This window comes from Gobius niger, assembly GCF_951799975.1.
Source record: "Gobius niger genome assembly, chromosome: 14".
NCBI lineage: Eukaryota > Metazoa > Chordata > Actinopteri > Gobiiformes > Gobiidae > Gobius > Gobius niger.
Genome location: NC_136865.1, coordinates 23319012 through 23389508, shown reverse-complemented (window position 1 = coordinate 23389508; position 70497 = coordinate 23319012). Strand labels below are relative to the sequence as shown.

At 40.4% G+C, this 70497-nt stretch overlaps 6 protein-coding genes across 6 annotated transcripts in view; 2 read left to right on the top strand and 4 right to left on the bottom strand.

Annotated features, from left to right (window-relative positions):
- The window catches only part of clic1 (chloride intracellular channel 1), a 6733-nt gene extending 5797 nt beyond the window's left edge, over positions 1-936 (top strand). Inside the window, exon 7 of the mRNA XM_079570749.1 lies at positions 612-936. Within this exon, the coding sequence (XP_079426875.1) occupies positions 612-773 (162 nt within the window). The 3' untranslated portion in view covers positions 774-936. The remainder of the gene's footprint in view (positions 1-611) is intronic.
- A 4593-nt stretch (positions 937-5529) lies between these two features.
- Positions 5530-10191, bottom strand: LOC306974346 (prostate stem cell antigen-like). The gene is made up of 3 exons (XM_079571537.1): positions 9907-10191; positions 8339-8458; positions 5530-5920 (listed from the first exon to the last, which is right to left on the bottom strand). Exons 1-3 carry the CDS (start codon positions 9956-9958, stop codon positions 5715-5717), a joined length of 378 nt encoding a protein of 125 aa, XP_079427663.1. The 5' UTR covers positions 9959-10191; the 3' UTR covers positions 5530-5714.
- Positions 10192-20879: 10688 nt separating this feature from the next.
- On the top strand, positions 20880-30760 carry ddah2 (DDAH family member 2, ADMA-independent). The gene is made up of 5 exons (XM_079571029.1): positions 20880-21267; positions 23386-23574; positions 27269-27388; positions 29030-29173; positions 30317-30760. Exons 1-5 carry the CDS (start codon positions 20959-20961, stop codon positions 30434-30436), a joined length of 882 nt encoding a protein of 293 aa, XP_079427155.1. The 5' UTR covers positions 20880-20958; the 3' UTR covers positions 30437-30760.
- A 1220-nt stretch (positions 30761-31980) lies between these two features.
- Positions 31981-36196, bottom strand: rps5 (ribosomal protein S5). Its single transcript, XM_079571142.1, has 6 exons — positions 36107-36196; positions 35258-35361; positions 33843-34052; positions 33297-33425; positions 32370-32468; positions 31981-32082 (listed from the first exon to the last, which is right to left on the bottom strand). Coding segments are annotated over exons 1-6 (612 nt in total). The 5' UTR covers positions 36108-36196; the 3' UTR covers positions 31981-32013.
- A 3811-nt stretch (positions 36197-40007) lies between these two features.
- On the bottom strand, positions 40008-50665 carry ppt2b (palmitoyl-protein thioesterase 2b). Its single transcript, XM_079571028.1, has 8 exons — positions 50257-50665; positions 46394-46547; positions 44781-44876; positions 44605-44712; positions 43392-43475; positions 43144-43228; positions 42661-42715; positions 40008-40543 (listed from the first exon to the last, which is right to left on the bottom strand). Exons 1-8 carry the CDS (start codon positions 50416-50418, stop codon positions 40400-40402), a joined length of 888 nt encoding a protein of 295 aa, XP_079427154.1. The 5' UTR covers positions 50419-50665; the 3' UTR covers positions 40008-40399.
- Positions 50666-51150: 485 nt separating this feature from the next.
- Positions 51151-67292, bottom strand: cratb (carnitine O-acetyltransferase b). Its single transcript, XM_079570939.1, has 15 exons — positions 66942-67292; positions 64795-65019; positions 64506-64624; positions 63640-63693; positions 62214-62379; positions 61458-61632; positions 60666-60756; positions 59078-59165; positions 56957-57057; positions 56758-56877; positions 56481-56603; positions 56210-56345; positions 54690-54752; positions 53611-53748; positions 51151-51927 (listed from the first exon to the last, which is right to left on the bottom strand). The coding sequence occupies exons 1-15, from the start codon at positions 66993-66995 to the stop codon at positions 51724-51726; spliced, it is 1857 nt and encodes a 618-aa protein (XP_079427065.1). The 5' UTR covers positions 66996-67292; the 3' UTR covers positions 51151-51723.
- Positions 67293-70497: the final 3205 nt, after the last annotated feature.

The window sequence follows — 70497 nt, the reverse complement described above, 5'->3', positions numbered from 1 at the left end:
TCAGGTAGTGCCACTTTCAACTTAGCAAGAGATTGAGAGGTGAGGAAAGCATTTCCAGGATACATATGACCTCAGGAGAAGCTTTTTGGGAGCTGCTACTGCTAAAAATAGCCACTGGGGAAGATTCAAAGATTACTCAAAGATGCGTGAGTGGGTCCAAACACAACTCCATGTAAATTTTGGATGAGAGAAGAACATTGTATCAAGGTAAAAGGCTCTAAAAAGCAGATTTTCTATAATACCTCCCCTGTAAACCTGTGGCGACAAAAGGGGTTGAGTTGCCAGAATCTTCGCCTCACGAGAAGGTCCAGGGTTTCATTCCTGGGCCAGGTGGGGCCGTTCTGTGTAGAGTTTGCATTTTCTCCCTATGTCTGGGTGGGTTTCCTCCAGGTGCTTTGGTTTCCTCAACCGAAAATATGCACAACAGTTTAATCTCCCAGCTGGGTGCCCGCCACTGAGGTCCCAGCTCAAGATCTTGAGATGAACTGTGGCCTCAAATTAGGATTAAACCATGCCTAAAAAGTGTCTAATATGTATCTAAATCAGATTAAATTACGTCTAAATCTGTGTGTAAACCAGAACAAATATTCACATCATCTTCTTTGCTGCAGGTGGTGTGTTTGAAGTACCGTAAGTTCACCATCCCAGAGTCGCTCACGAACCTGTGGCGTTACCTGAACGCAGCGTACGCCCGCGAGGAGTTCGCCTCGACCTGCCCCGTCGACGAGGAGATCCACATGGCCTACGCCTCTGTGGCCAAAGTGCTCAAGTAGGACGCACAAAAACAGAGGGAACAGACACCGGCCAAACGTACTTTCAAACTTCAGTGGGATTTTATATTTACTTTTACGTTTTTAGAGCTAAAGAAATATTTTACATGTGGACTGAACTTGCATGTGGTGCTACGTTTATGACCCAAATTGTAGATACACGTTCGCAGATTCAATTTGATCAACTCTGCAAATACTTAGAGCAATACCATAAAAAACTAAAGAGTTACATTGCCATTTTTTAGCATGACAGTTATTCAATAGACACTCAAAAATACAGTTTATTGTCCAGCCCAGTTTAAGAATAACCTATCACCCTGGGGTGCCCATCGGCGGCTGCAATATTAGTGGCTAATTAGAGTTCAATGAAACAATACGGCTGAACATGTCTTCATTTAGCCAACGCTTTTATGTACAGTCAAGCAAATGTTGGCATCATATTCAAGCTTGTAAATAACACACAATATGCTGATTTTGTTGTAAGTAACATAAAAGTCATACATGCATATATAATTAATGACTTTCCAAAGGGTCACCGGGAAAAATGTGCTCGTAATTTTCCTTTTTTGCTGAACTAGTTTGAGTCAGAAACCAAGTTACTTTGATTCACGTGTTTTTGATCTATATTTACTGTCTAAAGCGCTGCCTTAACTGCTACGTAAATCTGTTTTTTAATTATTTTCGTTGTATGAAAACTGCCTTGAGTTGCTTCTTATTCACGTCATCTGAGGCAAATATCAACCAGAACCACTTTGCTACAGTAACTCGTCTTTTTAATTTGTTTTTTGTTTGACACTAGATGCCCCTCCAGACGCAAAGTTATGCATTTATACAAGAATTTACTGCCAAACCTTGGACTTGTATCGATATGACAAAGCTCCACAAAGTACTTTTAAGTTGTTTATTTTACTTGGCGGAATGATCATAGCAGTAACCAGTTAAAATGCCAGACTATTGTCATTGAATTATCTGAATCTGTGTTCACTTAAGAGAGAGATTGTATCCGAAACCATCGAAGCATAAAAGGGAAAGGATGAGTGTTTACTGATCAAATATCAGATCATATTTGTGTCTGGAAGTTTGACCTGTCGGGCAGGTTTTGGAGACGAGCCCTTTACTGTTTGTGTAGAGTTTCATCCGAAGTGACAGATACTGACAGAGCAGTGTCATACACAGACTGCTCTCTTTACGACCTGGGAAAGGAAGATAAACTAAAAAAGGGAAAGACTTTAACTAAATGTAAAAGGCTTAAGGAAATACAGCTGACTTCTTTCAAATACTGTAGTAGAATAAAAGGGAATCACTGTAATTTGTCTGTGCACAGTTTAGTAATACAACATGTGTCGCCAAACACGACTTCAGATTTGATCAAAACAAAGTGTTTGCCTTAAATTCATCCAGACATCCAGACAAAATGCACTGTAGGTTCAGAGTTACTAGCTTCATTTTGTACGAATAACCATTTCACATTAGAGATTATTTCCTCTTAGAAGGACACAGCTCATTGCTCTATTGAGACAAAAAAAGATCTTTGTACTTACCTGTAAAATCTAAAGCAACAGAAAGCAGAACAAGCAACAGAAATCAAAATTTTATCTTGATGTTTGCCGTATTTTACTAAAAAGGGCTCACGCTACAAATAATGTAAATGTGTCACTTTGAAGAAATATATTCTCGCTTCATTTTATTATTACTATATACAGCATATGTTTTTGTTATTGATATCTTAAGTTAAAATGCTACAGAGGAAACATCCCTGTTTAAACAATAGCCCTGTGTTGGTCACTCTCTGTCAACCGAGAGCATGACGTCATGAAACAGTCACAAAATGCTGCAGATATTTCTGAGGTTAGATAACGACAGATCAACCTGTCAAAGTGTCAGAAAAGAAAAAACACCACCTTTAACATGTGGGAACTAAGATTATTGTTACGCTTAACAAACCGGCCTCTCTCTCTCTCTCCTCAAGTTTGAAAACTGAGACAGGAAGCCGTTTCAATAGAGCCCACTTCCCCTTTCGGAGCCGTATCTGCCCCACGGATTATTTAAAACTCTTTCGATCCGCATTGTTTTCACGTCGCCAAAACACATTATTATTAGTTGGTCGTGATGCTTCATGTCAACAAAGCGTTTCTCCTGAAGCAGCTTCGCCACAAAAGTGTTCGGTAACGCGAGCTCGATGCAGGATTTTGAGGTGCGCAGAAAGCAGGAAGGGCACAAACGGAAATTGCATCATCCGACGAAATGATGAAGTGAATTATTTATAAAGTCGTCTCCCAGTGTTGGAAGGGAAATTACTCTGCAGGGAAGAGCAGTGAGTCGTTTTAGTTTGAGCTCAAATCAATTTCAAAGCTAATGTATTTATTTGCTTAAAGGCCTTTTTATTTTTGGGAGCACTTCAAGTTTCCATAACAACATAGGCAATCTAATTACAAGAACTTTATTAATGTAATTCAAGAGTTTTCCCATTTTTATGATCTTATTTGACTTCCTCTTATTAAATGGGTGCCGATTGTGACATGAGCAAAATTCATAATCTTCATACTGTACGTTCTTTGTCATAACTTTTTTTCAATGCAGATATAAGAAGAATACTTTTTTCCAATACTTATACAAAAATCTTTGTCGTCTAGAACCAGAAAGCAGAACAATGACGTTTAATATATTCCATAAAAGACCATTTCCTTTAATCTGTATCTCTGTATCAGCTTTTATATGAGCTAAAACAACCAAGTCACTTCCTTTAGTGCTGTCCCTGGACCCAAACAGCTTTCGATTTTTTTTATCTTTTATTTTTTTCGATACCAGTAGCACCTAAACTTTTCCTTTAACGGTCCCAGCTCGACTCAGCTGTGTTTGTTGTCCCAGATCGGGGCAGAAACTTTTCCCAAGTGCAATTATCCGATGACAAGAGATTTAATGAGCGACATTTACAGTCACGCTCTGGACTGGGAGTCTTCAAAATGGAAAGTATTGTTCAGGTCTTTGCTTGGCCCTTTTAAGGCTGAAAACAGGATTGAATCTCAACTTGTTAAGACTCTGAGAGGAAAAACTAAAAGTAAGGCTGTTGAATCTATATCTAAAAATGTATTAGATAAAGCAACCCATGATTTTGACTAGTTTTCTTCCCATAATGTTTCTAAATGAAGTGTCATTGTTTGTGTCTGAATATTTCACGACTGGGGGATTTCTCTCTTGTATCCGATGTATCTTATTGGACTGTTTCGTGTACTCCAATCTTTGCCATTTTTGCTACTTGTCACATGCTTTGTCTTGTATTTTCCTCTAAATGTGCTTTTTATTCACATCCTTGCAAATAGTTAAGCTCATTTGCTTTTTCTTGTTTGTTTCTATGAGATTATATGCAAAAAAAAAACGTTGCCGCTCATTGAAATAGTGGGAAAAATGAAGGCATTTTGTACTTCCGTTTATTAAAATCGCAATAAAGTTATATTCGTAAGAAACAAGTAACACTTTGGCTTCATTATTGTCACACATAAGTCACAACACAAAGGCAGGTTTTAATCTGTCAGTACATTATAAGATGGAGAGATTACTTTAGAAACGGCAGTGCAGTTACAAAATACATTTCAACTCAAATACCAGCAGGTTTATCATGCTTGAAATCGCTAATAGGCACATCAGACATCACACTATAGACCCTTTAACTGCTGACATCATCAGTGACATCATCTGGAGGCAGGAAGTGATCAAGAGAAACAAGATTAAACTAAAACTAGCGATTATAAGTGTAAAACTACAACTAAAGAATGTGGTCCTGTTGTGGCTTAAGGTGCAAGAACAAGAAGAATGACATTTGAGACGATAAAATAAGGTTTATCTGATATTTCCAACAACAGCTAGACATTTGTTTATCGTTACTATGACAACAGCTACAATGGAAATAGATAGGAATCTAACTTCCTGCCTCCAGTTTAGCCCAAAATGTTTACAAACAATTAAAGGGTCAATACAATTATAAAATCTCAACAATGTTTCAAAGTTACAATATGCTTAAAGGAGCTATACCTAATTTTACTTATAGAAATAGAATGACATTCTTGTGAAAGTGACCCTGCAAGTTGTGAAATGTGCCTATAAACCTGTCTCTGTAAAGAATTTGGATGCTACAAATATATTAGGAATGTTGCGAATGAGTTTGGACCACAGCTAACATTTTAATTTAGTGGCTTCCCCTTTCATTGTTTGCAGTAGAAGAAAATCAGGTATAGGGCCTTTAAAAGGACTATACGGAGTTTAAGAATATATAATATAATATTAATATAGAAGGTGCAGTTACACGTATGACCTGAGGTGGCAGTAGTGAGCATAAAATGGCAAAGTTGCATCTAGCCCTTTTACGGAACATCTTTCAGGGTTTACGCAGGGCATTTAAATCTCTTTATATGAATTGTGCCAAACTCAAGGCCTTAAATGTCATGGAAAAGCATTCAATTGGATTCAAACTGGCATTCAATCTGAATTTATTGGAAAATAATGAGGTTTCAAGACCATTTGTAATATATAAGTTCATTGAAAATACCAAAGTGATGGTCTTAATCATATTCAGTTGCAGTTTTGGCTGAAATTGACCACATGTTTTTGCCAGTTCTGTTTCCTCCCTGATGAAATGTTTGCACGACTTAAGAAATTGAATATACAGTGATTTTTTTCTGGATTTGTGTCTTGAAAATGTATTCACAACTAGAGTAGAAGAAAGATGACTTGTGCTAATGATTATCCAAAATGTTAACAAATATGGGGAAATTGCAACAAATAAACAAAATGTATATTTAAAGACCTTGGCCGGTCATAGTGGCTCATAATAAGTAAGTTCCACCCTGGACACGCCCCTGTATGGAGGCCTTAAAAGGTCAAAAAGGTGCCTGTTTTTTCTCAATAGCAGAATGAGAAGTGTCAAACGTATGTCTTGTGTTTGCTCCGTCAGTAGAGCAGCAGTCCCAGGGCGGGCAGCAGGCTCAGGACGGTCCAGCTGAGGGTGCAGGGGGTCACGGCGGCGTTGCACAGGTCGGTGTCGCAGCACCGGTTGGTGTAGTTGAAGTAGAGGCCGCTGGCGTATTTCTGCCCACTCACCCCGCACTGAGAGGGCACCGCACAGCTCTTCTCGTACATCGACACTGTCAGGGCGCCTGCGGATGGAAATGATACGGTTACAAAATCTGAAACGTCCCATTTCACATGGACGCAAGAACTATCATTCACTTCAGTACAGTTCGTCACGTTTCAAAGGACAGGTTAGAGGGATTACAGCAATGTGCTAAAGTATTACTGTCCTGAAACATACAAAGTACAGTTTTAGGGATCTTTAAAGATACAAGATTGTGCACAACTAATGCAGTGCCAATACCAGTTTCAGCTTTGCCCCTTTTGTTGTGGCATACAGAGCCATAACCTTCCACACATTCACCTTTGTTTATTGCAGGGGTGCCCAAAGTGGGGCCAAATTTGGCCCGCTGAAACAATTCTGTTGGCCTGCTAGAGGGTGACCTACTTTTGCGCTGCGTGTAGTTAATACTAATTCTCTTCCATTCATCCTCAATGGTAAATTCTGATGCAGTACACTTTTTGGCCACCAGCGTCAAATTGGGGGCGCTGTTTCACTCCTTTCGCAAAAGAAACACTGTTGTGGTGTCTTGGTGTTTATCACAGAGCTTTGTAGCATCAACTTTCACAGTTTTCCAACTTTTATTGAAAAGGTTGTTGACATTAACAAAGGTACATGTTAAAAATTGACTCATAAAAGAATTTATGCTGAACTAACACATTTTCTTTGACAGATGAATGAGGTAAAGTCACTGTAGGTGCTGTAGATACAGGTTGTTTTTTGTTTTTTTACATTTTGCACTATATTGCTACAATTGTTGATTTTGTTCTACTAAAACTAGGCTTTTGCCAGAGTTAACATTTGTTTTTAATATAGCATGTTATTTGCATAGATAGAATCAAATGCAAATGTATAGGCTATCGAAAAATAAAATAAAGTAACTATAATTATTTGCAGTTATATGTGTTTCACACTTGACATCGCCGTATTTGGCCCACGACCCACGGGCACTTTATCATTTTGGCCCTCGGAGACCAAAAGTTTGGGCACTGCTGGTTTATAGCATTAAGCCAGGGGTGGAAAGTAATAAAGTAAACACAAAAAGAACATTTTAGAAACTTCAAAAGTGCATTTTATAATTAGATACTTTTGACTTTTCTTCACTACATTTTGAGGCAGGTATTATACTTTTAACCCTCCCTAAAATTGGATTGGAATAAAATTATGTTGAAGTGTAGTTTAAATGCTCTTTGCCTTGACCTGGTTTAAACATGTTTTAGAAATGGTTTAAGCAGACCAATGCGGTTTTACTTCAGTGACGTATTGGCAAAGTGTTTATAGAATGCAAATTCACATACTACTTTTTAGGGCTGGGCATTAAACTTTTGTCACATTCTGATCAGTATCACAACACTCAGAGGCCGATCCGAGGAATATTGCGATACGGTAATTATATGAAAGGGATATTTCAGGATTTTTGACATAGGGCCTCATTTCCTAGTTTTCCAGTCTTTTCCAGTTTTTACAGTCTGACCCGCTCCACAGTGCACCTGAGGCAAATCAGTGATAACGCCAGACTAACCATATAAATGTCTGTGTCAATAGAATAAGTTGAACCATTTTACATTTAAAATACCTTATATTTGAGCAGCATCAGCTTCGTGGTTGTATAAGCTACGCAGCGGCAGAGTGATCTGCTAGAAAATAGTCCCTCAAAATGCGATCATTCATGTGATGCAAGGTCAGCTGGTGTTATAAGTGATTTGCCTCAGGTGCACTGTGGAGCAGGTTTAAAGGCAGGCTAGCTGATACCGTAGAAATGCGCTAGCCTTTCACTAGCCTAGCGCCACGAAACTCTTCAAATATAAGAACTGCATGAATTGCAAAAAAAAAAAAAATCTCCAGAAATCAACAACACTCTGGATAACTAGTAGATGAGGCCCTATGTCAAAAATCCTGAATTATCCCTTTAAGTTATATACCAAAATGCCACTTGTGTGAGTGTGTGTGATAAAAATGTGAACACACACAAGTATTGAAAGTATTACTTGGTATTATATTTTGTCCCTGCCCTCCTACTTTTACAATATTAAGCTATGTGACAAGTTTGAGTATTTTTTGATCAGAACAAGTTATATTTAAGATTTTGTTTGGAATTTCCTTAACTGTTTCCAACTGTACTGTACCAATGGGCAATGAACCGAATTCTATGAAACTTTCCCTCATTCATTGTGCTGCTCTTCACAAAATTGATTGACTACTAAGACACTAAGGTAAGTCATATGCACAGTAGATAAACTGCGATTATGAAGCAAGATTAAATTTAAAATGGCTCCCTGCTCATGTCGGTCACAGTGCGGCTTTGTCTGATCAAGTGTGGGCGCCTGTGTCCCAGGTTCACTCTAATCACATCAGCCCAAAATAACCCTCTTTGTTTCCGGGACAGTCCCCGTTAACCCCACGTGATGATAATAATGCCCCGTCTCTGTTTTTGGGACAGTACCTCGTTTCGCCGTGGCCTCGCTGAACAGGCAGCGCTGGCCGGCGGGACACTCCTGGGGGAACTTGAAACAGTCCAGAGGGGAGATGGCAGGGAACAGACAGGTGTAACAGTGCAGGCCGGCTACAGGAGAGAGAGGGGGGTATAGGCATCATCATCATCAGCTGGAGACAGGTTTAAGTTAATATTAGAAACTGCCTGATGTGCTGGAGAAAGCTTTGTGCTGTGGTCACACTCTCCCATCATCAATACAAGATCTTTTTGACATCGCAGAAGCTTTTTGAAACAATACCACAGTGATACCACATATGGGACCTTCCAATCATCGTCAGACCTGGATCAGGATCAAATTAGGACTTGACAGGTTTAAAATTGAACTAAATTGGACTAAATAATGTCTAAACTGAGTGTAAACCACATCTAAGCCAGGACCTAGGAAGTTAAAAGTATAAAAAAACCTAGTTGTAAATTAATTAAACTAGTTGTAAATTGATGTCAATCAGGAGCCGATATCAGACCTGGTTTTCATCTTTCATCCAAGAGACTTCCTCTTATTAGGAAGAGAATCGGGGAGTCAATCTAAACAGCTGAGTGTTTTTGGCCTCATAAAAGTAATACGATCATTTTGAAGGTGTCAATGTTGAGTGTTGTTTGAACTTAATGGCTTATGGCTAATTAACTCTATTTAATAGATTTTTTTTTTTTTAAAGTGAAGCAGAAGCATAATCCACTGCGTGTGCTTTAATAACAGTATTTTATCAAAAGCTGTGTAGCCTGACTTACAAGAGGACAGCAGTGCTCAGTTACATTTACCCAAGTATATTAATATAGAAGGCGCAGTTACACGTATGACCTGAGGTGGCAGTAGTGAGTATAAAATGGCAAAGTTGCATCTCGCCCTTTTAAGCAACTTTGTGAAGTAACTTTTGCAAGTACAGTGTTTTAATATTGTCGTGTTTACTTCTACTTGAGTAATATTAAAATGAAGTACATTTTGCCTCGTAAAATAGATGTGTTTTGTTACTTAATTCTTCATAATGAGTCCTTTCTATTTGATTTTATGGGATTTTCTCTGACAATATTACAATTTTACATAAGTTCATGAATTGTTTCTCATAATTTATGTCACTATTGAAACATGAATCAGACTTTTACGCTCGAACAGTTACTCAGTATTCACCGTATTCAAGTAACATTTTCTCCAAATACCTTTTTACTCCTACTTGAGTAAATATTTTGGATACTGCCCACCCCTGATGTGACATGACTTTGGGGAAATAGTTACTGTTCACCAAAGGAACAGTGTGCAGGGAAACAGCCATCGCTCTTTTGTGGTGCTACATTTATTTTCAGTTTTACATTAAATCTTAGTTAAAAACGTTTAATTGCCAAGTGGTGGCAGCTACTTCTATTATTGTTTACACAGTGGGAATAAAGACCAAAAGTCAATGAGCAGTGTTTAAGTCTAATGCAACTTTCCACTGACAATAAAAGTATTTTGACTTCTACAATAAAGAAGTAGAGTAAGTTTAGATACACATTAATTAGAAATAAGAACAACATTGTATTACCTGCTAAAGGGAGGCAGCAGAGCAGAACCATGAGGCAGTGCGGTCGCGACATGATCCTCCTTTTCAAAACAAAATACTGTAAATAAATGAGTCCTTTTCTCTGGACGTTTGTCTCCGTCTCCTCTGGATTGTCCTGTGATGCTCGCAGCCAGCGGTTGATTCCTTACGCCCCTCAACTCATTTCTAAATTCAATTACCGCGTCTTTCAAGTTCCAGCTACACACCCTGAAGATTAGCAAAGTTATTTTTTATATTATTTCTCCACGTTATCGCACGACTTGTGTGTTTTCGGCTGGAGCCTGTTTTCCACTGAATTAATTAACAAGACACGATAACAAGCGTCTTATTGTGCAGCTGACAATGAGGCCCACAGACTGGAGTAGCATGTGCTTGCAGTATTCTGTTTATGATTACAGAGCGTATTATTGAAATGTGTACTGCATTATTTCAATTCCTGTGACTCCAAATCATTAAGTCAGTATTCTTTTTTCTCCCTTTTGCATTTTCTCATGACTTTTCCGGTGCAACAATCCCGTCAATAACAAAAAAAGTCTTCAGTCTGACCGATGATCCAAAGCCTAAAGATGGAATGGAAAGACATTCAGCAGTTTATTGTTGTAATTCTTTTAAGGCAGATGTGTTTATGAACTAACAATAGCACTTTGAGCTCTCACATCAACTCCAGTGACGGATATAACAAAGGAAAAATAGGCCACATCGATCAGTCTATTTACATTATTTACAAACTTGGACAAAATCCATTAAGCTGCAGTAGTTCTCTGTCTGTGTGTGGGAGACTAAGTGAATTATGCGCTTTTTAATGGGAGACGTGAGGGAGGCATGTGGGACTCTGCTGACCTGTCGTCCTGTGACCATGAGAGCTCCATGAGCAAAGCTTCAATAACCAGTTTAATAATAATGTCACTGTGATAACATTTTCCATGGCGCTGTCAAATTGAAACCACAATGTTAATGCTTGTAATTTCACTCAGTAACTGCTTTATACTTTCATGCATTCACTCACTCTCCACACTCAGCTCCGAGGTTCTTCACATTTCAGGGGACAAAGGCAAGAGTGAATGTTGGGGCCTTATATAGAAAAATATGTGCGCAACTCCATCAAAGTAAAAATGTTATGAAGCCTAGGCGTAGATTCAACCTGGAAAACCAATTACACCATCAACTACTTCCAGCAGATGATCACGTCTGCAAGAAGAGTCACACCTCAGCCTATCAGCGCAGAGCCACACCTTCAGCTGCCTATCATCGCCTTCGTTCTGCTTTTAATCCTCTGGTATTCATGGTTCGTTCACTTCCCAGCCGTGCTGCGACCCACCCAAGGTCGGATTTATGCAGGGGCTGACAGGGGCTAAGCCAAGGGACTCAGCAGGTTGAAGGGCCCATGGGCATAAGGAGAAAAAGAGAAGAAAAAAAATGTTTCCGCTCTCTTTGCAGACTCCCTCACATGTAAGGTTTAATCAGATGACTTTGTACCCGAGACTAAACCTGGTCTAAACCAAGACTAAACCAAGACGATACCAGGACTAAACCAAGACTAACTCTATTTGCATTGAGTTGACACTGGTAAAAAATATGTGCCTACTGGTCTGTTAAAATGCACGAGAATGCACCAAATTGAACCATTAAGATAAAAAAAAATCTCTGTGGGAGGACCCCCAAACCCCCCTTTTAAATATGTCCTCCCCACCAGTCTGGCAGTAGCAAAGGTTCTTCCGCGAGAACCATGGAGCTCAAATTGGGGTCAGTATGTTAAACTGTTTTGTTTTTACTCACAAATTTGTCAATTTTTAAACTAGTTCTATGTTTAAGAAGTGTTCAAATAAATAAAAAAATATCTTTTCATTGTGGAGAGAGAGAGAGAGAAATCCGATAGAAATTAAGTTTTGTTTATTATTACATTCATAAGCCCATTGTATAAAGCCGGCACATATTGGGGACCTGGTATGTCTTCCCAGTTGGCTCAGTCCACTCTTGAGTGGTTGTGGTAAATGGTCTCAACAACGCACCAGTCAAAGGCCAAGGACAGCTCGATGGCACAGCGGTTGGAGCTCAAGCTTCACAACAAGAAGGTTCAATCCCAGGGCCGGGCCTTGCTGTGTGGAGTTTGCACGTTCCCCTACCACTAAAAACATGTACAATAGATCAATAGCCTGGATTTTTTTCCGTTTTCCTTCGGGGATCAATAAACAACCTCTATAATGTGCCACTGTCTTCCTGTAGCCTTTATTCTCAGGGCCCACAATAATTGAGTAATAGTTGTTGTTGATACAGGTATGTGTATAGTCTGTCTATGCAGTAGTGATATTGAGTACGAACAGACACTTAGAGAGATATGATATCACAGATACAAAATCTGTCGGTGCCTCTCTTGGGTTGTTTTTGGCTCCGAAGCTGCAGAAACAGATGGTGAGCTTTAATCCTGTCTGCACTTCCTCCAGACTCCTCCCTCTGACCCACTGTAAACCTACGGATTCTCCAAACTGACGTTAAACACAGACTTCTGGATATTTAACATATGTGCTTGTTAAACCACAAGAAGTAATAATCAACAATTGTAATACAAATCACATTTAATAACAATGTGCCGCATTCAGTAAAAAAAAAACCTCTCTCAGTGCATCAAGCAGTTAGTAATGCATTGGTAAAAGACATTTTCACAGTTTGATTAACGATTGTTTACATTAATAATCACCTAAACAGATGCCATAATAAGAGTGTGACTTTACGAGAGCGTCTGGATAAGGTTAGGAAAAAGTTTTGTCTAACAGGCTCTAACCAACTCCCTGACTGAACAATAATCAATACTTAGGTGCTTAGAAATGATTAGGATGAGCAGGGCCGGATTTAAGTAAAATGGGCCCTGGGGCTAAAGTTTTTTCATGCCCCCCCCCCCATATACTGTCTGTTGGATTTCGCTCTCTCTCTCTACAATGAAAAGATAAATTAATGTTTGTTTTTATTTGAACATGCAGAAGTACTTTCTTAAACATAGTTTAAAAAATGACAAATTTGTGAAAAAACTGTTTGACATAAAGACCCCAATTTGAGCTCCATGGCCCTCATGGAAGAACCTTTGCTACTGCCAGACTGGTGGGGGGAGACATTTAAAAGGGGGGTCCGGGGGTCCTCCCACAGAGATTTTTATTTTTATTTTTTTAATGGTGCAATTTATCTAGGTACATATTTTTTCCCATTGTCAACTCAATGAAAATGGTTCAACCCTTGTTTATTCCTGGTTTAGACCTGGTTGGTCTTGGTTTAGTCTTGGTTTAGCCCTGGTTTAGTCCTGGTTTAGTCTTGGGTACAAAGTCATCTGATTAAGCCTTACATGTGAGGGAGTCTGCAAAGGGAGTCGCCCTTTTCTCCTTATGCCCATGGGCCCCTCAACCTGCTGGGCCCCTGGGCGTCGCCCCTGTAAGCCCCTGCATGAATCCGGCCTTGATGATGAGCTTTGGAAATGTTTTAGAAATGATGAAATCTGTATTTACAAATGCTTTAACTGTATGCAGTCATCATTACATTGCACGCTATTGCAAAATGAGATTTTTTTTAAGACATGAACATTGTATGAACTATTATTTATTGAACATATTGTGGTGTTACTACAAAATGCAGCTATGAAGTGCTTTAGATCTGATCCCACCCTCTTCATCCTCTTCTCTCACAGCTTTATGCTCCTTTTCACTGCATTACAAGTAAAATTCATTCATTCAACTGGACATTTCTTTAGTATTAGCTGTTTTCATAACAAACATTTAGTTGTTATGCAAACAACTAAAAGGTGTTTTGTTACAAAGTGAATAAATGTCTCTTTGGTCCTAAAATGCTCCAGCGTCAAAACAAGGAGCCCCTGTGTTCTGTAATGATAGTGTTGCCATATCCTACATCACCTCTGCAAATGTAAAACGCCATAGAAGGAATCACACTGCCCTCTGTGTTTCCAAACATGTTTGCACAAGTTTACGCCTTCATTACAAAAGCACCACTGTACATAATAGTTATTACAAACACGAGCCTGGCTGCTGCAGCTGTTCAAATAGCTCTCCTCTGCAGAATCCATCCTGTTTATCCAACGTCCGGCATCATCTCTGACCCACTTTTCAGGAAAACCAGATTAATATTTTTGCTGTTTCATGTCACAAACAAGAGCAGGGTCAGAAATAGCTACATGTGCAGGAAGCAGAGCATACGATTGTGTCATTTAATATAAATCAAATGATAAAATGATAAGGACGTCCTACTGTCTTGCTTGCTGTGTAGGTTACAAACATCTGGATCACTATTGTCTATTTTTTATAAATAAAATAGAGCAGTAATAAGTCCAATTAGTTCTTTAAGCTTTCTATTATAGGCCTAAATTTCTCAAAATTGTAAAAAGACCAAACCTTATACACATTTTTACAGGCCTATTTGTTAATTCTTTATACCAAAACAAACCCTAATCATGATAAATGAATAAGCCATTGCCTAATTATTTGACATTTATCTGAGATTTGTTTAGGTAACTTTTCTTTTAGGGGGATGGGGCTGTTTGTCTTTGAAGCTGTCAGATAACATCACTTTGCGGTTGTAAACTCAGCTGGTTCCCGGGTCTGACAGAGGGCTCAGAGACTGTCCCGGGGCACAGGAGGGACTGGACAGAGGCGCAAAGGCAGAGTATGGAGCTCATACATCCATAGGGCAGCGGAGCAGAGGGAGGGCGAGCAGTGGTCAAACTCCCGCAGGAATCACAGGACCAGACAGGAAACAGCTCTGAGAGTGTGAGAAATAAAACCTATGTCAGATTATAGGACTTTTGCAAGAGCATTTTGGTTCAGTCAAGTTCTGGGCCTATTCTCTTTCTTACAGTTTTATTAAAATAAAAAGAAGGTTCATTTGTTGCTCTTTTAGTTCGTGTGTACGTAAAGCCTCTGATTATAGACATGTATTAGTTAAATCTTTGTTATAAGTCTTAGTCTTGCCTTGTTGCAATAATTTCTTAGTTAAACCCAGTCTTTAGAATTAAATACAAAACCAATATTACCATTAAATATATCTGTAGATGTAACATTTCAAACAGTTAAACTGTAGGCTCCATTTTGAAGTACCCATATGTCAGTATAATTTTTACTAGTAAAATGCATAGACCAGGGTGTCAAACATACTGATCCGGCCCGCATGATGATTTAGTCCGGCCCCTGCCCAGTAGAGCATAAATTCCAGAGTATGTAAAAAAAAAAAAAAACAGTAAGTCTCTACCACTAGGGGGGCATTAATTATTTTTTTTTAAAGGAAAGGAAAGAGTTCCACACGTGTCCAGCAGAGGGCATTGACATAATAACAAGTCAGGATATAAATGCCACATTATATAGCCACGTGGTAAATGGACAATCTACCCCAGGGCGGCTGTGGCTTCAATAACAGCTTACCACCTTCGAGTATGGAAGGACTACTTCTATGACTACTACTTTGAGGAACTTGTGACACAGGCTTGTAAAGTGCAATGCAAGTGTAAGCCGTTGTTATTTATGAAGCTACAGTTAAGTTGGGGCTTTGACCAAATCACAGCTTATTATTGTTCATTTATTGGAGAAATTTTCTCCGGCGACCCGCCGTGGGAGCTGAATTTCGGCCCGCGACCCAAAATGAGTTTGACACCCCTGGCATAGACTGTAAAATTAAGGATGCACTTATTGCGGCCCACTTCTTCCTGAAACAGATCAGTATTAAACACAGGTAGGTTATTCTTATCTCCATGCACCACACATCATCCTAATTGTATACTTTTACCATTTTTATGTTTACCCTCTTCTAAATAATGTAACTGGCTCCAAAAACCCAGCCAAATTGCTAGCATGAACGGGCTTCAGCTAGCTATGGGGAGAACCTTGCTCCCTCAGTCCATTCTTAATTTTAATGTGTTTTGTAATACATTATGTCACTGCCTTACTCATAATATAGGCTACCCAAAATGTTGAAAATGTACATCCAATTCCACAGTTACCATGGAGATCCGCCATCTTTGCAGCTGTTAGCATAAGATAAGATGGTACTTTATTGATCTCACAGATGGAGAAATTGCATACATCTCCATTGACTAACATTAGCTAAAAACAGTATAAAAACTGGAGAAAATAGCCGTGGAACAACTCCGTTAGCTGCTGAGTTACTGCTGGTAAATACACCTAACTCACTATAATGTCCAAGTGTTTTAATGTGAACAATAACTCCAGTATTTTAACTTTTAAAATCTCCATTAGTTTACATTTGCTGCCGTAATGCTTAGGATATGACATTAGCCCAGACAGAAGAGGGGACTAAGACCAGAGACTCACAAAGTTTTTTTTATTTACAAAGAGTGGATTAATATGCGCACTTTCACACACAAAAAAGACACAGAATATTTCATAAACGTAAACATTTTCTTTTATTTTTGAAATACTCCACCGGAAGTTGCCGTTTGTTCTCTTCGGCTTCACTCGGAGATTTCCGGCGAGAGGAAGCGGAGCGGCTGCGGAATAACGGGACGCTTTGGGAATCAAACAGAAAAACAGTAGCTAACGCCGAACTGCGACTCATCAAACAGGTAAAAACACACAGTTCAACCCAAAATACGCGAACTGTACAACTTTACAAGAGTTTATGCCAGTTTTCATTCGACAAAACAGACGCGCATCATCATGAGAGTTGAACTGTTGCGGGGCGGAGTGCTCAGATTTTAATGTTTTTGTTGTGGACTTCAAATGGATTAAGGGATCATATTTTGTGATGAACAGTGGGTTAGACAAAGAAAAAGGGGAGATCTTTTAAAGGTTTGTTTGGAAAATGTCTTATGTTGCTTGAGATTGATGTTTATAGTTGATAGTTCCTGACTCCCAGACAGGAATGAATTGATGGCAGCTTAAAGTATTGCAATTTTGGGAATGTATTTATTTTAATACATGCTAGAGTTATTTGTGACTTTGAATCAATGGCTCCTTGAGGATTTCTGATGCTTTTGGACGAGTAATGATATGAGTACTGATATTCTGTATGTCCACTGTAGGGAATTCTATCAGATAAAATGGAAAACTCAATTTATTCATAGAAATGTCTATTCTTAGAAAGCCTCAGAAAAGCTGAAAACGTCAGACACAAATAAACAACATTGCTAAAACCTTTTGAATGAAATGTTGCGAGATGATGACTGATTCTGACTGGTCCCAATGAGGGTGATGATCCACTTAGGGCGATACTGACAAAAAGTAATTCCTCCATTTTTGGAGACTTTCTCGAAAACTCTGATGAAGCCATATTTATCAGTCAGTTAACTGTCAGAAATATGCGCTGGCAAACATCAAAATCTATATTGCTTTGTATTTTGTAGTTTTCCCCAATTTGTCCCCCAAATTTCTTCTCTATTCCCCCCATTTTTAAAATATTTTTTCCCCATCCCACCATTCCCCCCCCTATTTTCTATACCAGGGGTTCCCAAGCTTTTCTGTCTGGGCCCCCCAAAAAATGTACACTGAAACACCTCAGGGCCCCCATTAAATAAATTCTTATGCTACTTAAGGGCAGAAAAAAAATCATTTTAAAATCAATTAATTGACAAAATTAATATATAAACTAGGGCTGGGACAATATATCGTATCGGACTTGGATCGCAATACTTTGTGCTGCAATACCAAGCATCGCAAAACTTTCAATACTTGTGTTCGGAGGCATTTTTATCACAGTTACACAGTTACTTTTTGTGTTAATGCACTTTTCAATCTTAACACTTCAGTAAATGTCAAATGGCATTTGATTTATAACTTTAGACACATGACTTTTTACACATTTTATGGTAAACATATCACTTATCATAATTGCTTACTATATCTCAATATTGGATCGGTCCCTGAGTATCGTGATACATATTATACGAGCGATCGCTGTTATTGTTTACTTCCGCAATTTTCGCCAGATGTTTGGTAGGCAGCTGATGCAGACAGGCCTCTAACTCGGTTTTATAAAATGATAGATCTGTTACAGCGCAAGAGAAGCAATGCCCTGTTTATGGACATTGTTTTTGCTGATTATAGGATTTCAATGAAATGTTTATCAAATATGAAAATGTAAAATGCCTACCACGGCCAATGGATGTGACGACGTCGCGATTGCTCGTATTGGATCGTGACAAAAGTGGATCATCCCAGCCCTAATATAAACTGTTTATTTTGGATCTTTGAAAGGATTTCACAAATTGTGCTGTTTTACACTGAGAAATATACTAAAAAGTGTCCTTTTTCTCGCACTGTTCTATACTGTAGTGGCCAAAGGTGTCCGCTCTGATTGCAGTGTTTTAAGGCGTCTCGGACGTGTGTCTTCCAATAAAGTCCATAAAAAATACTGTGTTCCAGAAAGGTTTTATTGGCATTACCTTACAGCCATCCACAAAATACACAGCTTCTCCACAGACAATAGAACACGTAGACACGGTCGAAAAACTGTTTACCTCCACACTGCAACACCTGCGTGCCCCTCCCTTCCCCCTTATATAGGGTAGGTAATCACATAACATGATACACACAGCACCACGCAGTGGCAGGAGGCTAAAACACAGATCAAGGCATATATGGCTCCAACATATACCATTCGTTCCCCATTTTTCACACATTTCTACACATTTAAGATGAACTCAATTTTGGAAATGTGCATATCTTCCAAACAGCAATTTCGACATTATCTTGCAGACCAGGCATGAGCAAACTAAGAGCCAAATTCAGGGATACAGGGGCGGTCATGCCAGATTAAGCATGAGCCCGAGATACTACATTGCCTAGTAAGGGGGAAAACACCAATGTTTTTATTGACGTAAAGAAAGATAATGTATAACTGCTGCTATTGTGTTGCTCTTTTAATGTGTTTAGGCGTTTAAAGTCTATTTGAGAATTGTAATGCTTTGAAACAACCAAATTTGCAATTGGTCCGGCCCTCGTGGAAAGTTCAAAAACCCAAACTCGCATCAAAATTTTGCCCATATCTTTTGAAGACGGTATTGCCCAGCTCAAGATCCACTAGGAACATTCTCTATCCATCACTTCATCCACTGAGGAGGGGAACAACTTGCACCAGCATAATGTGGTCAGTATAACAGAGTGACACTGTAACTGTTCATATCTCTGCAAACTAAAGGCCAGGGTCAGACCACCATGAAGGAAGAGTCTTTGTGTGTCCATTTTGAGCAAACTGACTTCCTCCGAAAGTTCAAGGCCGACTGAATGAACTGTGTGTTGTTGCAGCTGAGATTAGCCAAAGTATTAAATCAACAATATGGTTCAGCGCCTCTCATGTCTGCGTGCCGCGCAGTCACTTGGATTCGGGACAATCGGCCTTTTATCGCCGCCCCGAGCTCACAGCGGGAGCCCACGGAGAGGCAGGAGAGGGGGGCCTGGACCTCTTCCACACAGGATGTCCCGAAGCTGCCTCATAATTTAACCAACAGGCACTGGCTTTACGCGGTGTTCGAGTTAATAGGAGGAAAAACAAGTCTAATACTAGAAATATAGCTGGTCATTTCATGTAGATAACAAAACAAAAAAAGTGATTCATAAAGCGTTTGGGAAGGACATGAGAGCTACTGGTTGGAGATCCCTGAGTGAAGTACTGGACTTAAGTAGAGTGTTTGTGGATCTGTGCTTTACTTGAGTGGTATTTTTGCGGAGAACTTACTTTTGCGAATGTGAACTTGCACTCTTGCTGGTTTACTGGTCCGTGACTCATTTGAAAACTCAGAAACTTAAGAATCCAACCACTTACTTTAAAGGGACTAGATCAGGGGTGTCGAACTCGTTTGGGTCGAGGGCGAAATTCAGCCCCCACGGCAGGTCACGGGCCAAATACAGTATATTGTAAAGGACTGTAGCTTAATAAATAACAACAGCTTACACTTATTGCGCTTCATCAGCCTGTGTTACATTCTCAAAGTGCTACATTAAGTCATTATTCATTCACTCCACACTGACCATTTACCACATGGCTATAATATGCTGTTTATATCCTGATCTCTTATTATGTCAGCGGCCTCTGCTGGACACGTGTGGAATTCTTTCCTTTTTTTAATTTAAGCTGCCCCCTAGTGGCTGGAGTGAGCAAATCCATAACTCTGCACAGGAACGGGCTAGAGACTTACTTTTTTTTTGACATGCTCGGGAATTCATGCTCCTCAAAGGGACACATTAAAGGACTATACAGAGTTTAAAAATGTTAAAATTGAGTCCGCAAGTTTGCCATTTTACACTCACTACTGCCACCTCAGGTCATACGTGTAACTGCAGCTTCTATATTAAGCTCGTGAATGACGGCACTGCGGACCCGAATCAACACCTTTTTGAGTGACAGTGCAGGATTTTAGAGGCAGTTGTGGTGAACAGGTCTGGGCTCATTCTACACCTTAGGACATTGTTGGAACATGTAGGGGGAGGAAAATACACAAGTTTGAAGTACATCTAAGATGGTTGAGCAGGACTTTTTGTTGTTATTTTCTTTATTTGACATTGAATTATCCTATTGGGTTTTTCCAGTAAGGGTTTGAGCGTGGCACCACTTTGATTCTGTGCTTTGCATGTTGTAGAACTGACAATAAAGGAGTTCATGGGGCGAATCGTGATCTGATCCCTTTTTGGGGATATCGTCATATTGTGTTTCAGTGTTTTATTTAAGTTTAAAAGGGTTTGTGCTCAGATACAGACACTTTTCTCCTCTCACTGCTCCTGATGCTCGGCCTCATCAAGCTCATCAAAAGGCATAAGATATGAAGTCATCGCCCACCCCAACTATAACGCCTCAGAGAACCTGAACTAAACTGAATGATTCTTAATGTTTTCCTTTTCTCTCTTTGACAGGATGCACTTTAGGAAGTAGCTGAGTCTCGCAAACCCAGAAGTTGAGGATGTCCCGGGACTGTGGCTCCAAGTAAACTTCTTTTGTTCATTAATTGGACATTTTACCTCTTTCCTTATCCCCTCTTTTGGGCTTCCTACACACCGACTCTTTTCAACACTTCATCCTAAACTGAGAACATTCCTCATGGCGAATATCTGCCCGTACGGCCGCTTCACCCACGCCGTCGTCCGCGGTATCCCAGAATCCTTCGGGAAAGCCAAGGATTCTGGAGACGGCGAGAAAACCAACGGCGAGGTCACGGTGGACCTGGCCAAGGCGCAGCGTCAGTTCGGCTGCTTGACCGGAGCGCTGCGGCAGAAGGCGGGTCTGCAGCTGATCGAGATCCCGCCCGATCCGGACTTGCCCGAGAGCTGGCGGGTGGAGGACGTGGTGGTGATTCAGGGAGACACCGCGCTCATCACGAGACCCTACAAGCAGCAGAGGCGCAGCGAGGTCAGTGCGAGATAATCCCCCAACATAATGCACTTAATCTGTCTGGAGCAGAGGGTGGGCTGCTGCGGAGGCCACTGCGGGTATTGTTCATCGCCCAAGCTGGTCAGGAAACGTAGATTTAATAGATCTTCTGACGTTTTTTTAATTCAAACATCGGAGTCACTCTTGGGGGTGATCTCAGGGCCCTGGGCGGCTGCATAGTCTTATAGGTGGGTGGTCGGTCCTGACAGGTCATTATCCAGAAACAATATGGGCCCGATCTTGTGTTTCAAAATGCAGACTGTTTTCTGCTAAGTAGGAGCGCACTTAGGGATCTTGCAGCCCCTAGACTTAGCACATTTAAGTGGGAAGGACGTGGGCTGGAGACACGCTTTTTCCTCCAATCAGACTCTGCGGCCGGGAAGGGGAAGGAGAGAGGGGTTGTGGGCAGGGGTGGCGCCAGGGGGGGGCTAGGGGGTGCTTGAGCACCCTCTGGGATTGCCAAAGCCCCCCCTAAGATTTTGGCCACTAAATCAAAGGAGCACTAGTTATCTCTAGAAACAATCCTCGTTTAACATTAAAAGGAGTGAGTAGGACAGGTTTAATTCCAACTAAAGGATGGGGCTTTGAACATCTATGAATCAATCAACGTTTATTGTCATCGAAAGTCAACATGTGAATTTGTTTTGTTTCGCGTTCACGGCCAAGCGAGGGCCGAGCCAGCAGGACACAAACATTGTTTAGCTCACGATGGGGTTAATAAAGTTTTTAGTTTGACCTGTGAGAGCCTATCATGCTTAAAGGGACTATACAGAGTTTAAAAATGTTAAAATTATGTATTATCCTCCCTCTACATGTTCCAGCCATGTCCTAATGTGTAGAATGAGCCCAGACCTGTTCACCACAACTGCCTCTAAAATCCTGCATTGTCAAAAGGTTACCTGCACAAGTTTAATATAGAACATGCAGTTACGCATAAGACCTGAGGTGGCAGTAGTGAGCATGAAATGATTAACTTGCATCCAGTCTCTTTAAAGAAGGACACAAGGCAGCGCGATGTAAACGTGGAAATGAATGTCAGCGGTGCTCCCATCAGAGCAGTCACCTACTCTTGTGACGCCCTCTCGCAAGTGGCGAAGGTGCAGAGCAAATGGCTCCGCCCTTCACCTGTCACCTGGGAAACCCGCCTTACAGTTGAGCCTGGACTTAGTGAATGTAAAAACAAAACAGTCGTTCACCATCTTCTGGGAAAAGCGTAGCAGACAAATCTTATTCTCCAGTGAACGAACATTAGTCAGAACAATAGTAGTGGCAGAAAGCTTGTGTGGCTTAGCTGTGAGTCGTGCCCGGATACCTCTTTTTTGTGTCCTGTAACGCCTCTTATGACCTGCAGCACAGTGGAAGCAAAAATAATGACATTACAATAAAGTTAATTTGTAAAAAAAAAGAAAAAACGGTAGTATTAAACTCACTGAGCTGCAGTTCAAGCTAAAATTGTTCAGTTTTTGCTCAAAAGTTTCCCGTTGTGCCCAATTTGCTTTTGAATCTAGACGTTTCCCCTCATTCCTCTGTTTATGTTGAATGTCCAGTCTGAACAACGATTACATATTTTTTCAATCGTGTGAAATTGCAATGTTTCTTCACTAGATTCGGAAACGGTGACAACTTTAAATGAGCCGTGAAATTGTCTATTTGTTCAAAATTACGCACACACTTCACAGACAAAAGAGAGGACACGGGGCGGAAGTGAGTTCTGGATCACCCGGTCACATGAGGTGCTTTGTGCTGGTCCCAAGCCTCAAAAACTAAGAAATCAATATATGAATCTCTTAAAAAATGCTAAAACAAAAGTGACTGATCCCAAACATGGATAGAAATACTCGTATCGACCTAATGTGTTGCAGTTTCATGTCAGTATTAGGTCATGGAAACAGTGATGCGTTTTTGCCGCGGCTCTGATCAGTGTCTGGACTCTCTTGTGTATTTTGATTATTTTCATTTGCAGACTTTCCTAAACTCCGTTGTCGAGGAAAATGGGGCAACATCAACTCAATGTCTTACAAATGTGTGAATGTGTCTGTGTACTCCATATTTAATCGGCTTTTAATCATGCAAATATGTGAATGTGTCCCGTCGCAGGCAGAGGCGGTGCGCAGGGTGCTGTCCGAGCTGCACCTCACCGTGGTGGAGATGGGGGAGGAGGAGGGGGGCTCTGGAGGGGCCACTCTGGAGGGCAGCGACGTCCTGTTCACCGGGAGGGAGTTCTTCGTGGGAGTGTCGTCCCACACGAACCGCAGAGGGGCCGAGGTGCTCGCCGATACCTTCAGGGTAAGAGGCGCCGCCCTGAACGCCCACCAGTTCAGTTTTTTTATCACAAAGATGGGATGAGTTTATCAGTGCGTTTCACAAATGTCTCGGTTCACAATAGGGCCGGGCGATATGGCCAAAAAATAAAGTCTCCTGATCTTTCATATGAGGAAAACTGCTCAGAGTCCCGCTCATTAATATTTCATAAAGCAGCTGCAATTAGGCCCATTAAGATCAGAATCAGAATCAGAATAGTTTTTATTGCCATTGTTTGTAAACAGGTTCACAAACTAGGATTTTTTCTTGGTGAGACGTGCAACATTAAACATAAAAAACATATAACACAGAGTTTAGATAAAAATAAGCTATAAACTTTAAACTATAAGGCTTTAGGGGCATGCATAAGAATATTAAATTAACTAAGATAAAAATAAGAGGTAAAATATGGTAGACGACAATTGACATAGAGCAACAGGATTGGATTTACATGTGGTGCATAAAGTGATACAGTGATAAGTGGTGCAGTGGATCTAAGTGCGGACATACCACATAGTGCAATAACATAACCCTTTATTTAAAACATTTTATTTCTGTTTTAGATATTCCTTGTCTGCTCTCAAAATTAAAACCTCTTAATAAATAGAGTTTTCAAAAGTGTTTTAGTTTTGTCGTCTTCATGCCTCTGCTGTGATTGACGACCGTCTCCATGGAGACTCATGGGAAAGGGGTGGAGTTAAATGGTCCGCTCAGAGCAGAGTGAGAGAAAGGCACAGGAGCAGAAACTCCACCGCGTCCTCTTAAAACACAACACTGGATCTTTGTGAAGCAGCAGATCGTCAGAAAGTCTCTGGAGTCATTTCTCTACGGAGCGTTGGCCGCACGTTAGAGGGACATGGATCGGTGGACTCGGTTTTACGATTTAGCCATTTTCCAAATCGTCTGTTTTTAAAAGCATGAATTAATTGAATTGATTCGATTTATCGCCCAGCCCTAGTTTACAATAAACAAAAATCAGGTATAGTGGTGGTACATACAGGGTTTCTGTGCAGCATTTAAAGTCATTAAATGAATTATGCCAAAATCCAAGGCTAGAAAGCATTAAAGTGGATTCAAATCAAAGTTTTGTTGGAAAATTCTGATATTGCTCAACAATTTTTACTGTATAAGTTCATTAAAAATACCAAATACATTCAGCTGCAGTTTTGGCTGAAATTGACCACATTTCTGTGTTTCCCGTTTTGTCTAATTCTCTTTCCTGTTTGATGAAACGTTTGCAAATCCCAATACATTTTTTGTTTGTTTTTTATCTCCATTTGTGGCATTAGAATATAGTATTTGGGCATTAAAAAAATCATTAATTTGGCTTGCTTCTGCCTGTATAAACCCTGTATATACAAAACCATAAAATATTCCAAGCCAGTGATGAAAACCACGGGGAAAATGGCGAGTCCTGCGTTTGAAATACCTTTAGCTTAGAGGCTAAAACAGCTGAACGCAGAAGTCTCTCCCAGTGAGGCATAACGTGTCGGTCTGTTGTCAGTGATTATCAAACAGCTGCATGTTTCTGCCACGTACTGTTTATTCATTTATCTGTTTCAATAGGACACGGCTGACTCTCCAAGGCAAATATTGAAATGGAACCACAATCTGATTTCTCTTTTATAAACACACTCGGCTTGATGTTTATTTACCTTTTCTTATGTTATTCTTAATTTACAGATATTCTTTACCCGACACTGGGACGGAGGACGTTTTCCAAATACATTTATTGCACCGAGCCCATTGCTATTTTGAAAAGTGCACAGTCATTTAGGGAAAAAAACAAACCCCATTGAAAACTTGTCTATTCTCCCCGTTCCTGTCAGCTGCTGATGCTTCTGTCCATTTGTTTCTCCTGTCGATTCCTGAATCAGATTTGTGCCTTGTTTACAGTCCCAAAGAAGCCGAACAAAAGAGCTTACCTCCAGAGATCAATAGTTTTAAGCAAATGCAGTAAATTGCTTCGGGACTTCTCTGGGCTGCCAGTGGGAGCAGGTGGCACATTTACTGCAGGGCATTAAGGGAATACGTAGCATTCACATGACATCATTGCATTGTTAGTTGCTCTGGAAGATTAACATTGAGGCGGAGAACGGGTCCATGTTAACTCTTTCCATGCAGAGTCAAAAAGCTGATGTTCAGACCTGTTTCATGGTTAAAGGGATATTTCAGGATTTTTGACATAGGGCCTCATTTCCTAGTTATCCAGAGTGTTGCTGATTTATGGAGACATTTTTTTCTTAAATTCATGCAGTTCTTTTATTTGAAGAGCTGAGTAGCGCTAGGCTAATGCAAGGCTAGCGCATTTCTATGGTATCAGCTAGCCTGCATTAAAAACAGTTTGACCCGCTCCACAGTGCACCTGAGGCAAATCACTTATAACACCAGACTAACCATATAAATGTCTGTGTCGATAGAATAATGTTTGGAACATAACTGACCTTGTATCACATGATTACCACATTTTGAGGGACTATTTTCTAAAGTGTTAAAAGTTGAATTGTGCCAAAATCTAGGCCTTAAAGGGACTATACAGAGTTAAAATTAAATTCATTTAAAACCAAGTATTTTCCTCCCCCTACATCAAACTTTTTTCCTGTGGGGCCGCATACTGAAGCGTACACAGGGTGAAGGGCCATAGATCGGTGGTTAGAGCCGCAAAACCTTTGACTAGCAGAGGTTTAAATTGCGCCCCACACCTTTATTTCTGCTCAAAACCTTCATGCCAGCTCTGTCTCACAGGAAAAGGTTTGTTGTTAGGTTAGAATTGTGTGGAATTATTACATTTCAAATAAAAAGGACGATCTCTGATGATGCGTCCCGATTCAGCAAAAAGGCAGAGGGCCACCAAAAATTGGTCTGAGGGCTGCATTTGGCCCCCGGGCTGCACTTTGGACACCCCTGCCTTACATGTTCCAGCCATGTCCTAATGTGTAGAATGAGCCCAGACTTATTCACCACGACTGCCTCTAAAATCCTGCACTGTCACTCAAAAAGTTGTTACTTCAGGCCCAAAGTGCCGTTGAGCTTAAAATAGAAGCTGCAGTTACGCCTAAGACCTGCGGTGGCAGTAGTGAGTATAAAATGACCAACTTGCATCTAGTCCCTTTAAGCGTAATTAAAAAGTATTCCTTTGGCATTAAATCCAAATTTCTTGGAAAATAATGATATTGCTGGACATTTTTTACTGTAAGTTCGAAAATACCCCAAAAAACATATTCAGGTGGAGTTTGAATTTATACTTTTTATTTGTTTCCCATTTTGTCCAATTCTCTTTCCTCTGTTTGATGAAATGTTTGCAAAGTGCAGTTATCGTCTTCTTTGCTGATGTTGAGGCACATACAGGCTGTGATAATGGACAGTTGTGTTCGGGGACCACCTTGACTGCGCTCACTCACAGAGATTGATTCGGTGGTCTCCCCAAGGCGTCGTTCAGACACTGAACCACTTAGCGGCAGTGATTTAAGTCTTTGTTGTGGGGATTAGAGGCAGTGGGTGGGGCCGTGTTGTCAGACGGGCGTTTTAAGTATTATGTGTCATTATTGGCCTTTTAAATGTCCATGAAGTATTAAAAGTACATCGTGGGAGTAATATGGCTGTGGAAAACCCAAATATATACCGTCTTCCATAAGGTTTGTCATAAGGTTTGTTATAATACGCATTGTCTCCTGTGCAGGACTTTGCCGTGTCCACTGTCCCGGTGTGTGGAGGAGCGCGGCTCAAAAACATCTGTTCAATGGGAGGTCCCGACACCATCGTCTTCAGCAACACCGACGGCGCCAAGAAGACGCTCCGGGTGATTTTTCTGTTTGGTTTGGAGCATTCAGCACAAATGAAATGTTCCCAGAGTGTTACAAGCTCAGGCTTTATTTCAAAGCTTTGAGACACATGGAGGTAACTTAAAGGCAATGTTTGCAGGATGTGCAATGCAAATCTAGAAATTGTCTAGTTTTCTTGAAATAAGTAGTTAAGGCTGCCCGAGCACTAGACTTGATTGGGAAGAGATGCTGGGATGGTTGAAGGAAAGTCCTGTTAAAGCTGTACTAAGTAACGTGTTTACCTTAATAAATCCTGTGGGGATAGTACAAGTGTTAATGGGATGATTGGAGGGTCCTTCATCTCCCCCTGGTGTCTCTGGACAGAAAACCATGTTTGCAACTTGACTGCCACCGGTCCGGAGAAAGCAATACACACTAATGTAATCACGCAGAAGAAGCTAACATGCTAACGGGCAAAGCTAACTGCGGGCTAGCGTCACTTTAAACAGTATTTACAGCCAAGTTTGAGTGAAAAAAAATATTTCCATTGTATAATTGGTTGCACAGTAACCCTCTCTCCCTTCGCCTTTCCTGTCAGCGTCGTATTTACTCTCCAAGACAATTAATAAGTAAAAAAATCGTAACTTGCTACTACACCTGCAGTTGCGCTTATGGCCTCTAGGGGGAAGAGTTACTTAGTACTGCATTAATTTAAAGGGATTTTTCATGATTTTTGACATAGGGCCTCATTTCCTAGTTATCCAGAGTGTTTTTGATTTCTGGAGATATTTTTTTTGTCATTCATGCAGTTGTTATATAGTTGTTACGCATTATTATGGTATCAGCTAGCCTGCATTAAAAACAGTCTGACCTCCACAGAGCACCTGAGGCAAATCACTTATAACGCCAGACAGAGGGACTATTTTCTAGCAGTTCACTCCGCCGCTGCGTAGCTTATACAACCACGAGCTGATGCTGCTCAAATATAAGTTCTTTTAAATGCAAAATGGTTAAAATTATTCTATGGAAATGCACTAGCCTAGCGCCACGAAACTCTTCAAATATAAGAACTGTATGAATTACAAAAAAAATATCTCCAGAAATCAGCAACACTCTGGATTACAAGGAAATGAGGCCCTATGTCAAAAATCCTGAAATATCCCTTTAACCGTGAGTGCAGGGCTCATTCTGTTTTCTGCAAAATTGCCCCTTTAAAAAAGTTATATTGTGGGAAGCACAAAAGTCAACTTTCCTTTGAAATTAATATTGAAATCCTACTCCTACTTTCATTTTCTTTTTTAATCTGAAATAATTCCAAGTACCCCGTGCTAAATGCTCAAGTGCCCCCAGGTCCCCGTACCCCTGGTTGGGAAACACTGTGATAGAGGGTGACATGATGAATAAATCAGTATTGTAGAAACATTTGATTTTACAACATTATTATCTATTTTGTCCATCCAGTAACCAGGTATCTGCCTCGGATTTTTCTCTTTTTTGTGCCTACATTATATCTACGGGTCAAATATAGGAAATATTTACAAATAGTCTATCAAACCCTTATTGATCAGACTCTTACATTTGTCAATCATCACCTCCTTATGGTTTTCTCCGTCTGTAATAGTTCCTCCTCTGTGTGCAGATGTTTTAAAGCTGTTTTTTCCTCCGTGTTTGTTGTGCAGATGATGGAGCAGCTGACAGACCACCATTACGAGATCCTGACCGTCCCAGAGGAAACCGCTGCCAACTGCATCTTCATCAAAGGAGCCTCGAACAGAGACTTCCTTCTGCACCGCCCGACAGAGGAGGCGCCAGAGAGCGCGGCGGTGAGTTTGTGTCGTCCTGTTACTTCCTGACACAACTACAGAGGGGTCAAGTCAAGGGTTTAATTAAGACGCCCCCTATTTGGGTGTTACATGTATCACTTTGCAATCTTAAAATATCAGGGTGGCACAACCATAAGAACAGGGCTGCTATTTTGAAATAAAGAATAGTAACAGCCAACAGGATATAGTAACAGCAAACAGAAGAACACATTGTCTATGAGTGAAAAGGCTGGAAAATCTCTTTCAAGAATTGAGGAAAAAAAATTCCGACTCATAGGTAAAATGTCACACTTTTGGTGTCAGGTGGTGCAACCAATGAAAATATTGGAAAATATTATTTTATTATAAAAGTCTTTATTTTGTTTTAAAAGTAAATGTTTACCCATGCTTACAAATGCTAGACCTAATGTAAAAGTCCACATAAAGGCCAATTTAATTTTAAATTAGTTGCTAATGTCAAGTGGTGCAACTGCAAAATATGTGAAATTTCCTAAAAATTGTAGAGATGCACTGATCCAATACTGGTATAAGTATCAGAGTCAATACTAGAAAAAAAAAATCAGATATCTGGATGAAAAAAAAAATGGATGAACCGGTAACTGTTTTGGGCTGACACCAAGTACTCCGTCCAGGGTCCTCTGGTTTTACTGCTGATTACAGCATCAGTCAGTTACAAATTACTCAGAGGAGAAAGGCTGTCTAAGATATACTTGGCAAAGATTTTACTTTGTACACATTTTTGTAAAGTATTACATTTTAGAACAAACTCGGTTGCGCCACCTGACACTTCGTTATACATAGAAGCTTCAAATACATTAAAAAATACTTTTAAATGTTATTTAACAAACATGACTTGTTTAAACACATAATTATCGAAAATATGCCTGCCATCAGTTTTGAAAATATGTTTTTGACCCCTTATACGTCATTGACCCATTTCAAAAATCTGAAAGCTAAAGGAAAGTTGTATGTTTGATGGGTTAACACTTCGTTGGAAATCATTAAAATTGGTTTGAAAAATGTTAACTAGGTTTCATTATTAAATCTTAATAATGCATTGGTTTTATACAGCGCTTTTCTGGACACTCAAAGTCTCTTATGAAAATCCTGTTTAAATCTTAGTGTTTCCGCTCCTGTCCTCAGGCCTTCCAGAAGCTGCCGGACTACACTCTGCTGCCCACGGCCTGCAGCGAAGCCTCAAAGCTGGGAGCGTCGCTGTCCTCGCTCTGCCTCCTCATCAACAGAAAACTCTCGTACTTCTGAGAAAAAGGATCAAGTCCAAGCCTGGAAACGCCACTCTGTCCTATTTATTACTGGAAGGAAACTTTGACTGTGGTACTGGAGAAGTCCAAACATCTGCAGACTGGTTCATGCCCGAGGGAAAAACTCACTGCTTTTGACCATTTGCCATTTTCAACAAAACCACTAGTTTCACTCAGTGTCTCCACTTTGTAAAAACAAAAACGTCAATCAGATTTCTAGTCAATCGTCAACTGTGTGTGATTTAATTTCTTATCTTCTATGCAAACAGCTCACTATTGTTTTAGCTTTTCTATGAATTTGTAGACACTAAATGTATGTACCAAAGCTACGTGTTCTGACAATAAACACTTTTATAAAAGGTGCTAAAGATGAGTGATGGCTTTCGTAAACAACCAGGCCTATGGCTAATATTAAGCCCTTTGAACTGGATTTTTTTTTTTTTTTTATTCGAGCACAACAAAATATCAGGACGATAAAGCTAAAATGTAACCAAATTAAGTTGGTTCAACCAAATTAGTTTTGTCTTTTAGTTCTGCAAAATCAAGACATTTGCAGGTCTGACATTGAGCACAAAGCATTGGTGCTGCGACGATCCGATACATATCACGATACCCAGAGCCGATCCGATACGCATTGCGATACATAAGTAATTATAACCAGTGATGTTTTCCTTAAGATGTGTAAAAGTCATGTGTCCAAAGTAGGGCTGAACGATATGGACAAAATTTCATATCTCTATATTCATGCCAGATATCTCTATCGATATAACTATGGATTAGGTGAAAACCAAGCATTTTTCAGAAAAATAAAAAGAGTGCAGTTTTATTGCTGAATATCTAAATCGTTTATATCTTGCTTTTCCATTGTAATGTTTTCAGCGTTCTCTCAATATCGATCCGATATATCTTTCAGCCTTAGTCCAAAGGTTATAAACCAAATGCCATTTGACATTTACTGAAGTGATTAGATCAGTGCATTACCACAAAAAACAAGTGCTGTAAAAAGTAAAGGATTTAAAAAAAAAAATGTCTCAAGTATTGAGATACTTGATATTGATACTTGTTATTGTAGAAAAGATCCAAGTCCGATCCGATATTTTGTCCCAGCCCTACAAAGCGTGACATTTCATGAACTGCAGGCTCGTTTTATAGCATTTCTATGAAAGTGACCCTGCAAATTGTGAAACATGTCCATAAACTCGTCCCTATGAAGATTTGGGACGCTACAAATATGTTAAAGTTGAGTTTGTACAACAGCAAACATTTTAATTGTGACAATTGCTTTCATTGTAATAGGCACATTGCCTTGTGTACGAAATGTGCAGTATAAAGTTGCCTTGCCTAATAAACAAGGTATAGGGCCTTTAATATGCAGTGGACGACCTCAGTGATATTGTATAAATTTGTGCAGCCTTTGGCCACTCATAGGTGATTTTAAACAGATCAAACTATACTTTCTTCCCCCACATCTTATCCAGAGTAAAGAAAAAGATCTACTCCTAATATCACAGCTAGAACAGATCCATAAAAGACAAAATCCAAATAGAAACTTCTTCCAACTTTATTAGTTTTGACATTTTAACGATTGGACTTGGCGACTCTCTCCAACTCGTCTTTCTTCTTGATGGCGTAGGAGTTAGATGAACCCTGAAAGAGAAAGGAATATATATTATTGAGTTGAAATATTGACAAATTCCTCAAAGATTTAATTAGAGCTCCATTATATGAACATGAATAGAGCCCAATGCATTTGATAAACAGCTCCTTTTATACGTCCACCCCTTGCATTCCTTGTTGACCCAGTTTTGACGTGGTGCTTTGAAAATAACATTTTCTACCCGGGATAACAGAGATAATGGCTGCCACTGCCTCTCCTCCTCCAGATATAATTTCATCTCCAGCACTAACGCGACTTTAAGTGAATTAACGGTTACCTTAGCTGCATTGATCAGCTCGTCGGCCAAGCACTCGGCGATGGTCTTGATGTTCCTGAACGCGGCTTCTCTCGCGCCGGTGCAGAGCAGCCAGATGGCCTGAAAACAAAAACAACCCAAGACATTTACATCGGCTTTGAGGAATCATCGCACCAAAACAAAAGGGAACGTAAAGAGGATGTCTCTGTGTTTGTGATTGACTGGGCCACTGAGACTACAGCCAATGAATATACAAAGATTTTGCTTTACGAGAGCTCTAGCACACCAGGACAACGGGGAGCATCAGGGCGTGACTCTAGCCTCGAATTTACACGTCAAATGCAGAAGAAAATTGTAAAAACACAAGGTATAACATGGACTGGGTTAAGTGATATATACGTTTTAGTCTGCAGTGACTCTAGCCTCCACTTACAGATTATCAAACTCTTTAAAAGGGGCTAGATGCAAGCTTGCCATTCTCACTACTGCCACCTTAGGTCATATGTGGAACTGCACCTTCTATATTAAGCTCTTGTATGACAGCGAATTAACACCTTTGAGGATTATAGAAGCAGTTGTGAACAGGTCTGAGCTCATTCTACACATTAGGACATGGCTGGAACATGTAGGGGGAGGAAAATACATTTAAACATTTTTAAACTCTGTACAGTCCTTTTAATTATCTCAGCATTAAAGTTTCCTACAATGTCACCAAATATTAAGCCACATGCCAAATGGAAAGGAAGGTCAAGCAGTAGCAAATTACAATGTTCTCTCCTTATATAGCTTTCTGTAAAGTTGTCTTGCATCTAACCCTCATTTATCGCCATCTAGTGGTTCAAACCAACAACAGCATAAGCATTTTTACAATCTTGCTCTGTTGTATTGTGGTTTTCCATCCAGTACAGAGGATCCAAAATCCAGTGATTCTACTGTGACTGGTCGTACCTGGTTGACCCTGCGCAGTGGAGACACGTCCACGGCCTGCCTCCTGACTGTTCCGGCGCGTCCGATACGAGTGGAGTCCTCACGGGGTCCGCTGTTGATGATGGCGTTCACCAAAACCTGCAGGGGGTTCTGGGGGACACAGAGGAAGACGTTTCTCAGAGAAGCACATTTATAAAACAAGTAGGTGACATACTAATATATTAAAAGAGTGTCTCTGTGTTTGTGATTGACTGGGCCACTGAGACTACAGCCAATGAATATACAAAGATTTCGCTTTACGAGAGCTCTAGCACACCAGGACAACGGGGAGCATCAGGGCGTGACTCTAGCCTCGAATTTACACGTCAAATATAGTAGAAAATGGTAAAAACACAAGATATAACAAGGACTGGGTTAAATGATGAACGTTTTAGGCTTCAAACGCTCAACTTCCTTTCTAGCTCGTTTCCTTTGAGCTTTGTTTGGACGTCTTTATTAAACCTACAGAGCATTAATCTACAGACACATGTTCACCTATTCCCCGTCTGTCACTCTGGTTTCTCGTACCTCTCCCGTGAGCAGGTGGATGATCTCGAAAGCGTGTTTGACGATGCGCACGGTCATCAGCTTCTTGCCGTTGTTGCGTCCGTGCATCATCATGGAGTTGGTCAGACGCTCCACGATGGGGCACTGGGCCTTACGGAAACGCTTGGCGGCGTAACGGCCTCCAGAGTGTGGCAGGTACTTGGCGTACTTCTCTTTCACGGCAATGTAATCCTATGGGAGAAGGGAATAAAGTGAGCCGTGCAGAGAAAGGCCTTTTGGCAACACAACATTACTTTATCAACAAGTAGTTAGTGCTAGGTGGGGCTGGGTACTGCTATATTATTTTCCAATACCGGTACTTTCGATACTTATAGCAAAATATTTGTCATATAGAACCACAAAACTCTGGTGGTGCAGTTGGTAGAGCGGGTTGTCTCGTGATCGGAAGATCGGAAGGCAAGACACTTCACCCTACTTGCCTCCATTGGTGTATGAAGGAGAGTGTGAATGGGTGACTAGTTCCTTGCTGTAAAGCTTTGGGGTCTGACAAAGGTAGAAGTTGAATTTACAAAACCGATTGTTCATTCCATTTCCTGAAAAAGAAAACCTAGTTCTGCGGACTTTTCTTTTTCGGCTTTATAGTCTACTTTGGTCCTGCACACTATTTAGATTGGATGTGCGTGTTTTCCCTTTTTAACGTTATTCCATTTCCTTCCATTTAATTTCTTTTGCATTTGCTTTAATTGTTTGAGGTGAAACAAAAAAACTTCCTTTAACGACAAAGGGGCAGAAAACATTTCCCCCAATGTTTTTTTTCTCCCAAATTTCTCTCAATTTTTCCAAGTTCTGTGTTTTCTTCATTTTTTTCAATTTCACCCCAAATGTTACTTGTTCTTTCTCCAATTTTTTATACATTTTCTTCCACTTTTCTTTCCCTCCCCTTTTCCCCAATTTCTTTTTTTATTTCAAGAAATAAAAAAGTGACAACTTCTTTATTTCTTTTAAATTTTGATGAACAGCATCAAAACTTGAATATATAACGATACATTTCCAGTACCTGTTTAATACTTACATTTTTTCAATACCTGTTTTTCCCCCTGATACCAAACTGGTCTTCTTTAACAGTACCCAGCCCTAGTACCAGGCAGTATTGGTCTGGTTCAAAGTCAAATGAAAAACAAAAGGCCTCCTCTAAACTTCTATCACAATCCTAGTTTCCTTTGTCTACAAACATCCACTTGGTAACGCGTAAGAATTGTGTCTGAGCTGGTGATTGACTGGGCCACATAGAGACTACAGCCAATGAATAAGCAAAGACTTTCCTTTTCGAGAGCTCTAGCACACCAGGACAACAGTGCAGTGACCAGATGTGACTCTAGCCTCGGTTATTGGAGCAGTGCCTCCAAACACACTCACACCCGGGATGTGCTTCTTACCTGCAGGGAGATGTCATTGATCTGAACATCGTCTGTGCTCCATTTTCCAAAGAGCTTGATCTCAGGGGTCTCGGCCACAGCTGGCGCAGGCTCCCAGTCAGTCACTGCGAAATCAAAATGTATTACATTACAGCCTCAATATCTACAGAGGAAACTCCAATCAGAGATGAGGTAATGCATTCGTGATGTCATATTTGTAGGTAGTTTAAATGGTTGCCGACTCTGAAGTGTGTTATAATTATTGAAACACTCTTAGATGGGTGAAGTTGTAGTATCACTGTAAAGTAACGCTCATCTGTCTACATTTGCAACCTCATCTAGCATCGATAACACCCTGAGGATGTGGAACAGCTAACCAATATAAAAGTTAGCGTCTATGTCTAGATATATGAGCTAAAAGTGGAATATAACGTGTCAACACGGAGGTAAAGCTGCCTAGATGTGCACTAGGCCTGAGGTAACGCGTTAACGTTAGCTAGCTTTATAACCTTACTCTTATTGTGCCGCTTCACCGCACAATTACTAGATACAAAACTGATCTACAAGACGAGAGAGAAGTCGGATATCTAGTGACTTGCCCCAGTTTAAAAACGTAAAGCATTTGGGCTTAGAAACCTTGGACTACAGCGGCGGCTAAACAACGTGCCGCTTCCACATGTGCTAACGCTTAGCCACATGCTAACGCTCTGCGCCCTGGCGAACGTTCTTGTGACATATCTTCACATTTTAGTCATTATACGGTCTCTAATCATAGACGGTGGGTAACGGAACCAAAACCCACTCCTGATAGGCCTGAATCGAGCACTTTGGAGAGGGATAAAACCTCCAAAACGTGATTTTTGGACTCACTTGTGTCTGCCGTTCTGCACCACACTTTTCAGAGACGGAAAAGGGCCTTCACGGGGCGACGCAGCCTCATATCCGGTTGGAACTGGGGCTGTTTCCGGTGCGTGGAGCATGTTGGGAAATGCAGTGCTTCTTTTTTAAATGTACAAATACATTTCGGCAAATACATAAAAACTTTTAAACCAAGAACATTTTGATCTATATGCTTATTTTGTGTTTAAATTTGTAAATAAGCAACATTATCATTAATTAGAATTTAATTCATATTTGGCTTTACTGTTAACATTATTTGGCCCTTTATTTATCCAGGATAGGCCCACAGATGAACAATCTATTATTTAGGAGAGTCCTGACCCCAGAGGAGATCCTATTGTACATACATTTAGTGGTAGGGGAAACCGGAGTACCCAGACGAAACCTACCCAGACATAGAGTTAACTTCACGCAGACTGGCCCCTCTGGCCCGGGTAGAATTGCCTCAGCTTCCTGAGAAAGCCTTGGTCTGGGATCTTTAAAGGAACAGGCCACCGTTTTTCCATACTAAGATATGTTCTTACCTGAGCTCTGACAAGTTGATATGTACCTGTCTGGTCTTTGTGCCCGTGGAAGAGCTTAGTCGCTTCTAACTTCACCACGTTTGGAGCTATAGGAATATACTGGGAGAGGCCAAATGCTCTTCTTTGGTCTTTGTGTGTGCACTCAGTCACGCAAAACAACCAGACAGGTACACAAACTACACATCAACTCGTCTAAGCTCAGGTACCAACATATCTCAACTATGAAAATATGGTGGCCTGTTCCTTTAACAGGAGGGTCTCGAAAGGATTTGTTTTATTCAACAAAATGAATGATACTTCATTATTGATACATGTTCATGCCATACAAAACAAGCTTTGAAATATAACCTGCAGAAGTGTCGATACACAGAAACCTAGATGGTGATGGTCCATCTCTGTCAGTAAGTTGGCCTTGGCATACTTTTTTTTTTTTAAACCTCTGGCCAAAGTCTAATTTTTAGAATCAGAATTGTTTTATTGGCCATTGTCTGTGCAATCGTGCAACATGAAACATAACTTAGATAGATAATAAACTATAAAAACTTAAAACTACAAGACTATAAGGTCATGCATAAAGAAGATTAAATTTAAACTATGATAAAGACAATCCCCTCCTTGAAACGCCACCTTAACGTGGTGGAGGGGTTTGAGCGCCCGAATGATCCTGGGGGCTCTGTTGTCGGGGGCTTCGTGCCCCTGGTAGCGTCTCCCATGGCAAACAGGTCCTATAGGTGACAGGTCAGACAAAGAGCGGTTCAGAAGCCCCTCATGAGAGACCAACAGGCCCGGTTAGAACCACGAGGCCGTCCTTTTGTGGACCCACCACCTGCAGGAGGAGCCATAAGAGGCTGGTGCAATGTGATCCCACGACCCGGCAACGGACAAGTGGAAGAAAATGGTTGGATGGATAAGGAAAACACCACCATGAAAAGACTGAAACTCGTCTGATCATCTTGACTTTACGATCATAAATGTGCACACGATGCGATGATCAAAACTGTCGTTTATTGAGGATTTGACAATGATGACACCATATTTCTATTGTAGAAATCGAACTGTAGCAAAATAGTTTCTGTTTGAGTTTTAGAAAGAGCTTGTTTTTTAGTTACTGAGAAAATTATGTCCCTTAAATACACAATACTATATATGCAAATGCAATTAAATGTCACAAGCACAAACAGAAATAATTTACAGCTCAAAAAAATAAAGTCATTAGCTTTAAGAAATAAATCCCTTCCTCCACATGCGCCTGAACATTGTGCAATACATGTCACTCTTCCAAAAAACCTCTCGCTTCAACAAAGGAACAGAAAAAAATTACAAAACAAAACAAAAATCCCTTAATTTAAAAAGTACAGTACACCTCAGAATTACAAATGCAATGGTAGGAAATGAGCGCCACAAAAACACAAACGTAAACAATGATTCTCGTGGTTTATGAGGATCCGGCGGTCGTAGCACTTCGGTTCGGGACATCGTACACACAAGGAGAAGATGTAAGGCTGAATCTACTGATAAACAGACTGATGATTCTTTACAAAGCACTGCATGAAAACTGATGTACGAACGTTACATCTCTAGGTTCTCATTTAAAGAGAAAAATCTAATTAAAGGACGAAATACTGCACCAATTAGACATGCAAAGGGTCTGTACCAATTGCCACTAGTTATATAAAAATCTATTCTATGTAGTAGTAATACGTTTATAGTCTGTACATGTTGATAAGACAGATACACAGACATCAGGCACTGACCGGTTGTGGAGATCTGAGGTACATGTGACGAAAAATTGACAGTTAATCTAAAAATATACTTACATTTGCTCAAGAAAGAGAGACTTAATGGGTCGTTTTTGCAAATGAACAAGTCTAACTAAAAAATATCCCCATGGGCTAAAAGCATTTGGGCCAAATACTAGGAAAATACTGATATTTTTCTATTAAACGTGTCTGTGTAAGCTCTCAAAGACTAAGAGTTTTCCATCGTAGTAAAAGGTTTTCAAATATTAAGGAGAGAAATGTCACACATTAACAGGGGCGGACTGGCCATATGTTCATTCTGGAAGAGCACAGAAGGTTCACTGGATCCAGGGCCGCCGGTCTGGCCGCTCAATTTTCTCCTTAAAGGAACAGGCCACTGTTTTTACATACTGAGATATGTTCTTACCTGAGCTTAGACGAGTTCATTTGTACCTGTCTGGTCTTCACGCGTGCCCTCAGTCACGTAAACACAGCGCAGACGGCGTTAGCATTTAGCCTCTCCCCCTCTCCTCTACAGCTCCAAACGAGGTGAAGATAGAAGCTACCAAGCTCTTCCACGTTTTACCCTATTTAAATATGGCTACGTTAAGCGGATAAAAAGTGGAACTATATTGCAAGGCGTAATAACACCAGTAGTAGTTCGACATCCGCGCAGTAATATCTTCACTTTACTGAGCGGATGTTGAACTACTCCTGGTATTTATTATTATTACGCCTTACAATATAGTTTCCTCTTTTTATCCGCTTAGAAAATCCACACTGTTTAATTTTGTGTAATAATACTTTGATCAAGTAACACTTCACGTAACCATATTCAAATAGGGTAAATGTGGAAGAGCTTGGTAGCTTCTATCTTCACCTCGTTTGGAGCTATAGAGGAGGAGAGGCTAAATGCTAACGCCGTCTGCGCTGTGTTTACGTGACTGAGGGCACGCGTGAAGACCAGACCGGTATAAATGAACTGGTCTAAGCTCAGGTAAGAACTTATCTCAGTATGTAAAAACGGTGGCCTGTTCCTTTAACCCCTTCCCCTTACTTTCCGCCTTAACCGAGCTTTACCCAAATCTAAAAGCTTAAAAGAAAAGCATCAAAATAGCAACGAGGATGAAAACGGAACAAAAATGTGCCAGAAAAGCAACAAAAACGCAACGAGAAAGTGACAAAAAACGCGTGACGAAAACACAACAAAAAATAGCAGAAAACGTTATGAAAACACAACGACAAAAGCAACGAAAAGTGAAAAAAGTGACGAAAACATGACAAAAATAAAAAGTTACAGACACTTTTGTAGGTCTGAGCTTTCAAACGAGACACTGTTGCCCTCCAGTCGAGAAGCTTTTAGATTTGGGTAAAGCCGAACTGGAGAAAACGCACTTTAAGTCAGAATCTAGGGCTGTTTTTTAGTCCCAGTCCACCCCTGCACATTAAAAGCCAATTGGCGGTTAAAAGTCGTAGTAAAATATAATCCCAAAGTCAAATCCAAGCTTTTTCAGTACAAATACAGGAGTTCCCTTTTTTTTTTTTTTCAATCTGCAAGTGATCAGACTTTATATTTGGTTTCAAAGAACAAGGACGGATGTTTTCCCTTTTTTCGTAGTTACACTAGTATCAACAACCTTTGGAGTTCTGGTAAATCAATTACTGTCAGAAGTGGACGCGGATTTCTTTCTAAAAAAAAAAAGAAAGATGGCGTAGTGTTTAAATTTCAGCGTCAAGGCTAAAGTTTCGTTGCACTTTCCCCGATTAGGCACAAACAATTTGTGCTTTTTCTGGATGTTTAAAAAGTAAGGCATGGACTGGAGAGTATTTGAACACCTTCCTCTCATATAAAATGATGTGTTATCCTGGTCTGAGCCATAGACATGATGAATCTGATAATAAATACCTAAAAATGCTTGTAAATAATAAAATGCTGGTAAAAACAGACTGAATAAAACTTGTCCTGGTGTCGGCGTCCGTAATGCATCTCCTCTGGTGTTTTAGTCGAGCCACTTCTCGATGCAGGTGTGGAAAACCGTGGCGTTGGAATGCCACCAGACGTGCTCGACCCCGGGGACGGAGCAGATGATGAGGTCTCCACGAGAGCCCAGAGTCTTCAGGCCAAAAACATCTTTCAAATAAACCTGAAAGTAGGGGAACACATTATTTCACATCCAGTCACACAATGGAGATCATTTTATTCACTCAAACTTGGCTGTAAATACTGTTTAAAGCTTTGCCCGTTAGCCTGTTAGCTTCTTCTTCGTGATTCCATTAGTGTGTATTGGTGACTCCGACCCTTAGGCAGCAAAGTTGCAATTGTGGTTTTCTGGCCAGAGACACCAGGGGGAGATGAAAGACCCTCCAATCATCCCATTAACACTTGTATTACCCCCAGAGGGACTACGGAAAGGATTTATTAAGGTAAACAAGTTACTTAGTACTGCTTTAAATGGTTGGCTTTTTTGTGAGGATTTGCAACAATGAATTCATAGCAAAGGAAACTTAAAGAGGGGGTATTATGCTTTTTTCAATCACATAGCACCAGTCTATATCACACTACAATGATGACAAAACCTTCTGTTGGTCTGTAAATGCAGTAAATTAGAATAACTGCCTTGTATAAAATTGCTCTCTCAAAATGGCTGTAGTGAATGTCTTAAAATAGGCCTCTGTCTCTTTAAGAACCTCTGACCCTTTCAGACACGCCCCCTCCACACGCTGTCTGTGGCATCAGTGGGGAGGGGGTTCTGCTGAGGAGCAGTGGTTGGTTACTCGGCTGGTGACGAAAGCTCGGAGGCGTCTCCAGGAGGTGGGGGCGTTCCTAGGAGGACTCAGGCAAACCTATCCCTAAAATGGCCGCCATCAGAGTTTTTACAGATTACTCAAAAATACGAGAATGTGCCAAGGCAACACTTCAGGCATGTTTTTAATGAGGGAGTGACATAATAACATGATGTAAAGCTTGAAAAAGTCGATTTTGCATAATACCCCATCTTTAAATATATATTCTGAATGAAAAAGAGTCGCCACAAAGAAGGTCACATGCTTTGATGTTTTGTTGTAGCGCCTTTATCTTTCTCCACACACACTACACATTCACTGTGACGTTGTTTCAATAAACTTCTGCAAAGTCACAACTGAACCGAGCACGTTTTCTCCAGTTTGGCTTTACCCAAATCTAAAACCTTCTTGGTAAAAATGGTCAAAATAGCAACAAAATTTGCTGAAAACAAGGGGGGAAAAAGCAATGAAAAGGTGACGAAAACGAGGATGAAAATGCAACTAAAGAGCGGCAAAAACGTGACGAAGAAACGAGGAAAAAGTGACAAAAATGTGCAACAAAAAGAGCAACAGAAAATTGATGAAGTGACAAAAAAATATGATCAAAATGTGGCGACAACGCAGCAACAACACAAGTAAAAAAACTTCCTTTAGATGGGTTTTGTAGGTCTTAGCTTTCAAATGAGGCGTTACACTGCCCTATAGACTGCAACCTTTTAGATTTGGGTAAAGCCGAACTGGAGAAAATGTGCTTGGTTAAGGTGGGGGTTAAGAGGTTAATATTTCACCAAGATGTTGTATTGATGATGGTGCCGAGATCATCATAATAAAAACAATAATAATGCATCTGTTTTATCAAGCGCTTTTCTGGACACTCAAAGACGCGTTAAATTGCATTTTTCGTTCACGTCATACTCGGTGATGGTAAACTACTATTGTAGCCACAGCTGCCCTGACAGAAGCGAGGCTACCAGTCTGCGCCATAGGCCTCCCGACCACCACCAACCACTCACTACATTCACTCGGCTTTCTGGTGTTACCAAACGATCTCCCATCCACGTACCGACCAGGCCCTTCCCTGCTTATCTGTGTCTGTGCAGCAGTTACTGAACACTTTTGAACGGGTGTGTTGGGAGACAGGAACATTCCTAATAAACACTGTTACACCTCAGATATTTGATCCTCCAAAAATATTCAGCACATTTTGGGAAAAATTGAGAAATTAACTCACTCCCCCAAAACTGGGTATTAAATCAATGTTAAAGTAGAATGTTCTGACAAATTCATAAAGTTTTAAACATCCTCTCATTTCTATGTTTAAATCACACATTTAGAAGAGTGAGCAAAGAGCAAACATGAGGTCTTTTCAACTTCATAAAACACTCTTTCATTGGATTCAGATTTTTTTGACGTCGACTGAACTTATCACTGAAATAAACAAGACAAAATGTTCTCTGGTTTTGTGGTTGTGACTCACGTCTTGGTCCTGCATCTCCACAACCGTCTCGTTGTCGTCGAAAAAACCGAACTGACTGAAAGAAAAATCACATGAGGCTCATTTGATTCATGATCATAGAGAGTTTCTATTCACAGACAGACGCCTTTAAAAGGTCACAGATTACAGCCGTAAAACTGGAACACGTCCAACACAAATCCATTCGAGTCACAGGGAACACAAACATTAGCTGAGGTTGTGCACAAAATAAAAGCTTATAAATCAGACGAGTAATCCTGTTATATCTTTTTATTGTTTAGCTGTAGTTCAAACCCTCAGAAAGTCAAAAGTAAAGCTCATTTGTTACATTTTCCCACACTTTCTCAATCCTAATTTGTCAATGCAACTGTCAATGCATATTTTTCAGGATAAAAATGAAACCGAGTTGCTATTAAAGGCGACAATACAAGAGAGAATTCAGCATTGTATAAAAACAAAAGCCTAAAAGTAAAAGTCTGTATTTACCTCGACTGCCAGGGAGTGATGACGCCGTCGTCTGGTCCTCCAATCAGCACCAGCTTCTTGATCTTCAGGAAGTTCTTTTTCCACTCTGGAATCAAACGCACAAAACATCCAGTATACATGACAGGCAAGTGACAGAAAATAAAGCAGCTTCACACATTACACACTTTCAGAGGTTGGCCAACTTTCAATATATTTCAGAAGAGTCAGAAAAGGAAAAAGAAGAGGAAGTTAAATGTGTGTCCACAGACCTGTTGCGTTTGGATTCGGCCTCTCGCTGTTGAGCAAAGCCAAATAATCGCTGCTGTTCACGTACAGGTCTCTGTGGTGAGGGTCTGAAAACAAGAACAGACTCTTAAAACTTTAACAAGTGCATTTTATCCAGTTCAGCTTTACCCACATCTAAAAGCTTCTCGACTGGAGTTTACAGCCAATAGACAAGGTAAGTTTATTTGTAGAGCACAATTCATACACGAGGCAGTTCAAAGTGCTTCACAGTTGCATAAAATTACAAGAAAACAGATAAAATCAATAAAAACATCAACATAAAATGAATCAATTACAGTAAAAGGCGAGAGTGCAGATAAAATACTTTCAGTCATATGCTCGGGTAAAAAGAACTGTTTTCAGCCTGGATTTGAACATTGTCAGAGTTGAGGCTTGTCTCACATCCTCGTGAAGACTGTTCCAGATTTTAGCTGCAACTGAAACGCAGCCTCACTGTGTTTAGTCCTGACTCTGGGAACCACCAGGAGGCCCCTCCCTGAAGCTCTCAGGGCCCGAGATGGTTCATATGGCTCTAACATGTCAGAGATGTACTTTGGAGCTAAACCATGAACAGACTTGTACACAAGCAGAGCTGTTTTAAATTCTATTCTCTGAGTGACAGGAAGCCAGTGCAGAGACCGGAGCACTGGACTAATATGGTCGTATTTCCTGGTTCTTGTCAGGACTCGAGCAGCAGCGTTCTGGATGTACTGCAACTCTGACAGCTTGTTTAGAGAGGCCAGTGAGCAGCCGTTACAGTCGTCTAACCTGCCGGAGACAAATGCGTGGATGAGTCTCTCTTTGTCGATCTTTTGTGGCTTTTTCCATCACCTTTTCATCATGTTTTTGTGACTTGTTTCTTCCGTTTTCGTCGCTCTATTGTTGCTTTTTTGGTCACTTTTTAGTTGCATTTCATCTTCGTTTTTGTCACTAATTTGACGCTTTGTTAAACAAGCTTTTAGATTTGTTTAAGATCTGTGTGAGTAAAACACAAGTTACAGGTGAATTGCAGGTAACTGGTTAAATTAACTTTTGATCACATAAGCTAAAGAAGAAGCTTCTGTGAATAAAAACGAAACAAAAGGTCCTCAACTCAAAAACTCCAAACCCAGTCCAGTCGACGATTGAAAGAGACTATGCTTGATTTTATTTATTTCTTTTCTGTGAAAGTCAAAAATTGCTGTGCCTTTTCCTCACCGTTCCAGTAGTTACAGATGGAGATCCTCTGCCCGAACCCGGTGTAGCAAAGGTGAAACAGGTTTGACTTCACAAACTGTGGGAACAGGTACTTCAGATAATCCGTGTCTGAAAGAGGAGAGACGTTGTTTTGAAGCAGAGTCCTCGTGTAATGCAGTTATTTTAATGTGATCTACCTCCGTACTGCCCGGCCTGAGGAGACGACAGGGAGATAAAGGAGTGGACGTTGTGATCCGGTAAAGTCGAGAGGATCCCGCGGCAAACCAGGCCTCCTGCAAAAACAAACAATGACGTCACTTTTCTCTCAGCTTTGCTCTGTTTTGGCTTAAGACTGTGTCCTGTGTACAAGTGTGTGTTCTGTAATTAAAATGAGAAACTAACTTAATTACTTAAGACACTATCACTCACAGGAAGGAGTTTATAAGCAAGTTTCTTAACTTTCAGGGTCATTTTGCAGTAATAGCAACTAGCCTGCAAGATCACAATCCATTAAAATGTTTAATAAACATGGACAGTCTTATACAGCATATTTAATATACTGAAAGACAAAAAATATAAATTCACTACTAGTAAGAAAAAAAAAGGTACAGAGCCTTTAAATACAGCCCTTGTTTCCAATCACATCTGCAGCTGCAGTGCATAGAGCAAGGCTGGATAACACACTGTGTAACATTGGGACAATACTGTTGCATCAACACAAGAAGTGCTCCTGATGAGCAGCTCGACACAGAAAAGGCCATTTCCACAGTGGGTAATCAAAGAATGGATCTGGATGAGGACCTAATCTATTTATCTTAAATTCTGCTGACGTAAGTCGACATCTCCATGGAGACGAGCTGGAGACGTAGCCACTCTCGGTAAAGTTATCGTCAATACTACGCGGTGTTGCTTTAAGTCTGTTCTTGAATATCTGTCATTTTGACACTACATTAAGACTATCACGCTGATACAGAGCTCAGGACGGTGATGTCATATCGCTTAGCATCATGGGCAACAATAATAAACAAATGGAGATTGTAAAAAGTAAAACACTGGAGTTACTGCTCACATTAAAACACTACAGTGAGTTACACGTGTTTACCAGCAGTGACTCAGCAGCTTAGGGAGCTGTTCCACAGCTTTTTTCTCCATTTTTTATACTGTTACATTTAATAGCTAACTAGTTCCCGAATTCTATATTGAGCCAGGAAAATATTGTGAGGACAATATGAAGACCTTTCAGTGCCACAGGAACTAACTCTAAGCTTCAAAAGGATAGTGAAGCTTTGTTTGAAAAGTACTTAATCTTAAAATATCTCTCTATATACAAACACATTACAATGTATTTAGGGTAAAAAATAAAGTATTATATCCCAACAGACAAATAATGCAAATAAATGAACAGACGATAAATATTTAGCCCAAAATGTACCGTTTGTTTATCATTTATTGAACGATAAGTTGATATAGTAATTATGATGACAGTCCTACACTAAATCCTCTTTAAACCAGGCAACCTTTAGGATCAAAAGCCAATTGTACTAATCTGAATGTTTGCCATAAATGTGAGGATGTGAGGAACAAGGGCCAAACCGGGACTAAAACAGGTCTAAATTAGGACAGACTACAGACGAGGCCAGGATTTAAATAGCCTGTGTAACAGTCTAAACCAGGATCTAAAGCAGAACTTTCCCACAGCTCCTCTCACGACAGTCAAAGCAGCTCCAGGGCAGGGCGTCTACAGTCCCTGCACTGATATTTGCCCCACGATACGTTCACGTCACACACACGGTCACGCTCTGTGTCGGACCTTGAGAGTAGCAGATGAAGTGAACTCCGTCCGCAGCGTTTTGCATTATGGGGTAAATCGCGGCTTTGAATCCTTCCACCTGTTTCCACATGGGCTCCAGACTCGCGCTGCGGTCGAACAGGTCGATCACCGTCACATTGGACCCTGGATGAGACTGAAGGGAAGACACAAAGGGGTCAATGGGACGTCCAGGATATTGTTATACATTTAAATTTCACTCAGTGCTTCACAGCGACCCTTAAAGCATCATCCTGGGGGATCCCTACCCACACTTTGAGAACCCCTGAATTAGAGAATGCACTCATTAACTTCAAATCATAACAGCGCCGCCCAAGAAATGACTTCCTGTTTCGATCCAGGACGCCAAAATAAAAGATCACAGCTCGTCTCATCTCTCTGTTCAGCAGGTACTGGCAACATTACAAGAATATAATTAAATTCAGACATTTTAAGTGTTTTGTCTGTTAATAGTTGGGCAGAAAGGAAGCTGAACTAATGAGTAAGATGGTGCTTTTATTGTGGCGTGCTGGATCAGGAAAACAGGAAGTCAATTTCATACCACAAGAATGTATAATAATTTTCTTGAGGTTCATTTATTAGTATTTATTTATTTATTTGAATTAGGATAGAGCACATTACTCAACACGTCAGCAGCAAACCTCTATGTAAATGCACCAGAATTTGCATATTAGGTAAATTACATCCGTTGTCCTAAGGCAGGTAAAGAAAGATTAATTGCCATTGAGATAAACATGTCCAAGAAGTTACACGGATAATCTACTCGTGAGTGCAGGATTGTTTCGTTTTTAACCAGGTGTGGTAATTGTCACAGTTCCTGACATGAGCAGACAGTGAGTTCCATGACTGATAAACACAACCATTTTAGCAGATGATGAGTCTTAAAAGGAATAGGCCACCGTTTTTACATACTGAGATATGTTCTTACCTGAGCTTTGACGAGTTCTTTAGGACCTGTCTGATCTTCACCCGTGCCTTCAGTCACGTAAACACAGCGCAGACGGCGTTAGCATTTAGCCTCTCCCCCTCTCCTCTATAGCTCCAAAACAGGTCAAGATAGAAGCTACCAAGCTCTTCCACGTTTTCCCTATTTAAACATGGTTACGTGAAGTGTTACACTACAAAGTATAATTACACAAAATTAAACAATATGGATTTTCTAAGCGGATAAAAGGGGGAACTATATTGTAAGGCGTAATAATACCAGGAGTAGTTTGGCATCCGCACAGTAAAGTGAAGATTACTGCGCAGATTTCGAACTACTCCTGGTATTGTTACGCCTTACAATATAGTCCCCCCTTTTATCCGCTTAGAAAATCCACATTGTTTAATTTTGTGTAATTATACTTTGTATTGGAACACTTCACATAACAATATTTAAATAGGGAAAACGTGGAAGAGCTTGGTAGCTTCTATCTTGACCTGTTTTGGAGCTATAGAGGAGAGGGGGAGAGGCTAAATGCTAACGCCGTCTGTGCTGTGTTTACGTGACTGAAGGCACGGGGGAAGACCAGACAGGTCCTAAAGAACTCGTCAAAGCTCAGGTAAGAACATATCTCAGTATGTAAAAACGGTGGCCTATTCCTTTGGTCGTCACGCAAAACGACCAAAGATGTGGTTAGCATTTGGCCTCTCCCAATGTATTCCTATAGCTCCAAAAAGGGGCGAGGTTAGAAGCGACCACACTCTTCCACGGGCACAAAAACCAGACAGGTACGTATCATCTCATCTAAGCTCAGGTAAGAACATATCACAGTATGGAAAAACTTTGGCCTGTTCCTTTAATTTTAACCTAACAACAGTATTTAACATACATAACACGAATTAAACCAAGAAATAATACCATTCTGAACGACAAATAGACACCACAGTAATGGACTTTTTCTCCTTCCTCTGTGATATGAGGAAGAAACCCAAAAGTGACCTGTATTTCCCAATCTCTGACTGTATGAACTAAGTGCTGTTCTCACCCTCTGTTTGCAATCTTTAAAGACAATACATCTGAACTGTTTAAACTTAATGGGAGGACGAGATTCACTCATGGTAAAACTGTATCTCTCTGAACACAGCGCAGGCCTCCACTTCATATCCCTGTGTGAGATATGAAGACAATGCACACAGCGCGGCGTTAAATACCGTCACCACATGTTAAAAATAATTTGTTAATTGTGTGAAAGTGCTGCAAAGAACCACTCGTGCTGTATTTAGTGCTCTGCAAGTAGAATATAGTGTTAAAATCAGATGCTTTAAGAGCTATCTTTAGACGGCATGTTCCTTATTTAGCAAAGGTCTTTTATGTCATGCCTCGGTCTTCACTCTCTGTGAAGCATAACAGTAAAAGATAGTGTGTAGATTATGTAAATACAGTGTTTTACATTTATTTAAATCAATTTCAACACGACACACAAATGACTTCTTTTCTTCAACAACTTCCTCTCCTTTACATGTCACGGTGCTTGAGCTCATTGAGACGCTGCAAACATCTCAGTCATCGCTGTGAAACCAGAACAACCACATTGGAACATTTGAAATAACGACTGACAATGGGCCTGTAAACGCACCGCTGTTACAACATTGTTATACTCTTCTGTCACTGTAGTACAATCCTCTGAACGTTTTATTTGTGAAGAATTAATGGAAAAAAAGGAAAACCTGTGTAATTTGTGGAAGCCAGTGTTCGTTTTGACAACGTATTTTAATTTATTTTTAGTCTTTTGATGAAAATGTAGTTCAATTTTAGTTGAGATTTAGTCAAAAAATATCTTAAATTTTAGTCTTTAGTTTAGACTTTCAATAGAAGTTTGGATGATTCTAGAGTGTCCTTTCCGTTTTTATTTAGCCTTTTATTTAAACTTTATAATGTCTGGACATTTTAGTCATAGTTTTAGTCTCATGAAAAACTTTAAATTTAGTTTTAGTCCAATTTTACTCGTCAAAAAAATCACTTTGACTAAAATTTAGACTTTAGTCGACGAAAATAACACTGGTGGAAGTGAAATTAACTTTGACCCTGGCAACTAAAAGCTTTTTTATTGTGAATAGATTTGCATTTAATAAAATAATATTCAAGCCATCTTAAAGCCACACCGCGTAACATTTTGCACTATACTGTTGCCAACAAAATAAAACATGCTCTTAATGACCAGCTCAACACAGAAAATGCGATTACTGCAGTGTGTAATGAAAGAATGGATTTGGATGAGAACCTTTCTTTTTTCTAAATCTGAAATTGTACTGCCTATCATCACATCACCATGGAGACGAGCTGGAGACGCACCCACTCCCGGTAAAGTTTACAGTCTTATCTTAGGAGCTTCGGAAATGTTTGTTTGTACATTTATGTGGTATTTTTCAATGATGATAATATCTGCCATAAAATAAATGCTTGTATTTCAATTTTACTTATTGGGTAAAATTCTACGCGGTGTGGCTTTAAGTGTATTTATAAAGACATAAATTCCAACACGTTTGAACATTCAGGTTTTAATGCTTTAGATACTGCATTGTGTTAAAGGAGAAAAAGACGATGATTTGTACGATGTGTTTTTGCATAAACAATTACAGGTTACACGCCACATGTTTTGTGTGCAGAATGGTTAAGCTATGATTTATTAATAGCTGCACGTGCATCAATATGTATTTGTTTGTTTGTTTTTTTACAAAGAGACAGGACAGCGTTTGGCTCGTGATAATGAGCGCCAGAACACAATGTACCGCTGAGAGTTGCCACTTTTCAGATGATTCAAACTTCAGAAATATAAGTGTTTGCAAAGTCCGAGCCTGATCCTCACGTTTCGCAGTGTCTTTCACAGCGTTTTCTTTCTCTAAAAGCGAAGGAAACTCACCTCGTTGATGAATCGCTGTAAATTCTTGAAATCCCCTGAACTATCGAACAAACCGTGGACGATCACCACCGGTTTGTAGGCGACTCCCGCAGCCCAGAGACACGCGCCGAGCAGCGGACACAGCAGCCAGCTCGTCCCGCTGGTCCTCCCCCGTCCCTTCATGGTCACTTTACTCTTAAAAAGTCTAAATAAAACCAATAAAGCCTCGACAACACTTAAAAAATCTCCATCAAAACTGTTTCGATTGCGTCGGTGGCTAACTCGGGCCACACGCCTTTATCGCGCACTCGTATTTTGAAAATATTTGAAAGATATTAAACGAAATTCCCTTTTAAAATGACAAAACGAGGGACTAACACCTGCTTTCTGCCATCTGCTGCGCTTTGATTTGGTTGTTTTTGTTTCTTCCGGTTTTAAGAGAGACGTAAACACAGGCGGTGACGTCACCTCCTGTTTCCAAGACAACCAAAATAGAGATAAGAAAAAGGGAAGGAAAATGTAAATAAAAACGTATAAAAAAAATGTATATATTTAGTATTTTTTACGTACATTTTCAAAAAAAGAAAAGAAAACAGTAAGATAAATATTAATTTATCAAAGAGAATGTTTTTATGAATTATATTAAGTCAATTTCACACGCAATTCCTGGTTAAAACGCTAGATGTAATTGGTCACTCATTAAAGAGAAGGAAAAAAAAACATTCATTTCAATTTAATTATTTATTTTAACAGTCTTTGTACAAAATGAAGTTCAGAGACAGTTGCATCAGTTTTAGGCTAATGCTAATCTCTCAACACTGAAGAAGGACAAGATGGCTACAATACACTTGCTGCATATAAACTGATTATTCCTGGCGAATACGGCCAGTTGGAAAACATGTCTTGGCGAGCCGTAGTAGCAGGTGCGCATTGTGCGGCGCGCTAGCAGTTATTACAGAACATTTCATTCTTTGTGCCTTTGGTCCAATACAAAACCCGCAAAAGCACCTTAAAACATAATATTGCTTTTACACTAATGCTGGAGTGTCACAGATTTACACTTGATTTCACCCGAAGCTGTACATGCATTGACTGTAGCACCTCTAATACAAAGTAATACAACCTGCTTGGCTTTTAGCAAATTACAAAAGTATCAAAAAACAATTGAGACCCTGTTAAACCAGCTCCATTTCGGCTGCAACAAAGGTCATGCATATTCGTAGTCCTTATAAGTCACTCAGAAACATACCAATGAAATTTAGGCAACGTTAACACTAGTCCATACAACAAATGCTGGTAAGTACTAGTTTTATGTCCTCCCACGCACACAAGGAGAATCAGGCCTATATGTAGCAAAAATGTGGCTAATGCACTTTCAAATGGCTAGTAACTTTTGAAGAACGTATTCCTCGGGGCGCAGTGAGCTACGAAGTTCATGCAAAAAGCCCTTTAAGTGTCATTTTAACGCGTTGCATCCATTTCCCTCTCTCAAACTGTGGGTTCGAGCAGCTCTTGCAGGTCGCACAGTGTGCTTTGGACAGTCTGGGCCAACGTTTCGGCGTTGGTCTCCTCGCAGCAGTTGAAGGCAGTGATGGAGAAGTGCACGTGGTCGGCCTGAGGGTTGTAACAAACGGCGTAACCGTCGGGAACGAGGGGCCCGAAGCACATCACGCTGTCGGTGTTCGCTGGAACCTGTGGGAGAATGAAAGGAGCATATTAGATCGGCAAAGTTATACAAACACCTATAGACATGCGTTTCTAATGACAGTACACGTATCCGGTGGCCATTTTGAATACCGAAGTAGCATTATGTAGTACTACAACATGTAAGAATATCTCTACTCAGGATGAAAATGAATCTGATTGACAGTGGCATTTTTTATTGTTATTTTCTTGAGCAATGATTGCTAGTACATACAAATACTAGCAATCATTGCTCAAGAAAATAACAGTAAAACAACGCTCCCCCCAGAGACGCACGTTAATGCGATATAACCAGTAAATGTGGCGCAGACGTAGCAGCTGTCGAGCTACAGGAGGATTTACTAAAGATCTGCTTCACTCCTCAGACTAAATTGACACATCAAAGAGGAAACAGAAAACCGTTCTCTGTGATTTTTACAGTTTGTCAAGTCACCAGTCTCTGTATGAGTCAGTGTTTAAGCTGCTCAAGACTCACATCTATGAACACTGAGGAAACACTACAGTAAGAGCTCAGCTCTGACCTCGGTCACATGTTGTATCCAAGGCTCGATGTTTGGAGTGTGGTTCAGGGCTTTCTCTTGGAGAGGTCAGAGCTGAGCTGTTGAAGCTAAATGTGAACTCTAACACTGACTCACTGGTTTCTTCACATTAACGTGCGTCTCTGGGGCCGTGTTTTGACTGTTATCTTCTTGAGCAATGATTACGAGTACATAAAAATGCCACTGTCAATCAGTTGTCTTTCATTTATATCCAGAGCAGAGATATTGTTAAATGTTGTAGTACTGCATAATTCTGCTTTGTTATTCAAAATGGCCGCCATAACAACAAAAGTCACATGACTGAAAGGCATGTATAGACTAAAAACTTCAATTGGTCATAGGACCTCGACAAGTCAGAAATGACAAAATGTGGCGTAAAAATCAAATGTCACATGATACAACAGTTTTATTTTGTATTAAATAATATATTCACCAGTTGCCTTGAACACAACATTAGCGCATTCACCGTTATTTATGTATCCGTAGGCCAAGGTTTTGATCTGGAAAAGTCCTGTTATAGGCCTCGTTTACATCTAGTGTTAGTCAGAAGTATTTTCTGTTTTTAGCAAGTCGTACTTAGTTTGGAAAGTTTGAAATATACTGATAAAAGCGTAGACAGGACATTTGAAATTGTAAAAGAAGAACAAACAAAACAAAGCGAAAATGTGCCTTACTGGGGTTTTGCTAGAAGTTTAATGCCAACAATGAAGTGAATACAAATTTGCCACAAGATTGTGCATAACCTTGTCCTTAAAGTCGTCCTTGAAATCAGAGCTGATGATTAAATATTTAGAAGCTGTACAAGTGGGGTTTCACTTGTATTAGACGCAGCTACTGGCACTGATAGGACATAACAGAGATAGTGACATTTACTGCAGTGGAAATAAAAAATCCATTACCAACAGACTTCCAATCCATTTCCTATAAACAATGGACAAACCCTTTAGGTCATCATACATACTGTATATGAATTGATTGTTGGAAACTCCCAGAATAGCTCAGAGTGGCTGTAAAAGCGTCGCAACAATAAACCATCATGTGCCACTGAGCCACCGTCAGCGGCTGAAGGAAAGTCCCGTGTGATTTTCTCGTCTCGTGTACAAATGTGGAGGTTCCTCTTTGTGAACTGTACCTGTCCCGTGCGGAGTTTCCAGTGCGTGGCGTATCCGTAGCCCGTGTCCATGAAGATTTTGGGGATGCTCAGACCCTGCTCTATGGCCTGGAGCTTTAGACCCAACAGGTGCCGGTCGATGCCACATCCCTTCAGAGCCTGGTTATAACAAACACATAAGAAGATTTTAAACATGTAAGTCTCTGACCCAAGAGTGAATCAGGCAGTTCCACAGTTTTTGCCATGAAATTAGTCCAGAGTAGACCTTAGAGTACTTTTAATTACCTTTACTGCCCTCCCAGAGTGGACCAATAAAGGAGAAGCGCCAACATTTTTCTTAGTTAACCTTTTAACCCCTGCCATTTTCTCCAGTTCGGCATTACCCAAGTCTAAAAAGCGTCAAAATAAAAGATGAAAACGCACTGGAAAAGCAACTACACTACAATAATGTCTAAAAATGGAAGAAAACATATCTAAAAACGCAAGAAAACCCAACACAAAAGTAATGAAAAACACGGAAAAAAAACACACAACAAAAAATATGTCAAAAAAGCGATGAAAACACGACACAGAAGCTGAAAAAAGCTTAAGAAAAAGTAGTGAAAAAGCAACAAAAAAAGGTCACAAACACGAAAAAAAAAAAAATCATAAACACAACAAAAAAACATCAATAACATAGCAAATAAACCTGCAAAAACACAACACAAATGTGACAAAAATGCGGAGACAATGCAACAAAAAAGTTAAGCTCAGTTTTGTAAGTCTTAGCTTTCAAACGAGGCTGTAAACTCCAGTCCAAAAGCTTTTAGATTTGCGCTGAACTGGAGAAAATGTGCTCAGTTAAGGCGAGGGTAAGAGGTTAGTCCTGTCTAACTCTCCATCACCAGTTCCCCCACAGCGCTTCTCCCAAATTGTTTTGCATGAAGCAGTTTCTATTTAGCTTTGAGTAGGGATTTGCCAACAGCTAGGACAAATCACAGACTTGCATTCTCGACAATAACCACCAGCCGGCGCCAAACTACACAGGTCATTTGAAGCAGGGCAACAACTTAATAGAAGAAAAAGATGAAACTACACAGAGTGAAATAGACGTGAAATACCAGGTCAGTGAGAGCAACGTAGGCCTCCACAGCTTCTCGGAGCAAGTGCAGCTTCACTTCTCTCTGCAACAGAACTGAATATTAGATTTTACAGATTTTCAGGGAAGCCCTTTTGAATAACAGATTAAATTATAGCCTTGGCTGAGTTTATACACTTCCTGACCCCCCAAAAAAGTGCTGCTAATATTTGGTTTGACCACCTTTAAAACGATCTATACCTAATGTTTTGATAAGCCACTAAAGTAAAATGTCTGTTGTGGTTCGAACTCATTCCTAACCTTAACATGTTTGTAGGATCCCAATTCTTCACAAGGACGAGTTTAATAGCACATTCCAAAACTTGCAAGGTCACATTTCAGGTTCTTGCACAAATGACCCTGAAATGGGTCATTTGTGCAAGAAAACTGGGGGAAAAAAGGAGAAAAAAAAGGAAAAACTGGAAGAAAATGCAAGAAAACTGGCCTGATAGTTCATAAAATGTATGCAAATGCTAGATACTTAAATATTTTCCCCTCAAATATCTGAGTTCACACTACACCAAAGGACAAAACATTAATTTAAAAGAAAAATCAGGTACAGTGCCTTTAACTTAGATCTTGTATTGATGATAGGAGAGTGTGACCACCGCAAAAAGCCTTCTCCAGCACATCCTAAAGATTCTCAATGGGGCAAAGATCTGGACTGTGGGGGCGAATCCATGTGTGAAAATGATGTCTCATGCTCCCTGAACCACTCTTTCACAATGTGAGCCCGATGAACCCTGGCATCGTCATCTGGAATATGCCCGTGCCATCAGGGAAGAAACAATCCATTGATGGAATAACCTGGTCATTCAGTACGCTGATCTCATAGACATAATATTAATAGACTGTCTCCTCACTTCTCCCCATTTGCCATAACAACCACGTTCAAGGGGGAAATCATGGCGGATTGACAGACTCCTCCTACCCAGCTCTGATGTAGCACGTTCCTAAAAAGTGCATAAAGGCGGGATCTTCACTGTTGACATGTAGTTCGGTTGTAGCCGCGCCCACGCCATTAGCTGTAATGCTAACGGCCTGTCAATCAAAGTCCGGCCCTCATTAGGGTACGAGATTTCTATAAAACGTCTTACAAAAACCAGCCTGGACCCTGTAATTGTGCCTAACCCAGTGTTATCACAGGAGCAATATCCAGCTGTAGAAATGTAGGAAAATTAGGCACCAGGCTTTAAAGTTGTTTTTAACGTGTCTAAAGTGCAATGGTCGCTTATGGAAGACCAGCTTGTTCTGCCGCCCCTATATGGAGGCACTGCAGCAATGTCGGCCCCTAGCGTGGTGGTGGTAAAGCAGCGCAACCAGCGGCCATTGGACCAGACAGGATCATTACTATGAACGAGGCTGAACGGGACCTGCTGATCTCTAGATTGAACCCAGACCCGACCAATTGCAGCAACCCCAGATCAAAACAGTTCGGTAAATCCAGGTTGTCGACTTTTGTTTTGGGCGGGAAGTGTATGTTGGTAATTGAACAACACTCACAGAAACCGAGGAGTCGTCAAAGGCCAGAACAAAAGCCAGAGCCTCATTCGTGGGCGATCGGATGTACTCTGTCCTGCCTCCCCTGAACATCCTCTGGGACGCGATGTCACAGGACGGACACATCTCGTTATGAACCCTGCAAGACAATTTGTAGGTACAACAAGTTCAAACTGTGTTACAATATTAGACTTTCTTTTCCCATAGTAGCTTTAAACGCATAATCCTTTGGTGCAAATAAAAAGCCCTAAAGTAAATACATGAAGAGTAACACCTGTAGTAGGAGAGCTGCAGCGCCACCTGGATGAAGGCATTCGGACTCAGTTTGTTTCTCTTTGGTAGCTCTTTCCCGAACGTCTTAAAGTTGAATACATTCACGTCCAGGTCATTTATGAGTCTGTAAGAAAGAAACGACAGCTCACAATCTCCCATTTCTTGCTTTGTATAAACATGGCCTGCTTTATCCAAGGTGACTTTAGCAGCTGTTTACATTTGACATACGTTCAGTAAGAAAAAACAAAACAGTTCTGACTCAAAATCAAAGCTCTTACATGTCCAGGTTTTGTTTGGCCAGTTCAATGTCCCTCTTGATCTCTTTGTCAATGTAGAAGTAGAGTTTTTTGGGCATGGGCAGCGGGACCAGGGGGGCTCTCTTAGGGTCAGGCATCTCGCTGTAAAACACATTCAAGTCTTTTGTTGATGGCATCAGTAACACAGGAACATCAGCCGTGTTTATTGTCGTCTTCTCACCAGTACTCGAGGATGTGATGGAGCAGTGAGGCCACTTGAACGCCCTCTGTTGTGGCCTGTTCGTACAGCAGCCCCCACGAGCCGTCCTCACCAACGACAAACTGTTAAGAAACATAATACACATAATAGAATCAGCATTTCTTCTAACCAGAGAAAGGGTCAGGGTTTATACAGGCATAAGCAAGTCACATTTAATGCCCAAATACTATATTTTACTGCCACAAATGCAGAAGATCTGTGCATGAAACTTTCAAATGAGGTGAACCGATCCTTTTCCTCTCATTGCTGCCGTCACTTTTTTTATAATCACCCTTCTGTCACATTTGTCATCCCTTTTTTGTCACATCTGTTGTGATTTGGACATTTTTTTGTTGCTTTTATGACACTTTCTATGTCACATTTCGTAAGTGTTTTTGTTGTGTTTTTGAAGTTTTTTCATCGACTGTTTTGTTGCTTTTTCAATGCTTTTCTCATTGCTGTTTTAACGCTTTTTTGTTGTGTTTTTGTTGCATTTTCATCCTTATTTCCGTCGTTCTTTTGGATAAAGCCAAACTGGACAAAATGTGCTCAGTTCAGATGGGGGTTAAGAAGTTAATGCTTTATTATGACATTTAAGGCCTTGATTTTGGCACAATTCATTTAATGACATGTTTTTTAATTCCCGCAGAAACCCTGATGATACGATACATAAACAAGGCCAAGCTGAAAATGGTTGGGATAACTGACTTCTTTCTAATTATCCAGTGGGAGGCTCTTGCTTAGCCTGGCGAGCGGCCTGACTCACTCCATGTATTTTTATAAAAGGGGAGGCCACGTCAGGCCCAGAGGCCAAATACAGCTCCCAAACAGACATCCTCTGGCCCAGCAGATGCTTTTGAGAAATAGATGACTTCGCCTAACAGAGAACTTAAAGGGTGTAATATGCAAAATCGACTCTGTAAAGCTGTTCTCTCATCAAAAACATACCTGGAGCTGTTTTGACCCACTTGCGCAGCTTTGAGTAATCTCTGAATCTTCCCCAGAGGGTCTTAGCACCGCAGCAGCAACTCACAAAAAGCTCCTCCTGAGTTCCTCTTGATCTCTAGCTAAGCTTTATCCTCTCATTGTGAGGTAAAAACATTAGCAATAGCACAATCTTTTTCCTTTCTCAGGAGAAGGAGAGCAGGGCTTTTCGTGAGATCACTTGAAGATCAGAAAAAGAAACTACAGAATATTGCATTTTCTAAGCAACAAAGTGTAGGAAAGTGGTAATGATGTGTTTGAGATTATTACCAAATACCTGCAAAAACCATCATCTTAAACATGTTTACAAATTTCCCTACGGGGACAATAAAGTAAACAAACAAAAAAAATCCAGTATTTTTAAAATAACAATAACTCCTGTAACTACTTAACCTTCCCCCTTAACCGAGTGCATTTTCTCCAGTTCAGCTTAACCCAAATCCATAAGGTCACAACCTATAGACCAGAGTAATGCCTCATTTGAAAGCTAAGACCTACAAAACTGAATAAATGAAGCTTTTTTCCATATGTTGTCACTTTTCTTCAGATTTTGGGGAAATTTCTTCATTGCTTTTTGTCACTTTTTTGTTGCTCTTTTGTTGCTTATTCATCCTCATTTTCAATTATTGTTGCTATTTTTGGTCAAGAACCTTTAAGATCTGAAGATTCACAGTACCGCCAGTCGTGAGTCTTTATGACGTTCATTATTGTTTTTGTAGAAAATGGCGTTTCAGTCCAAGTTCCCCATCTCCTTATGAACAAAAAACCTGTTTGTTTTACTTCCTTGCATTCTATCTGGACCAATCACAGCGCGGTGACTAAAAGCTTGTCTTCTAAATTAAAGACGCTTCTATATTTGGATGTAATCTACAGCTGTCACTTACAGAGATGGGAATGAACAGGTGCGTGTATCACAGTTCACACACTTATTTACTCTGCCCCTGTTGGTCTCGCCTTGAAATTTTATTCAATGAAAGCACAGTCACAGCATATTTTCTTTGTTCATGAAATAAGTAATTTACAGCAGGCAGTTTGTTAATGTGTGTTTAGTTTGTGCCACATTATACCACCGTCTACGAATGATCATCACGAGCACAATTTAAAAAAAAGCAAAATAACCTGCAGAGTTTTATCGAACCACCGGTTTCCGCTGTTGGAGAAAGTCCCGCCTCCATGAAGCACCTGAGCCGCTTTACGACTGGCATATCTGAGATAAACAGAAATATTGAAAGATTTTAAACTCTGTATTCTTCGATTTGGAAAATATTATGTAGCATTCAGAGGTTACTAACAATTCAAAGTATCTGGGCACTTTTTGGAAACATAAATGTAGAGTCAGTGTCAACAAACGGATAACGGTATCGGAAAACAAACAGGGTTTCTCAAGACTCTGAAATGTGTGACGCAGGAGTGAGGGAATATTTAACATGATTCCTTACTCACTTAAAGAAATACTCACAGATGAGTTTTAGCCAACTCAGAAAAATTACTTGCTCTAATCTAATAACATAATTCACACATAATGCAAAAGCTACACGTGTTCAAAAGTTTACATACCCTGGCAGAGTGGATTTGTGAAGCCATTTATGGTGAAACAACTGAGTTTGCTCTTTATGAATCACAATGAAAAAAGAAAGTATCAAAATGACCCTGATCAAAAGTTCACATAGTTTAAAACTGTGTATTTCTCCCTTTAGCATAAATGACAGCTTGGAGTCTTTTGTAGAAGTTGTGGATGAAGTTCTTTCTTTTTGTTGATGGTAAAGAGGCCCGTTCTTCTTGGCTAAAAGCCTCCAGTTCCTTCCTGGGCTGTCTTACATGAACTGTACGTTTGATCTCTTCCCACAGTAGTTAAAGGATATTGAGGTCAGGAGACTGAGACGGACACATCAGCGAAACACCTCCATACCTACTGTGAAATATGGAGCTGGTTCACTGATGCCACTGGCTCCAGCAGAATGAAGTGAAGGTCCTGTTAGTGCCATCTCAGCCTCCTGACCTCGGGCAATTGGCTCTACGCACAGAGACCCCACGTGGTTTCCGCCTGGACAGAACACCCGGTGCTGTCCTTGCTGTCCGCCATCTCTGCCCATTAAAAATGAGCAGGGTCCCACAGAAATGAAGCGGTGGCTCAAGATTCGGTAAAGGGCAACGAGTTAAAGTTCAGATGTGACTAGAGCAGGTTAAAAATATTAGGTGACACGTAACGACTTCACGGGAGGAAACCGTGTTCAAAGTTTTGAACGCGCCTGCGCAAAAAAGAGTCGTCCTGTTAGTAGTTTAAATTATATTTAGTTGTTTACATGTTACATTATCATTTTTTAACACTAGCCTTTAGCTCACAAGATAAAAGCTCCGCCATGGCGTTTCCTTAGAGGCAGGATTCACAGCGAGCATGACGTGTCTGTCCATCAGTTCCTCGCTGTCCTTAACCAAATCCTGAGCTGTCTCTATATTTGTGTGGGACCTGCTAATGGTGAATGTAAACGATCGGCGACTGGAAGTACAGCGTCTGGCTTACACAGTATTAAGAACGGGGGTATGTAAACTTTTGATCAGAGTAATTCTTTTTTCACTATTGTTTAAAAATAGCAAACTTAGTTGTTTCACCATAAATGGCTTCACACAACCACTGACCATAAGTGAAAGCTTTGAGCACAACTGTACATGTTCAATCTGTGAAACATTTGAATTCAATTAAACTCACTTCTCATCAGAAATCCTCATGACAGGAGAGTCCAGGCACAAGGAGAAGAGTCCCGTTTCAATCGCTCGCACTGACTCTCGGTTGATTTTGTCTGTACCACATAAAACAAATGAATTATTTATCAGATTAGACACTGACAAGTAAAGCCCACTGCTACCTAATTCACTAAAAAAAATAAAACGCTAAAATGTGTATTACAGAAATGTAATCCAGCTCCAGGATGCAATAATATCATGAGCATATTTAGATCAGTTCAGTAATAAAATCATTTCATGTTTTATTTAACGTAAGCCTCGGATAGTAACATGTTCAGTAAAGTAATTTCAGTTATTGCTTGTGAGTTTGCGTTGAGTAACCGTCTGACTGAAAATGTCTAGTGTCTGGGCTCAACAGGAGTTAATGACTTGTTTGGATCAACCGAGACCGAAAATGGGTAGTTTTTACTTCTTCCTACTCCTATTGAGCACATGGAGAGGACTTTTATTTTTTCGCCTTGTTATGTTGTTGTTGTCCTTGGGCAAGACACTTCACTCAATGCCTATGTGTGAGTGGTTGGTCACAAATAAGATTCCCTTTCCCTTGTGTGGAAACTTTTTTTGTTAGAAATTAGAATTTAGAACTTATGTATGTTATGTTAGTCACTTGTTGTATGTAATATCATTTTAATTATTCTCTCCATATTTGTATTCATTTTTACCGGCCATTTGCTTTTCAAACCAGCCAAAAGCCGGCTATAACCGGCTAACGGAAACCTTGCTCCCCACATGCTCTGAGTTGAAGTGGGTGCTGTACCTCGCAGCAGGCGGTTGTAGGCGGCCCCCCAGGTGTGGCGGTGCTCGCTGGTTAAAATCCCCATCGGTTCTTTGTCGGTTTTCCAGGACTGGGAGCGGATGCGGAGCAGCTGCGCGTGGATCTGGGACTCGGTCATCCTCGAACCGTCGCTGTTGTAGACCTCCAGCTGGAAAAACTGCAGGGAAACACAAAACACTCCATGAGCTCATGTAAAGGAGGTTATGGTTTGTATCAATCTACTGCAAAGTCTGGCTTGATAGAAATTGTTGCTGTTGGGAATGTATTACCATCAGCATACAGTGATTAATTGTCTATGCTGTAAATCTGGAAAGCAGTAAAACTGTAGGTGTGTCAGAGGCTGTGTCCTTGTCAAGACTGGACTTGACTTTTGCACAGAGCTTTATGAATGGCGGCAGAATAAACAAAGAAACAGAAGCAAACAGAGCTTTAACAATGCAGGCATTTCTGAGTCCTCGAACCACGACAATGGGGAAGACACGTTTTTTAACTGTTGGCATCGACTCAGACTGGTTTCTTCTTTACAGGTTTTGTGGTTTCTACAATATTATACACAAAACCTTCATTTTCAATATACTGCAGGGTGCAAAGGGATATTTTTCAACTTCAAGGAAATAATCTGCGTACAGGATCTTTAATCAGACCTCGCTCTTTTATTTGTGTGTCTTTAAGTCTCTATAGGTTAAAATATCGACAGAAAAACACATTGTCGTCCAGTGCACACAGTAAATGTCTGACCTGGTAGTTCCGGACCACAGTGATGTGCGTGGGGGAGCGTCGTGAGCGGCCGTAATGAGCGATGGAGTCGTGTTTTGGCCCTGGGACCCGGCTGGACGAGAACATGAGGGGGTACAGCTCCATACAGAGAGGCCTGCCCCGCATCTGCTCCACCGGCAACTGGCCCCTGGGACGAGACCAAAGAAACAGTAGAGCAACAGTGAACAGTGTAATCGACAAAAAAACGGCACATGAACCGTATCTAACACTGATATCTGCTGGTGTCATAATGGTGATCATGATGATTAATTACAGAACTTTCTTTACATTATTCTTCAACTTTTTAGCGCATATTTGTCACTGATCCAGCAGCTCAGTGGGTGGTTAACATGGCATCTTTGTTTTGCATCCCTCAGAACTGATGAGCTCTGCTATGTAAATAGACAACCTGTGCTCATGTTGTAAGATTTGAGAGAGAAATAACCGCATACGTCGGGACTCTGGACATGCGTCAAAAGTTACGAAAGAAAGGTTTGCAGACGTCGAGCTGATTTAGGAGGACCCCTGGTCTATACGTTTATTAGTATTTCCCGCCATTTTTTCTTTGCTAAACTTTGATTTCTAACTGAAGCAAATTGAGTTACATTATATTTCCTGTTTATTGCAGCTTGTGTGGTATTTTAGAATATGATGATGCACTTTTAAAACAGAGGTTTATTGTCATTTTTATGCCAGAGAGTTGACAGTATCTAGTGTTGTTAGAGTCAATAATATCGTTTATCACAATTTCCTGCCTCATTATATCAAACTTCAAACATGTTATTGTGACAGGCCTAACAGCTGTTGAAAAATACTGCCTTTTGATGGAGTAATATAATCATCCAGAAGTGATCGAGAGGACAACTATTAAGGTGAGCTAACGTGGGTAATGTTATGCTAACAGCGGCTAATGCTAAGAGAAGTCTGTATAAATCACCCTATTTCTTTATAGAAAGTTTAGTTAAAATATCAAATTGTGACATGTCTGCTTCTCTCTCCACTGACAAATCAGAGAGACCTTGAGTCACGTTAATATCAGCTGGTAGATAGTTTATCATAGTATTTACAAAATTATAAAGAACAAAATAACACTGGCTTGTTTTAAAGTATTTAGAGCTATAAAATGTAGGACAGACGTTTTTAACAGATTAAAAGATTTGTCAATAAACAAACATATTCAGTGTGTGTAAACGGTTTACACGCAGACATACACTTGAGCTGGTCGGGAAAGTAGGAGAGATTTCCAACACCTGTCGAGAGCTTTAGTCAGTTACTCTAAGACTAAATATAGACCTGGATTAACTTCAGTAGGTCAATAAGAAAGTCCAGAGGAGCCAGACAGAGCAAAGGCCACACAAGTGAACAGACTGTACTGCACGCTGTCAAAATCATTATTTGTGAGGTTTACCTGTCGATCATGGCTTTGAAATCAAGGACAGCGGCGATGAGCTTGGACGCAAACCTACACGGACAGGAGACAAAACAAAATGAACATACTAATAACAGTTTTTGAATAAGTAGCCTATTGGGAATTGGGATGAAGGCCGACAGGCTGTACTAAGCTTTTCACAGTCTCAGATTACTTCACGTCCTCTGATCATCACTTTGAGATGTTTTATTAACAGCGGCGTCTGCACATTCGTTCATCAACATACTTTCAGTGTTAATACATTACGGTCTTTAATTGGGGAAAAAACTGTCCTGAGAAAAGGTTAAGTCAGTCAGTTATGATCAGACCATGGAGCTATAGGCACAGACTGGAGCAGGGACACATAAACAAGAACATGGTGGTGCCGCTCGTGGTCAGACAAACCACTTTCTTACACTTATTAACTACTTTTGTGTCGCGGAGGGAGCTGCACAGGAGGAAGAGGAAGGAGGAGGTGGAGGAGCTGGTGTCCAGTGCCGGACGCCACGCTCTGAAACACGGACAAACCCAGGAGGCGATGCACCGTTTCAGAGGAGACTGAAGGCAGTTCTTTGGTCTCCCTGACCTCCAAAAACTTGCCGCTCAGGTAGGACCACAATGGTGCGGGCACAGCTGCAGCGGCTCAGGACTAACCCAACACCTGAACGCAATTTCGTTGTATAATTGTACACTGACAAATAAAGCGCTTATTATAATTACTATAACATCTATAAAACCAACAAAACAAAACACAGTATGCGTAAATAATTTCTAAACTACTGAGCCCCTCTGTGATGAACTCGCATCGAAACTATAGTTCTGACATTAATCTTCCTATGGGGTTCATATCGTACTGTGTCACTCACACCAGCTGGCTCCTCCAGTCGTTGAAGTCCCGTCGAGGCAGAGAAATGGCCGGGTTTGAATGCACCGCGAGAGGCTCCCTGTTCTCCAGATACGACCACTGCACCCACCAGTCCGTTATCTACACAGAAGAAATAAAACTACTGTCATCAAGAAGGGTAAAAGAAAAGGTAAGAAAGATAAGAAATAACCAGACACATTCCCCACACTCAGAACGGTTGGTCTCAATAAGATAAATCAAACACTGAGCTGTGAACCATAAAGTTTAAGAGCAATTGTTGATTCACAAACCCAGTTCTTGGTGTTCCTGGCTCTGATTTCCAGTCTCTTCTGCAGCTGAGATCCCAGGCCTCCGGGGCGTCCAAACTCATGCACCATGCGGCGGGTGTGGGCCAGCTCGTCGGGGGGCAGCAGCGGCTCGAGGGCCTGGAGGTACCCCTGCAGAGTCTGAGCCAGGGCGGGCACAGGCTGCTGCGGGACGGAGGAGAACCGGCTCTGCTCCTGTCTCACACAAACCTGGAGGAAACAAAGAGGACAGGGGTCACAAGAGGCAAAACAGATGAGTTTAAATGTGGAAACTATAACTGTGGCTGCACCTGACAATTATGAGAGCTATAACTAAACCACCTGAGGATATATTTATAAACAATGAAGGACTTTCATCAACCCAATGCATTTTTTCACACGTTCTTTTTAATCTCATTTTTGCCACTTTATTGTTGAGTTTGTTGACTTTTCTCATTATTGTGGATTTGTTTTGTGAGTTTTTGTCACTTTTTGTTACACTTTCATTGCTTTATTGCCATTACTTCTTTGTCGCGTTGTGGTCAAATTATTGTTTTTTTGCTGTTTTATTTCGCGCTTTTGACACTATTTTGCATTTTTTTTCAAGAAATATTTAGATTTGGAGAGATTGCACTCGGTTAAGGTGGGGGTTACAATTAAAACTTTCTCATTTCTTGGCATGGATAATCCAGATAACCGCTATCAAAATTATGCAACCCATCTAGTTTATTGCAATAAATGATTCATAACTAATCTGATCAGTTGTTGCAGCGCTCTCACTTTTGAAATCTGCAACATCAGCGCTTTTACACAAGGAATAAAAAAAACAAAAAAACAAGAAGCATAAAGTATCTACAATAGACCAAGCCTCCCCAACACACACACAAGCTTTAAAATGATGGACACCGACAGCCATATAAGGATCTCAGGGGCGTCGGGTCAAGGGGCCCCTCAACACCTCAATCCTATTATTCTTATTACAAAGCCAAGCCCCCAAACCCCCAAAGAATAACATCTTTTTAAATAAACTACTGCTGTTTATTGAGCAACTTCTGCCTTTAACTCGCCAACTTGTGTCAATGTGACTCAAATTTCAGATGATTCATATCGGTTATGAGGCAGATCACTGTTTGAAGATAAAGCAGTCTACTAGGGCTGAGCGATATTGAAGTAACTTGCGATATGCGATACGGCTGTGCAATATCGCAACAGAGTTTGGGAATGTGATGTCATATCGCTAAGCATTATGGAATTAGCAGCAATTGTAAACTATTGGAGTTATTGTTCACATTAAAACACTTGGACACCACAGTGTGTTAGATGTATTTATCAGCAGCAAGCTAAGGGAGTTGTTCCACAGCTTTTTTCGCCACTTTTTTAGCTAATGTTAGTCTATGGAATGTATGCTAACAGCTGCAAAGATGGCGGATCTCCATGGTTACTGTGGAATTTCCTGAACTATATTTTCGCCACTTAATTGTCGAGTTTTTGTTACTTTTTTCTTGCTCTTGTGAATTTTTTCTTGAGTTTTCGTCATTTTTTGCCATTTTTTTTTGTTACACTTTCATTACTTTTACGTTATGGTCCGTTAGCGTTACAGTCCGTTACCGTTATGGTCAGTTACCGTTACGGTCAGTTACCGTTATGGTCCCACTTTGTTGCTTTAGTTGGCTGAGTTTGCAAAAAATCAATCTCAGTCAAATGAAGACTTAAATAATGTTGTGACATATTGTGGCTTCTTGCGATACAGACGTTGCATCCCCTACTATCGCGATATGATAGTTTTTGCGATATACTGTGCAGCCCATCTGTTTAAAAACAATAACAACGTTGCATGAATCCAACAATTCACATGTTTCGCGTCTCTACAGAACTAATTTGACTGTTGTATCAGATTGCTTTGGGCGTTTTGTTTTGTTTGAGTTTATATATTCTAGATCTTCATGATGAATAATAATGCCTGGTCCGATGCCAATATGGGCAAGGCACCACAGTGGAAGGAGGAAGTGTGGAAGATCTGAGCAATGGGAACCCGCCCAGCTGCTGTTGCGACTTTTTACAATAATAACCCAGCGCCAAACAGATAATAGTTACGACACAAACCGTGAAGTATGTGTTTGTGAAGGTACCGTGCAAAAAAGAACAACACTCACCCGCGTGCGCCAGGCGGCTCTGCAAGCCACAGGCTGAAGTCTCTGCAGAATCATCGCGCTTTTCTTTAAAAAACTCCACAAACTTCATGTGCGCGTGTCCAAACCCAGCGCTTCTCCTCTGATATCACGCTACTTCAGGCAGTCGCGTAGCTAATCAAAATGTCGCCCTGCCCTCCTCCTCCTTCTTCTTTCTTCGACTCCTGTGCGAGCCGTCGAGTGTTTTCATCGCTCAGCGCAGCCAGGAATGGGATAAAACCATCTCCGGACTCCACCACGACACGCAGCCGCCCCGCGAGTTTCCCTACAAGCCCCGAGAACATGCGAACACACACGTACGTCCACGGATTGACAGACGGGGACGGACAAGAGCACAAGCTGGAGCACGTGCTGACGTAGAGCGTTTCCGTAAACAGCTACGTGACCCGACGTGACTGCTGTTATTTGTTTGTTTATCTACTATATTTGATTGATTTTCAAAAAACATCGTGCTATGTGTTACCCTTTGTTGTTTTAAAATATAAATAAATTATGGAAAAAAGAAAAATTAGAAGAAGGAGACCCCACGTGACATGCGGCTGCAGACCGGAGCCATGACCGGAGCACTCTGCAGCAGATTTGTGACCGCAGGTTTATATATATAGGACTATGGGTTAGCTCCTCGTTAAGGAGTGGCCAAAATATTTACTCAAGTAACAATAGAGAGAATAACGTTGCAAAAAATAACTGTACTCAAGTAAGGCAAGGCAAGGCAAGTTTATTTGTAGAGCACAATTCATACACAAGGCAATTCAAAGTGCTTTACAGTTAAAGCAGCATAAAATCTAAGAAAAACAAATACAATCAATAAAAACATCAACATAAAATTAATCAATTACAGTAAGAGGCAAGAGTGTAGATAAAATACTTTCAGTTATATGGATTTTTAAGTCTTGTTTGGATTCACTCTGTCTTGAGAACAATTTTTACTTGCTCGTTCACACAAAGTTACCTAACCTCTGTTTTGTCGCTCCTTCTCCTCTGGACATCAACATAAAATGTATCAATTACAGTAAAAGGCAAGAGTGTAGATAAAATATTTTCAGTAGAAGTAGAAGTAAAAATGTAGTGGCGCAAAAATAAACACTCAAATAAGAGTAAAAAAAGTTTAATAATGTAACGGAAAAAATGCTGAATATATAAAAAAAAACATGAAAAAATGTAAATGAATCATAATGAAGAAAACTCGACAGTGGCGCAGATGGGAGAGCGGGTCGTCTCATGATCGGAAGGTCCGGGGTTCGAATCCCACCTCCTGAAAGTGCAGACTGTCGTTGGGTCCTTGGGCAAGACACTTCACCCACATTGCCCCCAGTGTCTGCGTACATTGGTGTATGAATGGGTGAGTGGATCCTTGCTGTAAAGCGCTTTGAGTGCCTAATGTAGGTGGAAAAGCGCTATATAAGTTGAGACCATTTACCAAGAATAAACAAACACAAAACACATCTATTTTATGCGTCAAAATTAAGATTTACTCACAGTGGCAAGAGTTACTTTTATTTCCTTTTACTCAAGTAAGAGTATACCACACTTTAATATTGCTAGAAGTAGTAGTAGTTGTAGAAAGTACTGTATGAAAAAACTACTCGCAAAAGTACGGTTACTTCAAAAAGTTACTTAGGTACTACATGTACTTGAGTAAATGTGACTACCACCGCTGCAAACAAACAAACAAATACATTTATTTATTTATTGACCTTTATACCAGGATAGTCCCACTGAGGCATGTCCTAGTGGGACAAGGCCTCATGGAAGACCCAGGACATGCTGGTGGGACTATGTCTCTGAGCTGGCCTGGTGTCGCTTCGGGGTCGCCCCAGAACAGCTGCAGGAGTTGTGTGTGGATCGGGAAGTCTGGGCATCTCTGCTGAGACTGTTGCCCGCGCGACCCGGCCCCGGATAAAGCGGATGAAAATGGATGGATGGATGGATGGATGGATGGAGTCCCACTGAGATTAAGAATCTCTTTTTCAGGGGAGTCTTGGCCCCAGAGGGGAATCTATTGTACATGTTTTTAGTGGTAGGGGAAACCGGAGTACCCGGAGGAAACGTACGCAGACACGGGGAGAACATGCAAACTCCACACAGAAAGGCCCTGTCAGGTGGGAATCGAACTCAAGGCCTTCTAGCTGTGAGCGCTAACCGCTGCACCACCGTGCCTAATTAAAATCTTAACACAGACAATGACATTATGTGATTTTCTCCATTGTGAGATCAGTTAAGGATTATCTTATCTTATCTTAGCTTATATGGAAACAGGAAGTGAAGTAAACCAATCAGTGAAGGGAAATCGACTGTGTTATTCTCTGTGTTTTTAGCGGCTCTGTGGGTTTTGACTCACATAACTCACCGATTTGTAAACAGTTAATCAAAAGAGACAATATGTAACATTTTCCGAAATTTAAATTTATTACATTCACTAAAGTTCCTACAGGTTATTGGTGCTACAAGCTGTTTTACTTGTGCATCATTGCCATGAGATACAATATGAAAATCAGGTAAAAGATCTGATATATCTGTGAAAATTAAACCAGAAATTCTTTCAAAGTCCAAATTATTGATCAGTATATTATCGATAAGTGTTGCAGATTTAGCTGTTATTCTAGTTGGTTTAGAAATTGCTGGGAAAAAGTAATGTGAATGAATCATGTTAAGAAATTCATTTGTTGGACTATGAGCTTGACATTTAAAGAGATTAATATTGAAATATTACCGATAACAATGTTTTTACTTTTAGGAGTCATAATTTCGATGAATATTGATTCAACATTACAACATTACAAGTGTTGTGTTTTGGGATCTTTAAGCTTAGAAATTTGGGATTTTCACCACAATTTTGGTACAAATTATGGTTAAAATCCTTAATTATTCATATGCAATCATTAATTTTGACACAGCTATCTGTTAAAAGCAGCTGTGAAAGCCTTTGTAGCGTTAATTTGACATATTTTGGTTTCGTTTTAGTCGAGAGTTCGTCAAATCATTGTTTTCCATTTTCCATTTTCCATTTTTTTTTTTTTTCATTTTTCCAAAATTTCTTGTAAATTTAGCCGAATCAAACTACATATTTTCTGACATGAAAGCAGAATTAAATTTTACTTGTTTTAGGTCAATTTGTTGTTAATTTAAAGCACAGAAGGAGGGGTGCACTCCCATGGACAGACAGGCTTTAGATCGACCCAGAGCTGGAGGATTGGAGTTTGGTTTGACCGACAACATTTCCAGAGCAGAACATTATGTGAATTTCTCTGTGTGAGATCAATTAAAGATTATTTTATCTTATCTTAGCTTATGTGAAGTAAACCAATCAGTGAAGGGAAATCGACTGTGTTATTAGCAGTTCTGTGGGTTATCAATGGCATAACTCACCGAACGCTTATGTCAATGTGTTTTTAGTTAATTTAATTTAGTTCTTGTTCTCCTGTAGAGGAGACTTTCCAACACATTACCACAAATACTGTATTCGCGGTCATGTGTTGTGTTTTGAGATCTCTAAGTTTATTATTGAGGGATTTTCACC

What these genes read in the sequence shown, in the direction of transcription:
- ddah2 (XM_079571029.1), top strand. Translation starts at nt 20,959, where the DNA reads ATGGCGAATATCTGCCCGTACGGCCGCTTCACCCACGCCGTCGTCCGC. An exon ending in AGCAGCAGAGGCGCAGCGAG is followed by an intron (nt 21,268 to 23,385) that starts GTCAGTGCGAGA and finishes GTCCCGTCGCAG; the next exon opens with GCAGAGGCGGTGCGCAGGGT. An exon ending in TGCTCGCCGATACCTTCAGG is followed by an intron (nt 23,575 to 27,268) that starts GTAAGAGGCGCC and finishes TCTCCTGTGCAG; the next exon opens with GACTTTGCCGTGTCCACTGT.
- cratb (XM_079570939.1), bottom strand. Translation starts at nt 66,995, where the DNA reads ATGATTCTGCAGAGACTTCAGCCTGTGGCTTGCAGAGCCGCCTGGCGC. An exon ending in CATCACATCCTCGAGTACTG is followed by an intron (nt 56,878 to 56,956) that starts GTGAGAAGACGA and finishes TGTGTTTTACAG; the next exon opens with CGAGATGCCTGACCCTAAGA. An exon ending in CTGCAGCTCTCCTACTACAG is followed by an intron (nt 56,346 to 56,480) that starts GTGTTACTCTTC and finishes ATTGTCTTGCAG; the next exon opens with GGTTCATAACGAGATGTGTC.
- ppt2b (XM_079571028.1), bottom strand. Translation starts at nt 50,418, where the DNA reads ATGAAGGGACGGGGGAGGACCAGCGGGACGAGCTGGCTGCTGTGTCCG. An exon ending in TACAGCGATTCATCAACGAG is followed by an intron (nt 46,548 to 50,256) that starts GTGAGTTTCCTT and finishes TCTTCCCTTCAG; the next exon opens with TCTCATCCAGGGTCCAATGT. An exon ending in GCCGAATCCAAACGCAACAG is followed by an intron (nt 43,229 to 43,391) that starts GTCTGTGGACAC and finishes GTTTGATTCCAG; the next exon opens with AGTGGAAAAAGAACTTCCTG.
- rps5 (XM_079571142.1), bottom strand. An exon ending in TCCACCTGCTCACGGGAGAG is followed by an intron (nt 33,426 to 33,842) that starts GTACGAGAAACC and finishes TGTGTCCCCCAG; the next exon opens with AACCCCCTGCAGGTTTTGGT. An exon ending in CACTGCGCAGGGTCAACCAG is followed by an intron (nt 32,469 to 33,296) that starts GTACGACCAGTC and finishes TTTTGTTTTCAG; the next exon opens with GCCATCTGGCTGCTCTGCAC.
- LOC306974346 (XM_079571537.1), bottom strand. Translation starts at nt 9,958, where the DNA reads ATGTCGCGACCGCACTGCCTCATGGTTCTGCTCTGCTGCCTCCCTTTA. An exon ending in CTGCTGCCTCCCTTTAGCAG is followed by an intron (nt 8,459 to 9,906) that starts GTAATACAATGT and finishes TCTCTCCTGTAG; the next exon opens with CCGGCCTGCACTGTTACACC. An exon ending in CGAGGCCACGGCGAAACGAG is followed by an intron (nt 5,921 to 8,338) that starts GTACTGTCCCAA and finishes TTCCATCCGCAG; the next exon opens with GCGCCCTGACAGTGTCGATG.